The sequence below is a fragment of the Cornus florida genome, unplaced genomic scaffold (assembly GCF_030987335.1).
Source record: "Cornus florida cultivar Cherokee Brave unplaced genomic scaffold, ASM3098733v1 CherokeeBrave_3.0.0_Hap2_Chr06, whole genome shotgun sequence".
NCBI classification, from domain to species: Eukaryota; Viridiplantae; Streptophyta; class Magnoliopsida; order Cornales; family Cornaceae; genus Cornus; species Cornus florida.
Genome location: NW_026775576.1, coordinates 55,504,105 through 55,574,798, shown reverse-complemented (window position 1 = coordinate 55,574,798; position 70,694 = coordinate 55,504,105). Strand labels below are relative to the sequence as shown.

At 34.6% G+C, this 70,694-nt stretch overlaps 4 protein-coding genes and 1 long non-coding RNA gene across 16 annotated transcripts; 4 read left to right on the top strand and 1 right to left on the bottom strand.

Annotated features, from left to right (window-relative positions):
* The first annotated feature begins 22,689 nt into the window (after nt 1–22,689).
* On the top strand, nt 22,690–23,490 carry LOC132314129 (F-box/kelch-repeat protein At3g06240-like). The gene has a single exon (XM_059813027.1). The coding sequence runs from the start codon at nt 22,690–22,692 to the stop codon at nt 23,488–23,490; it is 801 nt and encodes a 266-aa protein (XP_059669010.1).
* A 7,551-nt stretch (nt 23,491–31,041) lies between these two features.
* LOC132311556 (F-box protein CPR1-like) lies at nt 31,042–36,819 on the top strand. Of its 11 annotated transcripts, none has more exons than XM_059809504.1 (6): nt 31,042–34,843; nt 34,944–35,027; nt 35,151–35,280; nt 35,377–35,433; nt 35,540–35,709; nt 36,599–36,819. In XM_059809504.1, exon 1 carries the CDS (start codon nt 31,112–31,114, stop codon nt 32,177–32,179), a length of 1,068 nt encoding a protein of 355 aa, XP_059665487.1. In that variant the 5' UTR covers nt 31,042–31,111; the 3' UTR covers nt 32,180–34,843; nt 34,944–35,027; nt 35,151–35,280; nt 35,377–35,433; nt 35,540–35,709; nt 36,599–36,819. The 11 variants fall into 11 exon arrangements, 10 of the variants coding, with proteins under 10 accessions (XP_059665487.1, XP_059665485.1, XP_059665490.1 ...); XM_059809502.1 differs by adding exons at nt 36,101–36,181; nt 36,263–36,422 and having other exon boundaries at nt 31,042–35,280; XM_059809507.1 differs by lacking the exon at nt 34,944–35,027 and having other exon boundaries at nt 31,042–33,854.
* A 3,983-nt stretch (nt 36,820–40,802) lies between these two features.
* LOC132311555 (uncharacterized) lies at nt 40,803–49,200 on the top strand. 2 transcript variants are annotated; one of them, XM_059809495.1, is made up of 6 exons: nt 40,803–41,200; nt 45,811–45,883; nt 46,061–46,154; nt 47,161–47,277; nt 47,377–47,434; nt 48,347–49,200. In XM_059809495.1, exons 1-6 carry the CDS (start codon nt 41,168–41,170, stop codon nt 48,821–48,823), a joined length of 852 nt encoding a protein of 283 aa, XP_059665478.1. In that variant the 5' UTR covers nt 40,803–41,167; the 3' UTR covers nt 48,824–49,200. The 2 variants fall into 2 exon arrangements, with proteins under 2 accessions (XP_059665478.1, XP_059665477.1); XM_059809494.1 differs by having other exon boundaries at nt 47,377–47,440.
* A 1,801-nt stretch (nt 49,201–51,001) lies between these two features.
* LOC132314128 (uncharacterized) lies at nt 51,002–53,300 on the top strand. The gene is made up of 4 exons (XM_059813026.1): nt 51,002–51,173; nt 52,134–52,292; nt 52,528–52,531; nt 52,625–53,300. Exons 1-4 carry the CDS (start codon nt 51,002–51,004, stop codon nt 53,298–53,300), a joined length of 1,011 nt encoding a protein of 336 aa, XP_059669009.1.
* Nucleotides 53,301–58,273: 4,973 nt separating this feature from the next.
* On the bottom strand, nt 58,274–64,069 carry LOC132314867 (uncharacterized). Its single transcript, XR_009483530.1, has 4 exons — nt 63,648–64,069; nt 60,745–60,806; nt 60,495–60,532; nt 58,274–58,522 (listed from the first exon to the last, which is right to left on the bottom strand). It is a non-coding gene; the product is annotated as an uncharacterized LOC132314867 (long non-coding RNA).
* Nucleotides 64,070–70,694: the final 6,625 nt, after the last annotated feature.

Below are 70,694 nucleotides of genomic sequence, written 5' to 3'. Positions count from 1 at the left end.
GATTTTAATTTGTTTTATCTTTTAGGGTAAATGGTGAATGTTATAAAAAATAGTACATTAATTTTTTTAAATGAAACAACTATTATGGGACAATTAACGTGCAAATATGGACGGTTAACATGAGATGGAATAACATTTTACAAAAACTTCCCATTATTGGTCAAAAAATAACTTGCCATAGCTTCTATGAGTAAACTACAAAATCTAATGAACCAAACGGTGGACAATCCTTCCCACATAACAAACCATTGTAGTTTTCACAGCACCAGGGTGCTTGGCATAAGCTTGGATCAAAGCGTATGTTTGCTCTGATGCCACTTGTAATGGATTAATTTTTTTTTTTTTTTTTTTTTTCTAACTCAAAAGTTCAAGCGGATGCTTCCCATCTGATCCAAAAGTTTTAAGTTGTTGGGTAGTCCTTATTGGCCAAAAAAGCCTTCCTCTAAATCAGATATGGAACAAAAACCTCTAACAATAATACAAATATAGAAATACAAAAACCTCTAACAATAATCTAGATATAAAAAAACAAATACATTTTCACATTACGTATACTGAATATAGTATGAATTTGCCCCCCTGAAATTTTTATTTAATAAACGAGTTCAGTTGAGTTTTATTCCGTTAGAACTCAAGCTTGAGAGTTCATTTATTAGTGTTTGAAGTCATTACTCGTCGATCTCAAAATCAAGCTTGAGTCCATTATAGGGTGTCCTTGCTCAACTAATTCATTTCACCTCATTTTTTGACAAGGATTCCTCCAGCCTTTGGAACAAATAATTGAAATTATCTAAAAAGGAAAAGGTAAAGGAAACCCAAAGGATCATAATTAATATACATTTTTTGCGTTTGCAATAAATTTAAATTTAAGCCATTGAGCTTTGTTGGGTAATTTTGTAATTTTCAAATCCCATAAAATCATCAAACATTAAAGTGGATGGGTCCATGAAGAAATTCATCTCATTTTATCAAAAAAGCCCCCAAGTTCCCCTATTCTATTGATCGGGTGATCAAAAGGGGGCTAAGGCAGTCCGATCACGAAGCCTCCAGCCAAAATTTCATGAAGTGAAGAAGGGCAGGTATGGTTCCCAAACTAGCTTATCCGATCATTTTTCTAAAAAAAAAAAAAAAATCAAAAAATAAAAAAAAATCAAAATGCTGTTTTGATAGTTGAAATTCCTCTGAATCTAATTTGATTTTGAATTCCATCAATTCTAAATAACATAAATCATATCTTTTAAAAACAAATGAAATTGTACTAACAACTCTGGCGGTGCTGCCCGAATGAAAAGGGCAGGCACCTTAGTTGCCCCCACCTATGGCCTTTAGTTCGATTCCCTTTCCACCTACTACTAAACTTCTAATCAAAAAATAAATAAATGAAATAGTCTGAATGGGAGGATCCGCTAACCCGATATTCACTGCTTTAAAGATTTGAATGTGTAACAAGGACGGACCTATTACTAAGTGAGGGGGCCAATTCTTGAATTTTTAATTTTTTACTAATATATCATGTTATTTTTTCTTTTTCTTTTTTCAATATATATCTCTAAAATATTGCTAATGTCCCCCTAAAGTTATTACAAAATTTCAGTCTTGACCTCCTTACCTAAAGTTCTAGTTCCTCCCTTGATGTGAAGCGCCCAGATATCAATGAAATTAAGGTTCCTTGATATTCTTACAGTACATTCAACCCCCTGATGTGCACAAAATGTCACGACCTTAGACCGTAATCCAGGTTGTGAACATAAAACAGAACAAAGAAATACTCATAATCAGAAACATCTGACCAAGCCCTAGAACACTGTCCAAAAATTTTAGATAAAACTTTAATACTCAAGGCTGATAATAAGAAAATCCCTTGTTTTAAAAGTCATTTTAAATAATGTAACCTGTCCGAACGTGCACACACAAAGTCCATTTCCCTGTCCACACGTTATCTGAAAATATAAAAGTTCTTTTCATAATTAAAATCCCGTAACCCTTTAATTACAATATTTTAACACGATTTGTTTTGAAAAAATATTTACAAATATACATGTTGGTCTCAAAATATACATTTCCCATTTATACAAAGATATATAACCAAATAGAACCCAAAATCCATCCATGGCTGTGGAGAAATTCCCTCTACGACCTCTTGTCCATAACCTAAAAAAAATGTATATATAATAGGAATGACCAACCACAGCTCAGCAGGAAATGCCTAACCACCACTCCTTAATACCCCCATGAATCCAAACAAAGAATAGGAATCAGAAAAGGAGTCATGCAAATCAGGGGAAAAATATGTGACGACCCTAGCTGTGATACCCCTCAATTCTAGAGCCACGGGTGATCAAGTCCGAGCACAGAATACAAGGGATATCAAACAATTAATATTTAAACAAGCATTTGAATACAAAAAGAATAATAAATAATAAATAAATAATAAGCTGAAGGAAACTAAATAATAAATCCCTATTTTAAAATCCCAAATAAATAATAATTAAAAATCTAATAATAAAATCCTCCAATCTTCGGATACTAGTAATTAATTAAACTACAACTCGGGAATCCATCCTGTGGACCCCTAATAATATCCTAACTGAAATAACTGAACCGAAATAAAAATAATAAGTAACTAATGAAGACGAGTCCTACGTAGAGTCGGAAGAATGAATGACTGTCTCTGCTCGGCACGAACAATCTCTAAGACTGGAACTGACGAACACCTGAAAAATAAAGGTGGGTCAGGCCCACAAACAAGTTCTAATCTACTATATCCCAAACAGAGATCGGATACACATACACATCCTAATTAATTCAACAATATAGGTAGATATATACACACTAAAAGAACCTCACTAGATTATAGAGTTATCTCAACCTGAATAGTAGACAACATGTAAAACGCACATATAGTGGGCATGAGTACCTAGACCTACCAGGGTACACAACTACGCTATATCTAGCTACACATCCCTGGCGATATACGCACCCTAACCACTGATCCTGAGACTCAAGCTCATATCATGGTATATAATTATATATTTAAAATCCGTCCTATCTAACCATCAAAAATAAACTATCCAATTATTATTTTAATAATATGTCATCCAACTATTCCGTTAACCTGACACGAATAAGTAGGACTTAACACTATGGTTAATCCGTTCCCTTATTAAGAATAGGTAGGATTTAACTTTTAAGTTAATCCGTTCCTAATATGCCCCCATCCCATAATGGTGCATTAAACCACATCATAACCAAAGAAAAGTTTCAAATCCAAGGATAATGTCAATAATGTTTACATATAACAATTCAAATAAATATGATATAAATCATATACACATCATTTGCATTTACTTGAGCAAAAATATAAATTCCAAATAGCATGCATTTAATTTACATCACAAGAAATTAACATGCATCTCAACTAAATTGTACATCTCCATATTCTGATTAAATTAATTTAAATATAACAATTGATTAAAATAATTTAATCCAAGAATATTTAATTAATTTATCTCTTTTATAATTAATTAAATTCCATACTTAGCATGTAAACTTAAATCATGCATTCCAATTCTTAATGAATTTATTAAATAAATATTTAATACTAATCCATCAATCAAAAATAATAATATCAGTTTAATATCACAATATTAATTAGTCTAACTTTTAAAATATTTAGTGCATAATTAACATTTTTTTTACATACCAAATTCCTTTCTAATAATTTGAAACAATAACAAATTACTTTAAGTTGACTTTTCATTATGGCTTACGTAGGAATTGAATTTCAATTGCAAACTCAATGTAACAAATTGAAGATTTCTAAAGCTATTCTTCCTTGTTCGGCGTGCATGGAAAGAAAACAAAATCTCATTACCATTTAAATCACATTCTGGATTTTCTTTATTAAATCAATTATCAATAGTTTCCTCGTTCGACGCGCACAGATTTATAAAAAATACCTTATGACTTTACCCACATATGCATAAACTGATTGATTCATGCTAACATAAACAACATAAATTAAGTTAAAATCAAGGCCACCAACAGCGTAGGCAGGAGTAAACAAATAATTAAAATTCATTATTGAAATATAAACTGAAATTCCTAAATCAATTCATATAATTAGATTCCAATTAATTTATTTAAAAAAAAAAAACCTAGAATTAATCTAGTATGCATAGAGTATGAATCAAAGGAGAAGAGAAGAATTAGAACTTGCCTTTAGGGATTTGATAAAAACCCTAGCCTCCTTCTTCTTTTTTCTCTTCCTTCATCTTCCTTCTTTCTCTCTCTAAAATATAGTACGTGATATATTTTTTAACCTCTTTCACAACTCTATAGTTATATATTTATAAGCAACTAAAATAACCCTAATCCTTTTCCCATTTCAAGGCAAACTAAAATGAAATAAAAATAAAATAAAATAAAATTTAAATACTAAAAAGGTAGCTAAATATATGTTACGTATAATCTATGTGTACCCCTTTTTATATATAATATATAAATATATATCAGATTATTATTAAAGGGACTTTCCTTACATAAATATATATATTTATTTATTTATTAAATATACATATACATGGGTAATCATCCGTACCCATTAAACCCCTTATCCAAGTAGTCCATGGAGCCCAATTGATTGGTCAATTACTACTATCCATATCCAATTCCTTAAAAATATATAAATAAAATAAATAAAATAAAAATAAAAATAAAACAATTAAATCACATTCAATTCAATTTAAATAAATAATTAAATCAATTAAACAAGTAAACAATTAGTCAAGAAAACAACTAAATAATTAAATGCAATTAAACCTATTAAAATAATACCGAGACTATCCTTTTTAAATTAGGGGTATTACATTCTTCCCCCCTAATAAAAGGAATTCCGTCCTCGGAATTCGCCCTTACCTTCTTCCACTATATCTGGAAACTGTGAGCGAATAACATCCTCTTGTTCCCAAGTAGACTCAGCCTCATTATGGTGATTCCACTGGACACGTACTAACGATATGACTTTATTGCGAAGAACATGATACTTACGGTCAATAATGCGACACGGTGGCTCCACATATGTTGCATCCGGCTGCAACTCAATCTCTCCCACATCGATATGCTGATACCGATCTTTATCTCGCAGAAATTTTCGCCAACCGATAAGCTACAGCTCCAACGTGATCGGTAATCATAAATGGACCCACAAACCGTGGTGATAACTTCCCTTTCTTCCTAAAGCACATTACACCTTTCATAGGAGACACTTTGAGTAGAACCTGATCCCCAACCTGAAACTTCAAAGCACGAGTACGACGATCCGCATAACTCTTCTGCCTATTCTGGGCAGTGCGCATGTGATCCCTAATAAGAGCAATCTTCTCAGAAGTATCCTTAATGAACTTAGGACCGAAAAATCGGCTCTCGCCAACCTCTATCCAACAAACAGGAGATCTACATAGTCGTCCATACAATGCCTCAAACGGTGCTATACCAATAGTCTTCTGAAAACTATTGTTATATGCGAACTCCACAAGTGGCAAATACTCCTCCCAATGGCCCTTAAAGTCAAGGACACAAGAACGAAGCATATCCTCCATTATCTGATTAACCCTCTCGGTCTGTCCATTAGTCTGAGGATGATAAGCAGTGTTAAGATGCAACTCTGTACCCAAAGCCTGCTGAAAACTCTTCCAAAACCCTAATACAAAGCTCGAATCCCTATCCAATATAATAGATAACAGAATGCCATGCAACTTCACAATCTCTATAATGTAAAGTCTCGCTAACTGTTCCGAAGTGTAATCAGTGCGAATAGGTAAGAAATGAGCTGATTTGGTTAATCTATCAACGATGACCCAAATGGAATTGTGATTCTTGAACGAATTAGGTAATCCCTCCACAAAATCCATAGAAATGCTCTCCCATTTCCACTCCGGTATTGGCAGTGGTTGTAGAGCTCCTGGCGGCCTCCGATGATCAATCTTGACCATCTGACAAGTACTACATCGTGAGACAAATAGAGCAATGTCTCTCTTCATACCTGCCCACCAAAACTGCCGCTTCATATCCTAATATATTTTGTCACCTCCTGGATGAACCGAAAACTCAGAGTGGTGAGTCTCAGTCAGCACATCCTTCCTCAACTCATCAGCAGAAGGTACCACTAACCGTCCCTTATACCTCAAACCTCCATCAGCCCCAACATAGTAGAATGGAACCTCTCCGGAAGCTATCTCTGCAACTTTATCAATGCACTGCTGATCCATGAGTTGTGCCTTCAAAACTTTGTGAATGATAGAAGGTGTAACTACCATGCAAGCCAAGAAAGCATCTGACAATTCATCCACCCTCTTCAACGCATTCCACTCAGTAGTGAATAGAGCGGAAAGACTACCAACAGGTCGACTACTGAGTGCATCCGCCACCACATTCGCTTTCCCTGGATGATATTGTATAGAAAAATGATAGTCTTTCACAAACTCCAACCACCTGCGCTGTCTCATATTCAGCTCCCGCTGAGTGAACAAATACTACAGACTCTTGTGATCACTGAATAATCTGAAGAACTCACCCAACAGATAATGCCTCCAAATACGTAAGGCAAAAACCATGGCTGCCAACTCCAAATCATGTGTTGGATAATTAAGCTCGTGAGGCTTAAGCTTCCGAGATCCATACGAAATCGGTCGTTCCTCCTGCATCAAAACACATCCAAGACCCTGCAACGAAGTATCTGTATACACAAGATACTCTATCCCGCTCTGTGGGGTAGACAAAATTGGTGCAGAAGTCAACTTAGTCTTCAGCTCATCAAAAGCTTTCTGACAATGTTCATCCCACACGAACCGTACACCCTTTTTAGTTAAATGAGTGAGTGGTCCCGCTATTTTTGAAAACCCCTGAATGAACCTCCTGTAATATCCTGCTAAACCGAGAAAACTCCGAATCTCGGTAGGTGATGTAGGCTGTCCCCACTCAACCACCGCTGAAACCTTGGCTGGATCCACTGCTATTCCCCTTTCTAACACCACGTGACCCAGAATTTTCACTTCCCACTGCCAAAATTCACTTTTCTCAAACTTGGCATACAACTGGTGCTCACGAAGCGTCTGTAAGACTATTCAAAGATGTCTAGCATGATCGTCCTCTGACCTCGAGTAAATCAAAATGTCATCTATGAAGACAATGACAAATTGATCCAAGTAAGCCCTGAAGACTCTGTTTATTAAATCCATGAAAACCGCTGGTGCATTAGTCAACCCGAACGGCATCACCCGAAACTCATAAGATCCATATCTAGTGAGAAACGCTATTCTCGGAATATCCTGCTCCCGAACCCGAAGTTGATGATATCCAGACCGCAGATCAATTTTAGAGAAATAAGTAGCTCCCTTCAACTGATCAAACAAGTCATCAATCCTGGGCAAAGGATACTTGTTACGAATAGTAATCTTGTTCAACTCCCTGTAATCTATACACAAGCGGAGCGAACCATCCTTCTTCTTCACAAATAAAACCGGTGCTCCCCAGGGTGAAGTACTCCTACGAATGAAACCCTGGCTGAGTAGCTGCTGAATCTGATCCCTCAGCTCGCGCATCTCCACTGGTGCCATCCTATACGGTGCCCTAGCAATAGGCGTAGTGCCTGGAGCTAAGTCTATCACAAAGTCGATCTCGCGACTAGGCGGCAACCCTGAAATCTCCTGAAATACATCCGGGTAATCCTGTACAATTGGTATGTTATCCAATAATACAGTAGTCCCCTCCTCCGCTTCCTCCTTCACATGAAACAAATAGGTGCTAGTGACCCCCCTAGAACGCGGCATAACGATGACGTACACATCCTGACCAAGTATGGTGAAAACTACGGACCTATCATAACAATCAACTTGGGTATGGTAATGCGATAACCAATCCATCCCAAGTATCACATCATAAGTGTGCATGTCCAGGACCAAAAGATTGGCTAGAAATCTGAGTCTACCAATATCTAGTGTCACAGACCCATCACTCTCATGAAGAATGGTTGTATTGCCTAACGGTGTAGAAATTCCATGTGGTCTACTACATACCCGAGTCATCATCCCAGACAAAGCAACAAATGACCTAGCTACAAATGAGTGTGTAGCACCCGTATCAAATAAAACACGTCCAAGTAAACTATGAATAGGAAACTTACCCTCAACAGCCTGAGGTGCCCGAACATCCTGTGGCATGGGGTTGTACACCCTGCCATAGTGCAACTGCTGTGGTGCATGTCCCTGAGGCTGCGGTAGCGCTGGTAGAGCCGGATATGTCTGTCCCTGAATCCATGGAACCTGTGGAGCTGGTAAAGGCACTGGTGCCCTCTGCCCCTGCTGCACATGTTGTCCCTGTCTCTGTCTTACTGTAGGACACTGCCTGGAAGTGTGACCATACTCTCCACAAGTATAACAACTACCCTGGAAAGTACCAAATGGCCTCCTCTGTCGGTTAGCCTGTGGCTGACCCTGTCCTGCCTGTGGTCCCCCATTCTGTTGTCGCTGAACAGGTGCCACATCCCTGGGAGCATCTGAACCACCCTTGTGCTTCTTCTAAGGCTGCTGTCCTTGGAACTTGCCCTTGTCATTCTGTCGGTGTCCGTTCCCATTCCCTTTATCAGCTGACTGATTAGCAGAGTCTCTGTCACCCCGCTTCTCACCCTTAGCCTGTCTGAAATCCACGGTCAACTGATACTGCTGTAGAGCGGCGTCTACCACCTGAGCATAGGTAGTATAGGCTAGACTACCCGTAATAGCTCTCTTGATAGACCACATCAGTCCCTTGACGAAACTGTTGCGCTTCTTTTCCTCTATATCCACCTCCTCCGGTGCAAAGAGAGACAAGCGTGTGAACTGCTGCTCATACTCCGCTACTGTCATGTTTCCCTGCTGCAGATTAAGAAACTCAGTCTTCATGGCTACCCTGATTGCATAAGGGAAATACTTTTCATCAAAGCGTGCACTGAACTGATCGTAAGTCAATGCCATCCTCTCCGCTGCGGTGGTAACTGACTCCCACCACTGTAGTGCATCCCCAACTAGCTTGAAGCTAGCAAGCATCTGCTTCTGAACCTCCGTGCACTGAACCAAGCGAAAATGTCGCTCGATGTCCTGTTTCCACTGATGAGCTGCTCTCGCATCGGTGGAGCCTGTGAACTCAGGTGGGCTCCCCTTTGTGAAAGAACTCCTAGCCTTCTCCCAAGTATCAATCCAAACAACCGGTGTCGGCTGTACTTGAGACTGATTCCGAAGTGCAGCGGTTACCCCTGCTTCTATAGCCCGAGCAATAAGGTCATTGATGTGAGGAGGAAACTCTGGGTCTCCTCCCTGATCCCGAGTCTGCTGAACTCCCTCATGCTCCTCATAGAACTGACCCTCATCCTCCTGACGCTACCTACGAGCCGCCTCCCTTCGTTGCCTGTTTCTCTGATTGTCCCGTCTTCTTCTAGCGTTAACCATTCTGTTAACATAGAAAAACAGACATTAGTACGATTTAACCGAACCGTAAAGAACACAACGAATCCTAATCTTAGGCTCTAAATAAAAGAATACGCTACGCGGAAGTCTTAAAACAATAGATCCCTAGAGACACTTGAACCTGGAGTGCTCTGATACCAACTATGATACCCCTCAATTCTAGAGCCACGGGTGATCATGTCCGAGCACAGCATACAAGGGATATCAAACAATTAATATTTAAACAAGCATTTGAATACGAAAAGAATAATAAATAATAAATAAATAATAAGCTGAAGGAAACTAAATAATAAATCCCTATTTTAAAATTCTCAAATAAATAATAATTAAAAATCCAATAATAAAATCCTCCAATCTTCGGATACTAGTAATTAATTAAACTACAACTCGGGAATCCATCCTGTGGACCCCTAACAATATCCTAACTAAAATAATTGAACCAAAATAAAAATAATAAGTAACAAATGAAGACGAGTCCTACGTAGAGTCGGAAGAGTGAATGACTGTCTCTACTCGGCACGAACAATCTCTCAGACTGGAACTGACGAACACCTGAAAAATAATGGTGGGTCAGGCCCACAAACAAGTTCTAATCTACTATATCCCAAACAGAGACCCGATACACGTACACATCCTAATTAATTCAACAATAACTAAATAGTCCATATGTAGATATATACACACTAAAGGAACCTCACTAGACTATAGAGTTGTCTCAACCTGAATAGTAGACAACATGCAAAACGCACATATAGTGAGCATGAGTACCTAGACCTACCAGGGTACACAACTACGCTATATCTAGCTACACATCCCTGGCGATATACGTACCCTAACCACTGATCCTGAGACTCAAGCTCATATCATGGTGTATAAATATATATTTAAAATCCGTCATATCCAACCATCAAAAATAAACTATCCAATTATTATTTTAATAATATGTCATCCAACTATTCCGTTGACCTGACACGAATAAGTAGGACTTAACACTATGATTAATCCGTTCCCTTATTAAAAATAGGTAGGACTTAACTTTTAAGTTAATCCGTTCCTTATATGCCCCCATCCCATAATGGTGCATTAATCCACATCATAACCAAAGAAAAACTTCAAATCCAAAGATAATGTCAATAATGTTTACATATAACAATCCAAATAAATATGATATAAATCATATACACATCATTTGCATTTACTTGAGCAAAAATATAAATTCCAAATAGCATGCATTTAATTTATATCACAAGAAATTAACATGCATCTCAACTAAATTGTACATCTCCATATTCTGATTAAATTAATTTAAATATAACAATTGATTAAAATAATTTAATCCAAGAATATTTAATTAATTTATCTCTTTTATAATTAATTAAATTCCATACTTAGCATATAAACTTAAATCATGCATTCCAATTCTTAATGAATTTATTAAATAAATATTTAATACTAATCCATCAATCAAAAATAATAATATCAGTTTAATATCACAATATTAATTAGTCTAACTTTTAAAATATTTAGTGCATAATTAACATTTTTTTTACATACCAAATTCCTTTCTAATAATTTGAAACAATAACAAATTACTTTAAGTTGACTTTTCATTATGGCTTACGTAGGAATTGAATTTCAATTGCAAACTCAATGTAACAAATTGAAGATTTCTAAAGCTATTCTTCCTCGTTCGGCGTGCATGGAAAGAAAACAAAATCTCATTACCATTTAAATCACATTCTGGATTTTCTTTATTAAATCAATTATCAATAGTTTCCTCGTTCGACGCGCACAGATTTATAAAGAATGCCTTATGACTTTACCCACATATGCATAAACTGATTGATTCATGCTAACATAAACAACATAAATTAAGTTAAAATCAAGGCCACCAACAGCGTAGGCAGGAGAAAACAAATAATTAAAATTCATTATTGAAATATGAACTGAAATTCCTAAATCAATTCATATAATTAGATTCCAATTAATTTATTTAAAAAAAAAAACCTAGAATTAATCTAGCATGCATGGGGTATGAATCAAAGGAGAAGAGAAGAATTAGAACTTGCCTTTAGGGATTTGATAAAAACCCTAACCTCCTTTTTCTTTTTTCTCTTCCTTCCTCTTCCTTCTTTCTCTCTCTAAAATATAGTACGTGATATATTTTCTAACCTCTTTCACAACTCTATAGTTATATATTTATTGGCAACTAAAATAACCTTAATCATTTTCCCATTCCAAGACAAACTAAAATGAAATAAAAATAAAATAAAATAAAATTTAAATACTAAAAAAGGTAACTAAATATATGTTACGTATAATCTATGTGTACCCCTTTTTATATATAATATATAAATATATATCAGATTATTATTAAATGGACTTTCCTTACATAAATATATTTATTTATTTATTTATTAAATATACATATACATGGGTAATCATCCGTACCCATTAAACCTCTTATCCAAGTAGTCCATGGAGCCCAATTGATTGGTCAATTACTACTATCCATATCCAATTCCTTAAAAATATAAAAATAAAAAATAAAAAAATAATTAAATCGCATTCAATTCAATTTAAACAAATAATTAAATCAATTAAACAAGTAAACAATTAGCCAAGAAAACAACTAAATAATTAAATGCAATTAAACCTATTAAAATAATACCGAGACTATCCTTTTTAAATTAGGGGTATTACACTAGCTGATGCCAAAATTTTAAAAAAAAAAAATTTGGCATAACCTCCCCTAAAAATGGGCCTATCACAACCTGTTTAAATGTATTTTTAACCTGTCCCAACACAATAAACATATAATACATTCTAACATCCCTTTCATCCATTCACCATGCCTTAACTTAGTTCATTTCATAGTGGTACAACCACCTACTATATCATCCAGATACCATAATTACAGTCCCAAAATATAAGATTAATATCAAATGTCCATAAATATAATTACAATAATAAGAGTTCACAAATCTCTATACCAAATATAACAAATTAAGATTTTACAAAAAATATGGGACTTAATACAAAAATAGCAAAAAAGTCTTCTAATTCAAATTAAGCCTGTGGTGGAAAGTCATCCGCCACTTCTTTCCCATTTCCTGAATTTTTTTTATTAAATAATAGGGTGAGCATAAAGCTCAGTAGGTAGCACTTAAGACACGCCTCTTGTGTCAACCAAAGAATAGAGCAATGGGAATGGTGGTCATACTATGCCGGGATCATATCACTTAACAATCAAATCAAATATAAACAATATAATGTAATGTAATGGGAATGCAATGCATGTCGATGTCGCTCCCCATTTCCACATCTCAAAAATCATCACTTTCAAACTGTTAATATAACCCGCCCTTTGGTGACCCTGCAGCGACACGAGAGAAGGACTGGCTAGTATCCCTGACCCTTAGTACCCCCGCGGCGTCATTATGGGGCCCAGCTAGCTCAACCACGCTAGGGCGACTCCTTAGTTCTCTTTAGGCTATATTAACACTCCGCCCCTTTGGTACCCCCGCGGCGACCGAGTTTTCATAAAATACTTTTCATCAAACACTTTCCCAAAATCCCCCTTTTTCATTTCAAAACAATTTTCCCAATCATGACCCATGGTATGCATATATGTCTTGCTTTCACAATGCCATAGAATTAAGTGATTTTATATTTCACATTTAAACATACTCAACAAATATTGAGGAAAAATTACACATGCCATCACATATCATTTCTAAAAAATTTTATAACAATATAGGCATGTTATATCAACTATTAGACAAGAAATTAACCAAATAAACACGTTCACCTACAATTCACATAGCCTATTTAATCACAACTTCTCATATAACATCTACATCATCAACAAGACAATTAATTCATAATTAAGCATGCTTTACAACAATTTAGGTGGAGTAATTCACATAGGAGCAAGAAAAACGGGAATTAAGAACCCCTAACTCACTTTTGCACAAAACCCTTAAAATGGGTTTTGAATTTCGAATTCTAAGGAGGGCACCAAATCTGGAATTGTTCGTATGGATGCGTAGAGCTCGTAATGGGCTTCGTTTTGCCTCAAACGACACCTTAATCCGCCAAGAAATGAGGGAGAAATCAAGAGATGAAGATTGAACCAAAAAAGAAAAGAAAAAAGAAAGCTTCAGGAACGAGAGAGAGAGCCTTACGGGAAAATGAGAGAAATATGAAAATAAAAGTGGTCTCATGACCATTTTAAGTGCCTGTGGGTCCCACCCATTTATATAACTTTTCTCTTTTTCTTTTACCTTTAAATTACACCTCACACACACAAATATATACACATATGCACACATAAATACAAGACACAGACATTACATTCTCCCCAACTTTAAAAGATTTCGTTTCCAAAATCAAGACATACCTGAGGAAGAAAACAACACTGGGTACTTGGAGCGAACTTCCTGTTCGAGCTCCCAAGTAGCCTCCTCAACTCCGTGGTGTCTCCAAAGGACTTTCACCATTGGTATCGTCTTGTTCCTTAACACCTTCTGTTGTGTTCGAGCTCCACGCATCTATACGAACAATTCCAGATTTGGTGCCCTCCTTGGAGTTCGAAATTCAAGACCCATTTTAATGGTTTTGTGCAAAAGTCAGGTAGGGGTTCTTATTTCCCGTTTTTCTTGCTCCTATGTGAATTACTCCACCTAAATTGTTGTAAAGCATGCTTGATTATGAATTAATTGTCTTGTTGATGATGTAGATGTTATATGAGAAGTTGTGATTAAATAGGCTATGTGAATTGTAGGTGAACGTGTTTATTTGGTTAATTTCTTGTCTAATAGTTGATATAACATGCCTATATTGTTGTGAAATTTGTTAGAAATGATATGTGATGCATGTGTAATTTTTCCTCAATATTTGTAGAGTATGTTTAAATGTGAAATATAAAATCTCTTAATTCTATGGCATTGTGAAAGCAAGACATGCATGCATACCATGGGTCATGATTGGGAAGATTGTTTTGAAATGAAAATGGGGGATTTTGGGAAAGTGTTTGATGAAGAATGTTTTATGAAAACCCGGTCGTCGCGGGGGTACCAAAGGGCAGGAGTGTTAATATAGCCTAGAGGGAACTAGGGAGTCACCCTAGCGTGGTTGAGCTAACTGGGCCCCATAATGACGCCGTGGGGGTACCAAGGGTCATGGACACTAGCCAATCCTTCTCTCGTGTCGCTGCGGGGTCACCAAAGGGCGGGTTATATTAACAGTTTGAAAGTGATGATTTTTGAGATATGGAAATGGGGAGTGACATCGACATGCATTGCATTCCCATTACATTACATTATATTGTTTATATTTGAGTTGATTATTAAGTGATATGATCCCGGCATGGTATGACCCCCATTCCCATTACTCTATTCTTTGGTTGAATTCACTGGGACACAAGAGGCGTGTCTTAAGTGCTACTTACTGAGCTTTATGCTCACCCTATTATTTAATATAAAAAATTCAGAAAACGGGAAAGAAGTGGCGGATGACTTTCCACCACAAGCTTAATTTGGATTAGAAAACTTTTTTGCTATTTTTGTATTAAGTCCCATATTTTTTGTAAAATCTTAGTTTGTTATATTTGGTATAGAGATTTGTGAACTCTTATTATTGTAATTATATTTATGGACATTTGATATTAATCTTGTATTTTGGAACTGTAATTATGGTATCTGGATGATATAGTAGGTGGTTGTACCACTATGAAATGAACTAAGTTAACGCATGGTGAATGGATGAAAGGGATGTTAGAATGTATTATATGTTTATTGTGCTGGGACAGGTTAAAAATGCATTTAAACAGGTTGTGGTAGGCCCATTTTTAAGGGAGGTTATGCCGAATTTTTTTTTTAAAAATTTAGCATCAGCTAGGGTCGTTACAAAATAATCATCACATCATCATGTTGTCTCACAAAACAGTCAACACAGAAGAATATGAAGTATCATATATACAGAGTCTAAACCATTTCCCTTATTACAACTTTCTATACAAAGAATCACATTTCTCATTATCACAACCACCAGTCTAAAGGTATACCCCTGTACCGTGAAAAGACTACCCCTCTGTTAATATCTAAGGAACCCTTTAGTATTAATGATTTACTGCACCTAGACAATGATAGCCACTCATGTCTAATCATAAATATAAACTAAGAAAATCCATCTCTATTTCTCCATAATTACTACATTCTTTCCAATCAATATCTTAGCTGGTCCTATGCTATGCCGGGAGAAAAATAACCACAATATCACATTTATAAATTAAGTCATGAATGGATATGCCATGCAATGGGTGCAATGTTATGCAATGTCGCTCCCCTTTTTTTCCAAAACCAACCGTCACTTTTCAAACCGTTAATGTAACCCCCTTCGGTAGCCCCTTAGCGACGAGAGAAGGATTGGTTACTGTCCCTGACCCTTGGTACCCCCGCGGTATCATTTGGGGCCCAGATAGCTCAATCACGCTAAGGCGATCTCCCTAGTTCCCTCTAGGCTACATTAATGCCACGGACCCTCGATATCCCCTTGGCATCCAGGTTTTGACAAAATTCATTTCTCAAATCTTTTTCCCAACACCCCTTTTTCATTTCAAAACATCTTTTTCCCATTTTTCTTGCCCAATGCTATGCATGAATGCACATGCTTCACAATATTATAATACCACATCATTACTCACATCAAAATCCAATTCTATGGACATACTTTGGCAGCAAATTTTATCATGGCATCATGTTTCAAGGACAATGTATCATTCAGTTTTTGAACACTATTACAACACCAAACTTATAACAAAACAACCCGTAATTGAAGTGAACTAAATATATAATTTTCAACTTGTCAAACAATAACAATAAAACCATTGTGATTACTAGAATTTCAGTTTTTAGGCACATAAACATCAACAACATTTTAAGAACTCAAATTCCATATTTAAAACACATAACACATCATTTCTGTCTGAGTTACAAAATTTCAGATTTTAATTACACAACATGCTTGTAAAGAAATCCTAATTCAAGTCATATAATGATTCAATTTAAAGAATTTAATTCACAAGGAAATAAAGGGTGTGAGGGTTAAAACAACCCCTACTAGTTGTTAACAATTCATACGTAGCTTATTACCTCCATCTTTGAAAATTCATAACAATTTCAATTCTAAGTCAAATTGAGTGATTCCAAAGCCTAATGAAAGCTTAAACAATGTACTTTGAAAGTGTCAGTTTAGTTTAACAAAATCCCTTCCCAATTGGAACAGTTTTGACCCAAAATTTTGAAATAAAATCTACCCAGAAACTGATTTCCAACCTGTAGCTTACATCTTTGAAAAATCATAAAAAAATCCAATTCTCATCCAAATTGAGTGAATCCAAAGGCCACTGAAAGTTCAAAAACTATATTTTCAAGATAAAATTTTACTTCACCAAAATACCTTACCATTTAAAGCATGTTTGATGAGAAAGACTCGGACAGAATCTACCCCAACTCAGAATTTCCAGCAAGAACACTCTAACTTCAAAAATTCATAGTAAATTCATTCTCAACCAATTTATGTGAAACCAATTCTCAATGAAAGCTAATTAACTATATTATCATAATATCAAATCATCTCTAAATGATAAATTACGAATTTATAGGAATTTGAGCAAAACAGTAGCATGTAATTTTAACTAAACAGTTTCAGCATGCTTTAGTTTCATTTTTATACACTTTACAACTTAAATTGAAAGAGATTAACTCACTAAAGGTAAAGGAAGTAAGGGTTAGACAATCCTACCTCAAGGGAGTTCAACCCTTGGCAAAACCACTCCAAAGCTACCCAAGAGATGGTCAAACCCACCAACAAGATGATGAAGATGAAGAACTCTCCATTGAAGCACAACTAAGATCCTCCTCTTTTCAAGGCACTTTCTAAAACCCATGGATTAAGGAATAGCCTCAAATAATATATCAATGGAGACCTCATTTCCTCTAGGTCATTTTTCATTCACACCTCACCATCAAACTCTCACCACAAGTCTATCAATTTTAAGCTTCAAAAACCCCTCTAATGGAGGACGAAATTGGTTAAAGGAATAAGAAAATGGAATTAACATGAGGAACCCATCAGTTGAAGCTCTCTTCTACGTGAGGAGTCATACAGATTGTGAATAAAAACTTGCCAAGTGCATGCTTAAGTGTCAAACTCACAAAGGGTCATTGGAAATGACCAAAATGCCCCTACATATTCATTAAACTACAACCATGCCATCACATCATCAAATGACCATTCCACCCTCATGAATTATATAAATGACATCCAAGATAATTATTTTTCAATTAAGAAAATAACTCCAAAACCCAAAAATTTTGGCGTGGGACCCACACGAGTCGCTTGGCCCAAAAATCCATAAACTGTCCAAACGGTTCAATTAGCATATCCATGCTTCCCAAACTCCATGAAACACTCCAAATCACTATAAAACCTTCATGACATGTAATCCCAAACATGGCACGCAACCCGAGGTAATGAAATAAACACTTATGCCGAAAATAAGAAATACTCAAAAAATCGAAAAAGTGATGGACATCACACAAAACATCCCCAATTTTGCTCCTTTGATATTACCGTGCATATTCAACCTCCTGATGTGCCCAAAAAATCCCAAATTTGAAAAACACTCATGTGATATTCTTACCCTGTATATCAATCTCCTGAGGTGCACTAAAAATAAATAAAAAATAAAAATAAATTGCAAATAAGTCTCACCTCACATATTAAAATAATGCACTCAGCAAAATACTTTATATACACAAATTTCACATTATTTTAAAAGAGGTAAGGTGCACTTAATACCACATTGCATATCAATCATCTCATGTGCACAAAGTCCCACCTAACACATTAAAGTAAGAATGATTTGTTGAGGTTGAAGATAATGCCATAAGAGGTTATTGTAGAGTGTGAGAACTCAAAGAGAAAGAATACATTACTATAGAATACATTACTATAGAGGAAATATGAAAAGAGAACAAGTTGTAGACATAGGAAGAAAAAGTCTGAAAAGTGGGTTAAATGGGGTTGATTTGCACTTAACACCCTACAAAAAGCAAGTATAGACTCCCCTCTGGTATATTCGAAAAGGTAAAATGGGCATATTACAATATTTGGCCCTGTTTGGTAAGCCTTTTGTTTTAAACCTTGTGTGATAAAAATACATCTTCAATTTATAAATAGAAGATAAGAAAACAAATTAAGAATAAAATCGAAAGGAGAGAACTGAATAAACAAATTCAATTACTTTTTAACTTTTTAGAAAAATCAATTCAATGTAAAATTTATTATGAATAAACCAAATATGGACTTTAACAAGGATAAAAACAAGTTAAAGTTGATAGCCTAATTTTCAACTTTCAGTGGACCATTCCATCATCCCTGCAAAACTTCTCAGTCTTTCAATCTAATGGTTTTTTGTCACAACTACGTAGCATTGCAGACCTTGCATCAGTACTAGACTTGATACAATGGTTGCCAAGTACCCCAATGGATTACTCACATAGACTTACCATGGAATATTAATTACACACCTCCATATATCACTGTTATTTTCATGGGCCCAACTCATCTGGTTTAAGCATCATATTCCAAAGCATGGCCATATTGCTTGGTTGGCTCTTAGACATAGACTTTATACTTATGGACTCAAAACCCAAGCACAATACTAATGCCTGCTTCCTTTGTCTTGCTAACTGGGAGTCTTTGGACCATCTTTTCTTTATTTGCAAATATAATAGTGCTATTTGGGAATTCATTTAGCATGCTGCAGGCTTCTATATTTTACCAAACAGCCAAAATGATCTTATTGTTTGGTGTTCTAATTCGTGGACTCAAAGTAGATTCATCACTCATAAGTTACTCTTATCAGCTGCAGTCTACTTCATTTGGCAGGAAAGGAATGCAAGGGCATTTATTAACAAGTCTTCTCCTCCACATCTCCTCGATCATTAGAACAATTAAGAGTTGTGTTAGAGCAAGACGTGCTTCTATAAAGATAAGTAGAGGGGCAGACTTAAGGAAGATTGGCTCACTGATTGACCTGCAGAGACTTTTCACAGAGGGCTGTGAGTTTGCTCATAAACAATCTTGTTTCCTTCTTTGAGATGACACATTGTGAGACTTTGTGTTTGCTAAAGTTCTCCTTGTAGTGACTAGATTGTTGTGTTGCTCACAGATAATCCTGTCTCCTTCTTTGAGGTGTCACATTGTGATTGCTGAAGTTCTTCTTGCAATGACAAGATTGTTGTATAATAATCTAGATTACCCCACCCGGTTTTGTTTTCTCTCTTCCATAAAGGTTCCTCTCTGTGCAGAGGTTTTCTGTTTGATCAGAGTTCTCCACTTTCTCTCTGGTGGTTCGGTGTTCTTTGGTATGGCTTCCCTCTACTCCTCAATCAGGCTGGTAACATTTGTGGTGATGGTGGTCCTTCACGGCTTTTGGAGCATTGGTTGGTCTTCTGAGGAGGGACACACAATCTATACGTTTGATCTGGGTATTGGTCCAAGTCCCTTTTTTAATTAACCTTCTTGTTCTACTAAATTACATGGCAGTAATTGATGGCGTCGCTTCTGGGTTGTGGATGTGCGGTCAGGGAACTAGTGGTCCGATGGTGCATCAGACTATCACCGGTGTTTGGGTTGCTAGTCAGGGTCGGCGATGTGTCTCTGTTGTGATGACTGAAACCGCTAAGGATTTTTCGGAGTGTTTGCACCTCTTTCCTTGTTGTTGGGGATTCTGGGACCTTCTCGCTTCTGACCCCAGGTGTTTGCCTGTTAGAAGGAACCTCCCAAGTTACCGATCATGATGGTTTCGTTAAATCAGGGTGGGGGCCTGATAATATGGTTGTTTCGTTTAAAGGCTCTATTGGAGCAGTGGTTCAACAGCTTCGTAGTTTGCCGGATACGAGTGATATTTCCCAATCCTTTGATAGGGGTGTTCATTTCCATTATCATGAGGGCAAACTGATTTGTGATCCAAGTCGACATGTTCTGTTGATGGTTCCAAGGGCTCTTCGTAACGATGTTCTTCCTATTGGTAAGGAACGATCCAGGAATATCTTGGGTCACCGGTGTTATTTTGTTGTTGACAGAATGAGTACTGAAGTTTCGTCGCTTGCAAGGTGCAGCTTGTTACAGTTTCTGTCTTCCGATCTTTCTTGAAGGCGTGGGGACCCACCCAGGATGTCATCTCATTAGCTTTTAAAGTCTAACTTCGTTGTTACGAGAAATTATTGAATATCCCAAAGGTATGGTACTCGGGATAGTGATAGCCATTGAATTATGAATGTGGTGGTAGGCCCTATCACACCCAGGGTTGGGATGCCCCGGGGTGCCATACCCCAAGGTATTCAATAAAGGCATACGTATACGTATCCATACCTGTAGTGGAGACTTTGATATCACATCGGTTGTGATGTTTTTCTTGGCCCAGTTACTAGCGTGGACCCTACTCTCTTCTTTGGGTCTCATGGGATCATGGATGTTTTGTCTGACTGGGTTCGTGTGCTGTATCGTTGGCATGGAAGTTTAGTGGTGCTCGGTGTTGCTATGTTATTGTGTATGCCTCTTCAGTTTAATTACTGTTTAGGTTTTTCAAGGCATGGTAGTATTTGATGTATTGTTTTATGTAGTACTTGTTTGCAGCCTTGGAACTCTGTCCATTCTTCATGGACCTTATACATATCTTTTCTTCTTTTAATACAAGCTTATCCATTCAACTAAATAAAAAGGATAAAAACAGAAATACTGTGCAAGGCCACAATGCTAGTAAATAATAAAGGAGTCTGTATCCCCTCCTGTTGCTCTCTCATTATAGACATCAATGATGATAAAAACAGAGACTGTGCAAGGCCACAATGTTAGTAAAATCAAAGGGGGAAAAAAAAAAAACAATCTTAGAAACTTCACAATCGATTGATAGGCAAGACACATATAAAAGACTGAAATTATTGTAAAGCATATTGTCGACAACAAACATCTGAATGAAATTATTGTAAAACATATTGTGGGTACGAGTGCCTGTGTTGAAAATAATAAAGGAGAAGAAAAAAGAGTTGCCCTGAGGATTTGCGGATTTGTTTTGCCGTGTATCAGCCCTAACCCTTGTATTAGCCCTAAGAATTTGCTCCGCTGCTATGCTTTTTGCCTTGAGGATTTGCTCTGCATCAGCCCTAACCCTCGAAGGATTCTATTGTTTTAATAACTTATTAATGGTAAATATGTTTGTATTTTAATTGCTAACTTTTAACTTTTAATTGATAACTTATTTTATTTAAATATTTATTTATTTTTAATGATGATTTGAAAGTTTCAATAACTTATTAATTGTAAATATGTTTGTATTTTAATTGGTAAGTTTTAAATATGTTTGTATTTTAATTGTTTTAAATATGTTTGTATTTTAATTGGTAATTTTTAACTTTTAATTGGTAGCTTTTTAATATATGTTTATATTTTAATTGGTAACTTTTAATTGATAACTTATTTTATCTAAATATTTATTTATTTTTAATGATGATTTGAAATTCAAAAGACCTGTATTTTAATTGTTAACTTTTAAATATGTTTGTATTTTAACCGGTAACTTCTAACTTTTAACTGTTTTAAATAAGTTTGTATTTTAATTGGTAATTTTTAACTTTTAACTAGTAACTTTTTAAAAAATATTTATATTTTAATCGGTAACTTTTAAGTTTTAATTGATAATTTCTTTTATTTAAATATTTATTTATTTTTAATATTAATTTGAAATTCAAACACGTTTACTTTGAATAATCGTATATATATATAAAAGTACTCAAATTGTAGGGTTTTAGGATCAGAGGTTTGGACAATGTCTTACTATATACCTCAAGAAGTCTTGACCGATATCTTCACAAGACTACCCACCAAGACTCTCCTGCAAATCAGGTGCGTTTGCAAATTATGGTACGATCTTATCAACAACCCTACTTTCATCACCACACACACCAATCGAATTCGCACCACTCCATCGCTACTCCTTAGGTATTGCATCATTGACAAGAAAGAGCACTGCTCAATACATTGCGATGACGAAACATTCGTCCAGTATAAGTCATATGAGTGCACTTTTTTTTCCTCTTCCTCAATCTCTTACTTTATAATGGTGGGTTCAATTAATGGATTAATATGTTTGTCCCACGAGTTACGTGAAAAATTGATCATCCTGTGGAATCCAGCCATTGACAAATACGTGAGACTTCCGGTACCGGCACCAGCACGTAGTATTAGATCTCACTCCCCCGAGTGCATTCTTGGGTTCGGGTTCGATTCTCGGACTTATGACTACAAGGTTGTGAGAATTGTTTACGGTCTCAACACGTTTGAATCCGAGGTTGATGTTTATGAGCTTAGCACCGGTATGTGGAGAAGCAGCATTGGTTCTGCTGCTCTTCCATATCCCATGATTGTATGTCATACTTCACATGTTTTTGTGAATGGGGCTTCACATTGGATTGCAAGGCGAGGGAATGGGTATTTGATTTTGTCATTTGATATGTGTAGTGAGGTTTTCAAGGTGATGATGCCTCCGGACGCTGTCGCTAATGGCGGTCCGGTGCTGAGGTTGTCTGTTGCACCTTTTGGGGATTATGTTTCTCTGTTCGAGTACAGATGTGGCACAATTATGAGTTGTTGCATATGGGTGATGAAAGAATATGGTGTAGCGAGTTCTTGGACCAGATTGTTCATTGTTGATATAGGAAGAAGAAGCAAGGTTTTAGGATTTAGGAAAACGGGTGAAGTTGTTGTGCGAATGGATGATTGTAGTTTGGTTTCATATGGTCCCAATAGCAAAAAAGATATTGGAATCAGTGCAAAACAATACTCGTTTCGTTTGGTTCCTTACCTGGAAAGCCTCGTTTTACTTGGGAGGAAAAATATATTGAAAGGCCCAATCATGTAATATCCAGAAGGTTGGAGAAAAAGAAAGCTAAAGCAATGTGAATGTAATGCACTTCTCAGTATTTTCACATACGTCTCAACTTTTCTGTTTTATTCTTAGATACATGAGATTGACCTTGCTATTTAAGTATAAGCTTAAAAACTTACGGCAGGAGAAGTAATGTTTCCGTTTCAGAGTATGTTAACACTGTTTCAAAACTCGTTTAGTAACATAAATTTGTTACAAAATTTTTTAAAGCAAAAATGTGAAAGCATGTTTAGTAAAAAATGTTACAAGTTTGAAAAGTTGAATGGCTAATTAAAAATGTTAATTTAGAATTTTTTTTTTATTTTTTTTATTTTTTATTTTTGTAACGGTGCAGAAGCAAACAAAAGTATCATTTTGATGCTTCTTATTTTAGCCTCAATTTTAAAAGCGTTTTGGTACTATTCAAATGACAACAAACCGAAACAAAAGTATTAGCCAAACAGACCCTTAACTTTTCATCAGAGTACCTTTCATCTAACAAAATTTATTGCGATTGTTAATCATGTAAGGAGAAGTCTAGTCTTGATTCTTCTACATTTCTACGTCTGTAAAAATGAATACGGTTGAGAAATGTTCATATTTCGTTTCTCTAATGTCTTGAATATTAGAATATTTTTTAGGTGGGTTGTTGAATATATGGCTCAAATTGAGGTTGCATACTTCAGCTGGGACCACTAATTTGTGTGATCAGCAAGCATTTTTCATCACCACTTACCTCAGCACCTTGGCAGCTAAGGAGTATAATCAACAAGCTGTGTATGTGTGGTCACCAAGTAGCAGTTTTATACGTGGACAACAAGTATGCTTGATGAGCAAGATATATTGATGTTTTCTTGGCTATAAATAGCCTATGACCATGGCATTCCCAATCATCCAAGATCATCGTCAGTTTGAGCATTTTTGTAATATCAGTTAGAGTGAGAGAGCTTGTGGGTGTAATTAGGTTTTGGGTGTGAGCCACTTTGCTTTGTATCTCTTTATTTTCACAGTGAAATATTGTTCTGTCTTCTTTCCGTGGATGTAGGTATAGCCGAACCACGTAAATTATTATCTCGTTTGTGTGTGTGCCTATTTATTTTATTGTCATTATTTTTTTCTTGTTCTCATAAACTCCTATTCTATCCTTATTTCATAACAAACTGGTATCAGAGTGTATTGTGTACAGATACTATTCACACATACGGTACTATTCATAGTAACTATTCGGGTATTGTTCACAAATACGGTACTATTCACCAAGTAATTTTTTGGGGAGTTTTTTGAGATGACAACCAGATACGAGATTGAGAAATTTGATGGCAAGATTAGCTTTAGTCTTTGGCGCATTAAGATACAGGCCCTGCTGACTCAGCAAGGTCTAAAGAAAGTGGTGTTCAGGAAGGACAAGTTGCCAACAACTATGTCCGATGAAGACAAGGATGAGGTCAATGAAAAGGCGCGTAGTGCGATTATTCTGAATCTAGCTGATGAGGTGCTGCATGAAGTTATTGATGAAGACACGGCGGCAAAGTTATGGCTGAAATTAGAAAGTCTGTATATGACGAAATCGCTCACCAACAGAGTCTACCTGAAACAGAGACTCTACACCCTTCGTATGAAGGACTGTATGCCTCTTAAGGAGTATATTGATAATTTCAATTCTATTATTATGGATTTGCAAAATACTGATATTAAAATTGATGATGAGGATCAAGTTCTTATTTTGTTGTATTCTTTGCCTCCTTCCTATAAGCATTTTGTTACCACATTGCTCTATGAAAAAGATACTATTAGTATGGAGGATGTTAAATCCTCATTAAACTCTCAAGAGTTGAGGAAAAATGTGTCTGAGAATATTGGAGATGAACAGGCCGAGGGTCTATTTGTAACAGGCAAAGGTAGGACAAAGGGTTCTGCTAGTAGGGGCAAATCTAAATCTCATAAAAATGTGGAATGTTACTACTGTCACGAGATGTGGCAAACATCAAACATTGTCCCAAACTAAAGGCAAAGAATGGGAATGGTAAAGAAAAGGTTCAAGAAACAGTTTCTGTGGCAACTGCTACAACGAGTGATTCGAAAAGTGATGAATATGTTCTCATGACAACCTCGTGTTCATGTATGTCATTTAATGACAGTTGGATTCTTAATTCTGGTTGCTCTGTTCATATGTGTCCCAGTAGGAATTCTTTCTCTTCCTATAAAGAGGTGAAAGGTGGTTCGATTTTGACGGCGGACAGTAAAGCTTTCAAAATTTGGGGAATTGGAATAATCAAGATCAAGACGCACAATGGGTTGGTGAGAACATTGTCAGATGTGCGACATGTACCGAATCTGAAGATGAATCTTATTTCAGTGGGTATGCTAGACTCCAAAGGTTACAAGGTTGTAACAGAGGGTGGAGCAATGATGGTCGTGATGGATTCTCTTGTAGTGCTACAAGGCACCAAGGTGAATAATTTGTATCTTCTCTAAGGGAATACAGTAACAGGTGGAGCTTCTACAGGGTCTTTTACAACTAGCAGAAATCTGTGTTCAGGTCTTGGCAAAAGAAGAGTTCGAAAGAGGAGCTACGATCTTAGTTCTCAAAAGGGTTGTGAGGGGACTACACAACATGGTGGGAGAATGAAATCTGTTTTCAGATAGCAACCGAAATTGCAACAGTTCTTACAGGGAGGCAAACCCATGAGGACAGGTGTGATATTGATTTGCAATAATCTTGGTGGCAATGAGATAGTCCATTCGAGTGCCATTAAGATGTGTGGGAGGCAAATAGTTGGTCCCAACAGAGATGCGAGGAAAAGTCAAGGACGTCATATTCTCTACAAGGGTGAGAAAATGACTTTTCATTACCAGCCGGTGGTTTGTGGGCGGTTGGAGAAGGTTGCTGAAAGAAATGTCAAACTTAGAGTTTCTGATGATGTTTTTGGTAAGCACTTAGAGTTTGACAGAAATACTGGAGGTATGCTTGTGACTGCGCAAGATATGCATTGGTTGAAGAATGAGAGCCCGGGGGTTAAGTTTGAGGATGACTCAAACTTAACTAAAATTCTTAATTAATTTGTTTTGTGGAGAAGACAGATTGTTTGGCAGAGATACAGTGGCTCATTTAAATTTTCGCCAAGGTGGAGATTTGTTGAATATATGGCTCAAATTGAGGTTACATACTTTAGCTGGGAACCACTAGTTTGTGTAATTAGCAAGCATTTTTCATCACCACTTACCCCAGCACCTTGGCAACTAAGGAGTGTAATCAATAAGCTGTGTATGTGTGGTCACCAAGTAACAGTTTAATATGTGGACAACAAGTATGCTTGATGAGCAAGATATATTGATGTTTTCTTGGCTATAAATAGTCTACGACCATGGCATTACGAATCATCCAAGATCATCATCAGTTTAAGCATTTTTGTAATATTAGTTAGAGTGAGAGAGCTTGTGGGTGTAATTGAGTTTTGGGTGTGAGAAACTTTGCCTTGTATCTCTTTATTTTCACAGTGAAATATTGTTCTGTCTTCTCCCCGTGGATATAGGCATAACCGAACCACGTAAATTCTTATCTTGTTTGTGTGTGTGTTTATTTATTTTCTTGTCATTTATTTTTCTCTTATTCTCATCAACTCTTACTCGATCCTTATTTCATAACATGGGTTGCTCGCATATTTACTTATTGACAGTGTTCATTATTGACTACCTATCTTTCTGTTGCTCTTCGTTGTAAAAATTTGAATTTTCTAGTTTATTAGGACAACAAAAGAATTTTTAACTTTCAAAAAAAACAAAAGAATTTTTTTTCGTATATACTGATTACCGACACAATTGTCTTTTCACATAAATCTCCCTCCTCGATGATTTAACATGATTCATGACTCTGTTCAATCAAAACCCATTTAAATTATTTAATTTGATGTAAGTGCTACTTAATTAGTATGTAGATATGCATGTCTAAGGGTGTGTTTGTGTATACTTTACCTAAAGCAATAAGGGTGCGCTTGTGTATGCATTATAGGGCTTTTTTATGTAGAAAAGGAAAAAGAGGATGATGAAACGGCGTGGGTCTTAGACTCTTAGGAGTCATAACAATTTTTTGTTATTATATATTTATATATGTACGTATGTATTTTTTTCTTTCCTAAAAAAAATTCTCAACACGCGGCACAATGTTATTGGAAGAGCACGCTATCATGTATAACTTATGCAAGACAACATAGTTTAATAACGAGTAAATTGATACTTAACATCCTTGGTGACTGCAAACTAACATACTTCCCACACTTTGCAATAAAAAAAAGTTGCTTAATTGGTTGACCTTTAAACATGTGTCCAGATCCATTTTGTACAGCAGTACACGACCCTGATCACTTCCCACAGGTCATTAGAATTCTTACGTACACATAAATGTATTTATGTTCACATGAAGTCATCTTATGATTCTTATCATTATTTATTTGTTTTTTCTCTTCTTGAGTATGCAAATTACATACCCACACATTTGTTTTAGAAACTCAAATTTAGAAGAAAAAAAAAACAGAAAAATAAAATACCACTTCAACAAAGCTCTTTACTATATATACAGACTATACAGTATTCATTCACACTTATTTCAAACACAATATATATTATGTATATATGTATTCACACAGTCACATACCTACCGAGAAAATAATAAAAAATCTACACATGAAACAAGCATTGGTTAAGCTTGAGATGGTGGTCTTCCTCCTTCACCTGCCTTCAAATTGATACATCACACACTCCAGCACAGGGACGAAGCCAGAAAAAAATTTCAGGGGAGCATATTATAGTACTGCATACCATATCATATATTTATAATATAATGTACATGTATATAAGTCAATATATATATATATATATATATATATATATATATAGAAAGAGATAATGATATTTTTGGAATGAAATTAATTTATAGATATAGAATATAAGGATTAAAGAAACAATTTAGGATAAAAAAATATGAAACATATATAGAATTCTATGGAGAATGAGAAAATTCAGGTGGGCATTTTTCATATTTTCATTAAAAAAAACATATATATTATTATAAAATATATATAGAATATAAGAGAGGGAGAAAATTCCCCGGGGGGGCACGTGCCCCTCCTGGTCCTTAATTGGCTCCATCCCTGCTCCAGCAACCATGGCTTCCTCCCATTTCCTTTGCTGCCGACACCTCTACACTCCCTCTAGTGGCAGAAACTAAAACAAATTAAGAAAAACCAATCTATGTTCTTCATATAAGCCGCATGGTAGCACTTATAACTTTCTGAAAATTATTATTTTGTTCTAAGGCTAAAATTATTCGTTTTTAAAATATCGCTTTCGCATTTTGTTTTCTTTTAAATTCCGTGACTTCATAGAACGTCACCCTAGTGTTCTTGGGTTGCTGTTTATCCTTAGAGATCTTGTTTTCTTTTTTTTCGCTTCTGCATTCTGGATCTGTTATTCAGTAACGGACCCAAAAAATTTTGTGAGAGGGGGCGGCTTTTTAATTTGTGGGTACAAAATTATATGATGGGCTCATTTTTGTAATTTTAATAGGGTTTTTTTTCATAAATTTTAAAAATTTTAAAGTATAAAATGAAAAAAAAAAAAAAAAAATCAGTGGGGCAAATTATAATTCTAGTAGGGGCATCTTCATAAATTATCAAAATCTGATGTATAAAATGCTAAAAAAAAAAAAAAAAAAGAATCCAGTGGGGGCGAATTGTAATTTTAGGGGGGGGGGGCGTTTTTATAAAATTTTAAAAAATTAGGATATAAAATGAAAATATTAAAAATCCAGGGGGGCAGATGCCCCTTGGTCACCAGCTGGGTCCGTGCCTGTTCGGATTTATGAAAATTCGAAACATCACAGGTGGTATTAGAGCATCTCATGTTCGGATCGTCACAGATGGTATCCACAAACTGGCATAAAATTGCAGCGAGGGGGTTTGGTCCCTGTTAAAAAATAAAAAATAAATAAATTATCAAGAGTGTTTGAACCGCAAGAGGTAGGCCAAGTATTTGAGCTGGTTGATGAGTTTGTAGCCTTTGCATATCTTCTTTTTCTGGAACTTACCAGATTTTGTTACAGTTTGAGATATTATGATTCGTGTGCCATGATAGGGATGGAAAACCAACCCCGTTCTTGGGTATACAACGCTCTATTAGGATGGGTTTGGAATGGTTTGTACAGGGCTTTTTACTATTTGTGATAATATTCAGGTTGTAATGTTCATGGATTTTTCATTATGGAAATGGTTTTATAACCCAATGACAAAATAAAAGAAAAAAGAAAAAAAGAAGAAGGGTCAAATCCCAAAAAAAAACAGAAAAAATGGTCTAATGATTTTTTTAATATGATTGTACATTGGTTGGGATACTATTTTCTCCTTTCCAACAGCCAGCACCAAGCCTAACAGTTTTGAAAATTTCCAAATATTCACAGAAAAAGGAAGAAGAAAAAAAAAATGAAAGAAAGAAAGGGATAATTTTTTTTAAAAAAAAAAATCAGATTTTAGATTAAGAGCATATCTAGGCGGGCAACCAAAGATTGTGAGTGTATCTCTTCTACTTTTCAAGGTGGAAGGTGAAAGTTAAAATCTTTGTGGGACAAGCAGGGTTTTTTTTTTTTTTTTAAGTGTTTTTCATGATTGTATCACTAATGAGACATGGCATATACTTTCTTAGATTTCCTTTAGAAGTAGCCGGCAACAACTATAGCCGTTTAGTTCTAGATTTTTTCTTAAACACAGTGTATGGTGATGTGTGTGTGCGTGTATATATATATATATATATATATATATATATATATGTATATATTTATATATTGAAGTCATGTATAATTAACCATGGAGAAAATGGTATGTAAATAATTCTTATGTGTTCTGAAACTATAACTCCAAATTTTATGTTTGTATATTTTTTGCATAGTTAAAGGCTTAGGATTATGGATGATTATTTAAAAAAAATTAAGGCACCTATAAACAAAATTAGTTTGTTTGATGCATGGTAGAAAAGGATTATTTTGATGGGCTTCAATGTTTGCCTCTGTACATATAAACAAAATTAGTCTGTTTGATGTATAAAGAAAAATTATTTTGATAGGCTTCAATGTTGATGTCTGATGAGTATTATGGTAGAGGAACGAGATACATCTTTGTACTTTTGAAAAGACAATATTAAAAGAGAAAAACTTGCCTAAGAAAGAGGAGAGAGTGACGTGGGTAGAAAAGTATAATATTGTATTTTTCATTTGTGATACAATCTTTAAATATTTTTTGGTATTGCATACTCTTTTTATTTATTTATTTATTTTTTTAAAAAAGGTAAACAAAAAGTTTTTAAAAAACTTGTGGTTAAAAATCCAACCAAATCGATATTTCATAATTTGGCTCTAGTTTCACTTTTAAAAAAATAGTTGGAATCGGTTTTGATTTCGGATTGAGAACTAGTCCGAATGGGTGAGCCGCTAACCCGGTATTCTGGGCTTTGTGGGTCCGTATGTGAAGCCGTTCCCAGAGATCAATAAAGTTAACTATCGTTTCAAAAATCCAAATTACATTTGATCAAAGCTCTCAAATTCTAGGGTTTTACAATCAGAGGTTGAACAATGTCGGACTACCTACCTGAAGATGTCCTCATCGATATCTTCACAAGACTTCCCATCAAGACTCTCCTGCAAATCAGGTGCGTCTGCAAATCATTGTACGCTCTAATCAACAACCCTAGTTTCATCACCGCACACATCAATCGCACCATTTCACACACCAACACTCCATTATTACTCCTTAATTACCACATTGACAAGAAAGAGCACTACTCAATACACTGCGACGACAAAACATTTGTTGAGTGCACTGTTTGTCACTCCTCAATCTCTTACCTCAGAGTAGTGGGTTCATGTAATGGATTAATTTGCTTGTCCGATGATATACATGGTTATACAGACCTTATCATTCTGTGGAATCCAGCAATTGACAAGTCCGTCACACTTACTTTTGCATCTGACTCGCATGAGTGCGTTCTAGGGTTTGGGTTCGATTCTCGGGCTAATGACTACAAGGTTGTGAGGATTGTTTATCTTCACGATTCGTTTGAGTCCGAGGTCGATGTTTATGAGCTTAGCACAGGTCTGTGGAGAAGCATTGGTACTGCTGCTCCTCTGTATCACATGATTCTATGTCATTTGTCACATGTTTTTGTGAATGGGGCTTCACATTGGATCGCAATTGAAGAGAATCGGTATTTGATTTTGTCATTTGATATGGGTAGTGAGGTTTTCAAGGAGATAATGCTTCCGAGCAGCATTTCTAATGGGAATAAGCTGAAGTTGTCGGTTGCACGTTTTGGGGAATCTCTCTCTCTGTTCCACTATGGTGAGGAGGAGTTAATTTGGATGACAAGTAAGAGTTGTTGCATATGGGTGATGAAAGAATATGGTGTAGTAAGTTCTTGGACCAAATTGTTCACTGTTGGTCTACGAGGAATAAGCAAGGTTTTAGGATTTAGGAAAACGGGGGAAGTTCTAGTAGGAATGGGTAATGGAGAGCTGGTTTCATATGATCCCAAGAGCAAAAAAGTGGTATTTACTGGAATCTGTGGGTATAGATCCCCGTTTCATTTGGATACTTACGTGGAAAGCCTCGTTTTACTTGGGAGGAAAAAATTGAAGTCCTAATGGGCCAAGCATGTAATGTTATAGTAATGCCCTTACTGAAGAGGTTGGAGAAGAACATATAGTTAAGGAGGGAGCATCAATTAAGAAAGCAAAGAACAATATGCAGGCAATGTGAACGTACTTACACAATATTTGCACTTATTGTCTTAAGTTCTGTTTTGTCCTTAGACACATGAGATTAACCTTGCTATATAAACTTTAAAAAATTAACTTTTCATCACAATACCTTTCATCTAGCAAACTTTGTTGCCATTGTTAAGTATGTAAGGGGAAATCTAGTCTTTGGTTCTGATAACTTCTACATTTGTAAAAAATCGATAGGGTTTGAATAGTGTTCATTTTCAGTTTCTCTAATTCATAAATATTAGATGATCTTGGTATTTTTCCAATTTTTTTAGGTGGGTTGCTCTTTTTTTACTTATTGACAGTGTTCATTATTGACTACTCTATCTTTCGGTTGCTCTTAGTTGTAAAAATTGGTAATTTCTAATTTATTAGGATGGAAAAAGAATAGTGGAGAGCTGGTAGCATAATCCCTTCCCCAGTTTCATAGGCTTTGAGAATCTTTTAATCCTTGGCATTCCTTGATTTATTATTATTATTATTATTTTTTTTTGTATAAACTGATTACCGACACATTTTTCTTTCCACATAAAATTTTCTATCTCTTATTATTATTATTATTATTGGCTCTGTCCTTACATGTGAATAACCCCAAGCCAACGCCAACACTAGCCCCAAGCTTTCTACATATCGATATCCACGAATCTGATATGAAGCCCAGAGCCTTTGATTTGGGAAAAATATAATAATATGGTGTGATTCTATATTGATTTCTGGAGAATTTTTTTTACTAAGACCATAAATTCAAATATATATATATATATATATATATATATATATATATAATATTATGTTTATTAGCTCTATCAAGAGGAAAAGGACCCTTCAGGAAAGCAATTATTGCACAACCATAATTTACCTTTGCAAATAAGACATGCGTTGTCAGTAATTTTAGATCCCAACTGCCGGTAGTTTCTCGATGATTTAACGTGATTCAAGATTCTGTTCAATCAAAACTCATTTAAATTATTTGATTCAGGCAGAAAAAATAGGGAGGATAAAGTTGATGTAAGCGGTACTTAATTAATATGTATATGCATGTATAAGAATGTGTTTGTGTATGCTTACCTAAATAAAAAAGGGTGTGATTGTATAAGTATTCTAGGACTTTTACATGTAGAAGAGGAAAAAGAAGAAGATGAAACTGGGTGGGTCTTAGGAGTCATACCAAGTTTTTATTTATATATATATTTTTCTTTCCTTTTAAAAAAAATAAAAATAAAAATCCTGGACATGTGATACAATGTTGTTGGAAGGACATACTATAGTGTATAACTTAACTAAGACAGCATAGTTTAATAATGAGTAAATTGTAATTTCACATCCTTAGTGACTGCAAACTAACGCTATGGCCTAACTTGCAAGATTATGATAAGTCATAAGGTTTTTCTGCAATTACCTTTATTATTAGTATTATTGTTGTTGTTGGTACGCAGTCAAATTTATTTGATGCAATTGTTATAAAATATGGTGTTGTTATTTAGACACAGCCTATAACAGAGTTGACAAGTATGTGAAGAAGATTGCAACAGAGAAAGGAGAAGGATGACAGGTAATTGCATGTGCCTTGCTTTTTTTTTTTTTTTTGTTTGCAAAAGCAATGATATGTGAGTAAAAACTAAAATCTGATGAAGCAAATGCTGGGCAATCTTTCCAATAGCACAAAGCATAGCAGTTTTGACACTTCGCAATAAAAAAAAAGTTGCTTTGTAGACCTTTAAACATACGAGTCTAGATCCATTTTGTACAGATGTGGAGGACCCTGATCACTTCACACAGGCCGTCAGAATTCTCTCACATAAAAGTATTCATGTAAGAGTCTCACATGATGTCATCTTATCATTATCTATTTGTTTCATTTTCTTCAGTATGCAAATTACATACCCACATGTTTGTGTTAGAAACTCAAATTTAGAAAAAAGTGACCACTTCAATGAAGTGCATTAATATATCTACAGTATACACACTTATTACAAACAAAATATATATATAATATATATGTATACACACAGTCACATACCTACCGAGAATATAATAATAAATATACACATGAAACACGCATTGGTTGAGCTTGAGATTGTGGTCTTCCTCCTTCACCTGCCTTCAAATTGATTCCTTTTCCATGCATAACAGTATACAATAACATCACACACTCCAGCAGCCATGGCTTCTGCCCATTTCCTCCGGAGTCAACACCTCTACATTCCCTCCAATAGCCGAAACTGAAACAAAATTTCAAGAAAAAAACAGTGTATGTTCTTTATATAAGCCACATGCTTCATGTTCTTTTGGTCAAAGCCATGGCTTCTGAAGTTCTGATCCGCAAACTGGCAGAAAACAAGTAGTGGTAATCCTATTACTTCTGTTATTATTGTTAGTGAATCAAAGAATTTGGCTACTCTCTCTCTCTCTATTTTATTATTATTATTTATATTTTGGTTGGTGGGGCTATTAGATAGTGTATGACCTAGATGAAAGGCTGAATAAGTTAGCTGATGAAGTGGAAAAGAATCTGGAGTCACTCTGTTTTCAACTTGCAACGTAAGCTAATCAGTCTTTGGCTTTTGGGTATTGAAATTGATACACCTTTTTTTTTGGGTTTTTCTAGTATCTGTTCATTTTGATGTTCTATGTGGTGTAGATTAATGTCTTCTGAGAATAACCAACAAGAGGGAAGATCGGTTTCATGATTTGGAATCTCTCTTTCATTTAACTTCTTTCAATGGTAGCTTGCTGCTCTAAATTTTTATTTTGAACTATTAAAGAAGTAGACACGAGCAATATTTATTGAAAATTCTGAATATGATTATTTATTTATTATATTAATTTCTTCTATTATTCAAAACAGAATGTCATGACCCGCTTTGTACTTCCAATTAATAAGTTTAGAGAGAAAATTAAATTCTCTTTGGCCATCAAAATCTAAGGATCGTTTGTCAACCAATGTGCCTGGAGTTCCCCTTGATGACAGAAATATGGTAAAGGCACAAGCTCCATTGTTCCTTTGTATTTCTTGTATGTTTTATTTTCTTTATCTTGTGAGGCTCATGTTTTTAGCAACCTCTCTTCTGCAGATAATCAAAGCACTTAAACTTTACAGGAAAAAGACTGGAAGTGACAACTACTTTTGGGTAAAACCTAAAAACAATTTTGATGATTTTATGGATTTGGTAATATAGTTGTGATGAATTGTATATTGAACACAACTGTTTATTCACTTTTTAAAATCTGTGGCAGATTTATCTTTGACAAAAAGGTACCTACGGGCTGGGCTTGGTGTTGGAAGCAGTGATGCTGCAACTGCTCTACGCCACTGTAAAGGAACTCTGAGAATGGTCAAGCAACATTGGTTCAAATGTTCCTTTCTCTTCTCCCATGGAGCAATCTATTCTAGTGGTGGAGGTGAGGTATGTCCTGTCAAATACAAAATTCACCCAATCTTGTCAGTTCTTGGTTTTCCATGTTATTGCTGTTTCCCATGCCTGCAGTATACATAGGTGTTGTAAAAATAGTCTTTATGCGTACATATGGCCGTTTGTGCTTTAATAAATCCCTACTGGGTGCTGTGTTTCTAACATTTTTCATTCTCAAAACTCATTAGGTTGGAATTGACTAGCATTGACTTGATTTGGTTAAATCAACTATCAATTGCTTCCTTTTTGTCTGAATCTTCATATTTAAAGCCGGTTTCCTCAGACTTCTCCCTTCATTCATTGAGTTGGAGAAATCCATAGGAGGCCTGCCTTTTATGCAATGCATGAAAGAACCTTTCTTTGTATGAATTCTCTTTTGTCTCAGGTTGAGTGAATATGCACCGTGAGCACATCAAAGTGAAAGGTGGCATTTCTGGGATTTGCTATTTTCTAGGATGTTACCAAGGTTTATTCATGATCTGCTTGTGAAAATGTGTTTTTTTGGCTCCTGTAAATTTTGCAATGGCAAGCCCATTTCTTTTTGCAGTGCACCACCACACTGCAGCAAAGGGCTTGGTCCTCGATAAAATGAAGGTAGTATATTTGTGGCATAGACATGATGGTGTTTAGAACGGGGGGTAATGAATAGCTGTTTGCTGAATTGTTACCCTGGAGATCCACAAAAGACATCCTAGACCAGCCAACTTGTAATTCTTTTAGTGTTCTTGTGACAAATTCTCTTATAAATGACACTTGAACCTTACACATTATATATATATATGTCCGTATGTATGCGTGTGCTTGTGTATGTTTTTCATTTTTCCAGTTTCGAGTAACTTTGCTCCATGACTTGATCTGACCCTGCACTACATTGTTAATGCAGAAGCCAGCTTTATCACCTGTCGCATTAATCAGCAGTGCAGAGATGAGAGAACCTGTTTCAACAAGTAGTCGTAGCTCTCCTGCTGATCATTCCATGTCTATTGGGTAGAGTCCATCCTATTGTTACAAAAAGAAAATGGGAATCGAGTTAATTGTATTGTTCAATGGATGTGCAATTTTCATTTATCAACAATGTCAACAGAAAATGTCCAATTTTCTTCATGTTTTGAGTGCTGGCCGTAAAAATACTGTACAAGACTGCTCTGTGCAAGGAATAGGGTCAGCTGGGGAAAAAAGATGCAGTGGGAACTTATCACCCCGTGCGTTTTCCATCTCTCACAGCCAGGGTTTTTCTGGTGTCTGATTAAAAATGCATATATATGCCATAAAAATGCCGTTTCATCAGATTATTAATTTAAGACTATTTGAAAAAAAAAATTCCAAAAATTAGTGTGTTTTTTTTTCTTCCTTCAAACACAATTGAACCAAAGAGCCGTTAACAGCGCCTTAAAAGCTTTTTGGCCAAAAAAAAAGTTCAAAAAAACGGAAAAAAGGTCATTTTTTTACTTAATAAATATTGTATTTTTATAATTATTGTATTGTTAAAATTTGGAGACACTTGAGATGTTGACGTAACACTTGTAAAATGTTTTTATATAAAAAAAAACATTTACAGTAATAATTATCCGCATGAGATTAGATTTTGACGTGGACCTTGAACGGATAACCCCTTTTTATCCCTCTGTTTCTATAAGTCACCTTTTTACTTTGTCAATGTAATGATGGTCTTAAAAGAATAGGACACGATCAAGGCTGGGTTTTGTCAGGTCCAATAGTATTATTATCATCGTCATCAAGAATGACAATTTTCATTATATTTTACCCTCTCCTTTTTCCATATTTTTAGTGGCCCTCAAATATTACTGTCAGGGATCTAGAATTTATACAAGGGGAAACAAATTTATATAAAAAGGCTTTTTCATAATTTTAGTAAGAATAATTTTAAAATTTTATGAATATAAATATAAAAAAGTATAAATTTTTACCCTTCATAGATCCGTCACTAATTACTGCATAATTGTGAAAGGTTTTGGGGGCATTACCAGTGACTTCAACTCTTTGAATGCGTATGCCTATACTCAAGATAAGTGAAAGGACAAGCCTACTGTTCCGTTTGATTGAAATGTTGAAAAAAATAGTTGGAAATGAGAAGAGAAATGATTACTGAGATATTTTTAAGGAAAGAAATTAGTTTCATTTGGTTGAATGGAAGTAATAAGAGTAGAAAGAAAGAATGAGGTGGCAAATTTTTATTTTTTTTTGGTTGGAAGGAAAAAAAGAAAAGAAAAAAAAAAGAGTTTTTATATATACCAATATACTGTCATTATGCAAACTTGTTTTAGTAGGGTTTAATAAGTAATTTGTAAATAATTAAAGGTTAAAATTGATATAACATATTTATGGGATAGTTTTTCTTTCTTTTCCTCATTTCTTACATTCCTCCTTGATTCCTCTCTCTCTCTCTCCTCCCAATCAAACAAGAGAAACTTATTGAATTCCATCATTCCTTAATCCATTCCAACCAAACCTTGCATAAAACTTTTTAGGCCCATCCTTTTGCTCTTGAAAGAAAAGAAAAAGACAAAAGAGAAAAAGAGAGGAGAGAAGATAACTTAATAGTTAATAACGAATTATTTATATGAGTAGGATGGTGAATTCCATCACATAACGCCATGGACCGTGATCTCAACTAAATCTCAATACTTTAGTCCAAAAGTTGTTCGACAGATGAAAAATAAAATTTATATTAAGTACTTCTATCATCATTCCCTTGGAGATGCCAATGTTGTCAAAAAAAATTCTAGAAAATTGTTTATTCCTAATTTGATTCCATAAAACCCTTATTTTAACAAAGTATTAAAAAAGGACCCAAAAAAAAAAAAAAGGTATAAAAAAAGTCGTAGACCTAAAATATTGACATTACTATAAAAAAATGTTAGTTCTGTTTGAGTCTAATTCTTAGACCATTTTTTTTTCAAAGTGTTGAAAAAGTTTAGACAATAGTGCTTGAAGCTGGATCTTCTTTAAATTCCAATTTTTTACAAAACAGTGTGCTACAAACTATTAACCCAATGATTTTTTCAATAGAAAAAATATATATATTTTTGAATTATTTTTATATTATATCTCGCAAAATTGAACCTATTTTTTTTTAATTGATTCTTATTAGTATGCCCTCATTCTAATTTGTTAGCATTGTGTCACTTTTGATTAGGGATGCACTATTTAAAGCACTTTTAAATATATATTAATTCTACTTATATATGAAATGAGATAAAAATTAAAATTTCAAGATATAAATTCTTTTAAAATAAAAATGTGTGAAAATTCAATCAAAAAATCATTGAAGAAGTATTTTAATTTTGGAATCTTAGTGAGAAGCAAGACTTAGGCCCATTTGGATTGGCTTTTTAAATTCTGTTTTTGGCTTTATGGACTAAAAAGATATTTTGAGCCGTATTTGACAAAATTTTAAGAAGAGGGTTGGTCACAATTTTTATGATTACACCTTTATAAAAATTAAAAATATAAATTTTTAAAACAAAATTATCCTTTAACATTTTTTTTTTCTTTCTTTTTATTCTCCTTAGTTTTATCCCTTATATCAATAACATTCTAGATTGTCAAAAAAAGTATTTTTTTTTCTAATTATATTTTAACTATATATATATATATGCATTATATACGAATTCACGTCCAATTTCTATCATCACAATTGATATAGGTTTTTTTTTTTTTTTTTTTTTTTTTCTATTTTTTTCTCTCCCACTTAATTGTTGTACATGTCTATATATAATAGGGTAAAGTGCATTAAACCCTCTTGAACTATTGGTTATTTGTAATAAACCCCCCTGAACTACAAAAACCTTCCCTGAATTATGATTTTGTTGAAATTTACCCCCTTGAACTATTGGTCATTTTCAAAAAACCCCCCCTAAACTATGATTTTGTTGCAATTTACCCCCCTGAATTATGATTTTATTGCAATTTACTCCCATGACATCAGCTTCCAGCACTGAAAATTTTGAAAGACTAGTTTACCCTTATAGCACACTACGTCGTTTTAACTTATACACTTCTTACATTTTTTTTTTTTTTTTTTCGCCAAAAGATGTTTTTTACCCAACACAACCCAAAACAGAGAGCTAGAGAGAGAGAAAGAAGAGACCAAAGAAATCCGAGGTCGGCGGGATGGCTCGGTCTCGGATGATGACGGCTTATGCGCGGAGGACTCGGCTATGATGAAAGCTCGGTTGACTCGGCCGTGAACTGTGGAAGCGGCAGCGAGCTCAAGGGGGCTCGACGGTGAACTGTGGACGGCTATGTGCTCGGCTATGGAGATGGCAGAATGGGCGGGGCGAGCTTGGAATGGACGGTGGAATGGATCGGCGAGCAAGGTGAGCTGAACGGCGAGCAAGGTGGTGACGACGATGGGCTGACGCAATGGTGTAGAGAAGTGCGATATATATGGCCGACAGATCTGGCGGGTGGTGTAACGGTTATGATGAAGCTATGACAGGAGATCCAACGATCCCAGTAACAAATTCCTCGACTTCATCGTCCCTTTCAGTCAATCAATTCGCGCAAATGAGATAAACTGCAAAAAAAAATATAGTTCAGGGGGTTTTCTTGCACATACCCCAATAGTTTAGGGGGTTTTTTTTGTAACTTTTATAGTTCAGGGGGGTTTTTTGCATATACCCTAATAGTTCAGGGGGTTTTTTTGAAACTTTTATAGTTCAGGGAAATTTCTTACACATATTTCAATAATTCAAGGGATTTAATGCACTTTAGGCTATATAATATGTAATATGTGTGTATATATATATACATATATAAATAAGTACCTTCACATACGTATAAGTTTTTAGCATTTTTCCTTCAAAACCAAGTACAAAATTACTTTTTGTTCAGTAAAGTACTTTTTCAAATCAACTACCTCATTTCATTCAAACCAAACACACTTCGCGGTGATAAATAGCAGAGCTTAACCCGGTCAACGCCCGCAACTCTTTGCATCAGAATCGTACGGTCCTCACGAGTCCATCCGGACCGCCTTTCCATCTTCCTTGCACACGTGTACGGTGATGGAGAGTAAATCTAATCCGAAAGGAGGTCAATAAATCTGAGTGGAAACGAGTTTTCCGCTGAAAATTAGAGGAGGAAAAGGAAAATACAACTCTCTATTCTCTCTCTCCCTGACTGTTTCGTGGGCTTTGGCTGTTTTTGGGGGTCCGACAAAAGCGGTTTTCGGAGTAGGAAGCGAATCTGCAATTTTTTTTTTTTTCTTTTTCTTTTGTTTCCTCCGTGGTGTTTTGAACGCGCAAGGAGGACGATTTCGACGAGAATCGATCTTGTTCTTTTTGATATATATGTGTGTGTAATACAGTATATATTTGGATCTGCTGGCTATAAGAGCATAGAGTTTGAGGGTAGATATATATATACGTGTGTGTATATCAGTTCTATTTTTCTTCTAGGGTTTGATTGATGATTAGAGTCTGACGCCATGAGGAAAAAGCTCGATACTCGCTTTCCTGCTGTAAGTTATTTAATCTTACCTTATATCTCTCTCTCTCCATATTTATGTGTATGTGTGTGTATATATGTGTGTGCGCGCTTATATTTTGAATAACAGACTGTTTGATCAGTTGGTTGACCTTCTTCTTTTCTATTGTTTATGTAATTTGTATGGTGTTTTTCATTTCGTGATTGATGATGTCCTTGATTGAAGTTTTTAGGATTTTTCTGGAAAATTTTTGGGGAAAATTTCACAGTGAATGCTATGATGTTAGAAATGAATGTTGTTTGTTTGGCTTTTGGATTGATGTTTTTAGTAGTCTTTGATTGTATTTTGGTGCTTTCAGGTTCAGACCCCAAGAATTTTCACTTCGAGGGACTGAATTAGTAGTGTTAAAACAAAAACATTATAAATTGTAATATAATTTTATTTACAAGTAGTTTACTGAGTTGATGGATATTTTTTTCAATAAATTGTACTTTATGATTGAGTTAGAATTGTTATTCATAGAGAGGATTGGAACAATCGTTTGCCTTACAAGACAGTTTCATTTAAAGTGGAGGTCAAGTGTTTGAGCCCAGCCAGGGCCAATATTTTGTGTGTGTTTTTGCTTGAATTTAAAAAAAAAAAAAAAAAATAAAAAAAAATGGACAATTTCATTTCCCATGTATTTTTGTTTCTCGTAAAATTTTCTGTGACCAAATGAAAACCACATTAGATCCCTTTGATTTTTATCTCTGTCGAGAAACATAAAAACTAGAACAATAGATGTCAATCATTGACCGAGTAGGATCAATTCGCTAAGAGAAGTACTTGGACACTCGAGCTTGGTTTGCTAGTGTCTAATTTGTGCTCAGGCTTAGATCATAATTATTCGAATTTGGTAAGCCTTGTACAAACTTGGCTCATAGTACACGACAAATGATTGTTTAATTGTTTAATGCATATTTAACTTCTGGTATGAACATACAAAGAAAACAATTTAATATGTTTGTGTATGTGTCCATTCAAAATTTCAATTATGCTATTCCAATTGTAACATTTGGCTTTGACATTTTTAACAACGATATATAGTATAAATGATAAATATTCTTTCTTTCATTTTTCTTTTTTAGCTAAATGAAAGTCTGTACTTTAAAGTTAAACATGTATCACAAACTCAATCATGAATTAGAAATGTAAACACCAATCACTTGCATGACCAATATTTCTCCAATATTAAATAATATCATATGCATCATTTTAGAAAAAAACATTGGAATGAGTTATATGTCGGGGATAGCCTAAGAAGTTTGTTCCAAGTGTTTGAAATTATGAACGTCATTTTTAGATGTCAGCTATTTTGGCAGTATTGTGGAAGTGTTTAATTAGCAAGCGTTTGGCATGGTCACGAATAACTCTAGAAGTGACCGTGTCGTGAGGAGAGCTGCAAATGAACCAAGTTGTTTTAGATTATGGACGCCTCTGAGATGTCAGCTATTTTGGCAGTATTTTGGCATGGTCACGAATAATTAGAAGTGACCGTGTTGTGAGTAGAGCTACAAATGAACCAAGTTGTTAATGAACAGATTGGGCTTAACTTGTCTAGTGGCTTGTTCGTTTTGATAAACAAATTCAGTTCAAGGTTGAAAGTTGTTTTGTAAATGAGTTGAGCTTGAACAAGCATGACATCAACTTGATTAGTCAGAGAGTGGGGCCAGTGAATTTTTTTTTTTTTTTTTGTAACAAATATTCATTCTTTTTCTCTATTCCTTCCACTTTTGAAAAAAAAAATGTTGGGCCCAAAGGGATGCTTCACTCCCTTCATTCCTTCCTCCTCTTTCTTTCCCCATTCAGTTGAAGCTTTCTCCATTGCTTCTCTTCCATCCCTCCCCCTTCCTTCCCTCCTACCAAAAGAAAGCACACACAAACACCCAAAAAGAAAGAACCATTCTAGGCTTTGTGGCTTACAAACATCTAAGCTTTTTCCAGAATTTTTAGTTTCTTGAATAATGCTAAAAAAGGAAAATTTTAAGTTATTATCTTCCAAGTCCAGCTCATGCATTGGTTTTAATGTTGAAGGAGACTATCAATTGTTTTTTTGCCTACATGAATGGTTGTTGGTAAAATGATTTTGGAGGTTTGCAAGCAATTGGAAAGAGAGACAAGAATCACTCTTCTGCCTATTATTATTTGTTTATTCTTTTTTAAACATCTAAGCTTTTTCCAGAATTTCCAGTTTCTTGAATAATGCTAAAAAGGGAAATATTTAAGTTATTATCTTCCAAGTCCTGCACATGCACTGGTTTTAAATGTTGAAGGAGCCTATCAATTGTTTTTTTGCCTACGGGAATGATTGTTGGTAAAATGATTTTGGAGGTTTGCAAGCAATATGAAAGAGAGCAAGAATCACTCTTCTGCCTATTATGATTTGTTTATTCTTTTTGAAACACAGGCCATTCGGGCGCCCTGTTCATTGATGCTTTAGCTCCATTATGAGATATTAATAACATCAACTAGTGTGTTTTGTCTAAAATCACCTAAATGACGCCATTGGTTGGTCTCTTTTTATTTGATGTTATTAAATTTATCCAGTTTTACCTTTTTAATTAACCTATATCCTCTTTTAGAGGCTAATTCTTTGTCACAAATTGTGTCTTCTTTTTAAATGGTACTTGGATTCTTCTACACCTGCTTAAGCCTCTTTGCTTATTTTTTTCTTTTCTTATATGCTTCCTTTTGTTGGTTTTCTTATTTGTTCCACCTCTGCTCTTGTTCCGCTTGTTTTCTCTTTATCCCCTTGGTGTTTGTCTTTTCACTTGTAAAAGAATGGCCATTTCACCCCCTTTAATTCCTTGAGATACTATGATCTGCTATCTAAGTAAGAATAGGGGTTGGCAATTCATGTTACCATGCTGTGCTTGTGTTGCGTCATGACATGGGTATTTTGCTAAATAAGTTGACATGAACATGGCACGATTATTAACAAGTAACATGATACAACTTGCATAACCTGTTTAATAAGTAGGGAAAGATCTGAAACATCACGGCATGGCATGACTAGATTAAATTTCTATTCTATTAGGGTCATTTCTACCCATTTAGGGCCTATTTAATTTAATAACCAGTTAACTACATAACCCTTTTTTGACTTGCTTAATTTAATACCCACATAACCATTTATGACGTGCTTAATTTAATATCCACATAAAAAAATGATATACAAATAGTAAGGATTAAATGTGAATTGTTTGTGTAGGACACTAATCTTTTACAACATAACCTGCTTAAATTTTTGCAAGGCAAAAAAAAAAAAAAAAAAAAAAAAAAAATTATTATTATTATAATAAAAAAAGCAAAATTAAATAATATTTAAAATTCTTGAAACCCAAAGCTACATCGCCTTTTATGGCTAGGTTCCCCACCGTTGGATCGGCTTTGATTTATTGTGTTGATAAATCTGATGGTTATCAAAGGCTTGACCTCTTTTTCCCTGTTTTTGTTGTTTGCCATCATTGTCTTTTTATATTTTTTAATAAGTAAGGTTGTATAAATAGCGCTCAAACGTGGAACGCAGCCCGAATAAACAATCAAGGACCAAATAGGGCCCCTGGCATCTTCTTCTTTTTTGATGGTTGATTTGATTCAATTCACTGACAGAAGCTTATCATCCTGCACAAGACTCGACGAGCATTGCCTCCAGAATGATTTTGAAAATCTTTGTATCCCAGCCAATCAGCTTCTCTTTTTCTCTCTTAAAATCTCTCTAGATCTCTCTTTGGTGATCAGCAATATATATGAACTGTTTGTGAAATCTGAACCCCCTTATTGTTGTTTAGATTTTACCCTATATATATTTATATATTTAGGAATTTTATATATAGAGATAAAAAGAGTTGGTAGATAAGAGGCAGGTAGCAGAGGTTGGTTTGAAGCATAAATCAAATCAGCGGCACCTGTATAAATCTATATGATTGGCTACTGTATGGTCTTTGCTGGAGAGGAAGATCATCAAGGAGACAGTGGTTTTGCTTGTAGCAACACAATGTTTCCTCTTGGCTATTTATTGTGTTCTGAATCAATAAAATTGGGTGGTCTCAATGATTCAAATTTTTTTTAGGCTTTTCCTTTTTCTTTGAGTTTTTTTAAAAAAATGCTCATTTCAATGCTAACAATTTACATTTTATAGGGGTTTAAATGGCGCTAGTAAATGGATCAGGTCATATTTGTGTTCACCTGACACATCTAATTAAACAAGTTGACAATTAGAAAACTAAAATGACATGATTATTTAACGTGTCAATTCGGGTTGACATGATTACGACCATAAGTGCTTAAGATGTGAGAAGTTTTGAAGATAATTTTTAACTTGTTCATATAAAACGCCTTCTCGGACGGCTTTGCAGTTACTGCTGTTATGTGTTGTACTTCATCTTCTTATTATTATCATTATTATATTTGGCATGTGTGTGGAGACACTGTCATTCACCTCTGGATTAAAACCTCTTTTTGAAGCTGCTTCTTCAGTTGAGAAATTACCAGATGACTGATCTCATTTATCATATTCTAAATAATGCTTTTCACTTTTATTCTGTGTGATGATTAAAATAATCTTTTAGCAGTGATATCTGATTGTAATATTTGTTTTGTAGGCTCGAATTAAGAAGATAATGCAAGCTGACGAGGATGTGGGGAAGATTGCTATGGCTGTACCTCTTCTAGTTTGTATGTAGTTTGAAAGATTATGTCATCAGACTTTATTCTATTTTCAGTTTTTTAGTAATTCAGACAAATTTTTTCTTCGAGATTTTTGCCGCCTTATTTCATTGTTTTTTCTGTTCAGATAATATTATAGTTCTCTGTTTATAATATTTGATGCTGTTGTTGAATATGTATATGCAGCTAAAGCTTTGGAACTGTTTCTGCAAGATCTATGTGACCGTACATATGAGATCACTCTTCGGAGGGGTGCAAAGACAATGAACTCTTTTCATTTGTAAGTAAATTTTTCCACCTGAAAGTTATATTTTTAGATATAAATTGTGGAGGTTGTTGGGTAGTGAGAATATGCTTACGTTAATGGTTCTTTGGTGGCTACTCCTGGTCCTGTATATACATCTCATATTTTCACTAATGCTGTCATTGTTTCGTTTGGGATATATGATTGATGCATTAATGTGATCTACCACTATTCTGACAAAGTATCATGATCTGCTACCATTTAACAGAGTAACTGCAAGAATTAGTTCAGGCAATGTTGAGACTTGAGAGCCTGTTTGGTTTAGTTGTTTTCTGAAATCAGTTTTAAGGAGACTGCAACCAGAAACATTTTTTCAGAGAAGTAAAATCAGATCATTTTTCAACTCTTTTGTCAGAGAACAGTCTTTAGAAAAATGCCAGCGAAATGATAATTTGAACTGTGTTATCCATTCCATACATCTGAACCAAGCAGGCCCTGAATCTTCCTCCCTCCCTTTATGATGCAAGAGATGAATTTGTTGGAAGAAGAAAAGGAAGAGCTTGTTTGGTTTAGTTGTTTTCTGAAAACAGTAAAAAGGACCTTGAAAATAGACAACATTTTTTCTGAGAACTAAAAGCGGATCATTTTTCAACTCTTTTTTCAGAGAACAGTTTTTAGAAAAATGTCAGCCAAATGATATTTTGAACTGTGTTATCTATTGCAAAAAAACTAAACCAAGCAGGCCTTAAGCAATGTGCGTGTGAGTTACCTGATCAAATAAATAAATAAAAGAAAAAAGAAAGAAAAGGAAGTTAGATTCTATTATCGAAAATAGAAAACTATTATCAGAATGTTAAACTAAACAGTCTCTGAATGTCCCTCCCTTCTCCCCACTTTCCTTTATCTCAGGTCTAAGAGATGCATTTCTTAGAGGCAAAAAAGGAAGTTAGATTCTGCCCATGCTTGAAAATTTATTATGTGATTTTGTGTTCTACTAATAATTAATTAATTTGTTAATCTAATTCGATCCTCAAACTTACAGAAAACAGTGTGTACAGAGCTTTAATGTGTTTGATTTCTTGCGGGAGATTGTCAGCAAGGTTCCTGATTTAGGTGGCAGTGATGCTGTCGGTGAGGATAGATCTGTTGCCAAAAGAAGGTTTGTGAAATTTTAAATTCCTATTTTAGTGTTGGCATTGAAAGAAATGTGAGATACATGGTGTCTAACAATGTTGCTTATATATATTGTTGTAACCAGGAAAGTTGCTGATGGTGAAGACAATGACAGTGATGACGATATAAAGAAAGTCAGGATGGTAAATGTATGTCCTGTCTTGTTAAGCAATTTTTGAAATGACACTTGTTTACCTTAGCTTCTCCATGCAAACTTGTCACAGACCTAAATGTTAATACACAGAACCCAAGAGAAATCTTCAGTTGTGGGGTTATTTTTTTACTCCATTATATGCATTTATATATATATATATATATATATATATATATATATATATATATATATATATTAAGGTGGCAGTAGGCTATGTGCTTTTGAAATATCATTTTTTTGAAGACAATAATATTAAACACATGCATAATTTGTCAGTCATCCCTAATATAGTCCTTTGGATAAGTAACAGGGAAAGGAAGTCATTCTAACTGTGCGTTTGGTAAGTAGGAGGGAAGGGAAACGAAAGGAAATGGTAGCTTTGTATAGTAGAGAAAAGTAAGGAAAACAAATGTCATATTAATTTGTCATCAATTATCATGTTTGAATAAGTGAGGATGAAAAAGAAAGGAAAGGATAGCGGTGATCCCTTCTTAAAGGCAGTGGAGAGAAGAAGAGAAAGAATACCTTTATTATGTGAGTGGAGGGAAAATGGGAATTCCTTCTTATATTGTTGGGGAAAACACCAACTCCCTTATCCTTTTCTGTAGGTCCTATCCTGGTATCGGTTAACAAGAGACGGGTTTATTGGTTTCTTAGAATGCTATTTAGGTAAAGCAGTGTTGCATGAGAACTGATTCCTAAATTTATTTATTGTTTCTTGCATTATGCTTTAGATGTAAATTTTCTTTTAACATCTCATTAGATAGAACCAATATATATGTGTATGAATTCTAAAAGAGGAAAATGGTTTGAGTAGATTTGTAATGTTAATTTTCTTTAATTAAATTAGAGATGATACTATTTTTTTGAATAATGTTTTTCTCTCCCCTCCTAATTGCAGCATGAAACTGGACACACAAGTAGCACTGGCAGAGGAAGGGGAAGGGGTAGGGGTAGGGGTCGTGGACGAGGTAGTCGAACAGTAGAGAGAGAAACAACTACTCATAGTGAGAAGTTCGAAGATGATCCAGACATTTCTCTGCACAATGAGAAGCAAGAGCAAAACCATGAAAGGCTAGACAATGGGACAGATCCTGAAGATTCAAAGGCAAATATTGTGGCTGGTAAGACGTCAGAAGTACCAGTACGCAACTTTGACCTCAACGTGGGCTTGGATGAGAATGGGGATTCAACAACCATGGTAGCCTCCACCCCTGCTCGGCCATCGCCAAAGTGTGCTCCTCCTGAATTGAAACACGAGGAATACCCTGGCTGGTCGCTTGCTGACATGGAAAAAATGGCTATAGACCCCATTCAACTTGCCAATTTGAATAGAAGTATAGATGAGGAGGAAGAAGACTATGATGAAGAAGGATAGATAAACTCACTGCAATTAGCTAGCTTTTGTGGTAGCTTATAAATCATACAGGTTGGTAGGTCCTTAGTTTCTTATATGATTGTGGAGTAGTAGATATTGACATAGTATTGTTGAGACAGACAGGTAGGAGTTTAGGGAAACAAGGAAAAAGGAAATTGCACAGTGGTATTGCTAGACGATGCTGAGAAGCGGGTGGTTTTTCGTCTTGGTTTTTCTCGATGTTTGTACAATATGCTTCTATACCATCCGCTAACAGCAACACTTCAAGAACACATTGATTTCCCTTATAATTTGGAAATCTGTCTAGAATTGTGTAACTTTTCCCTTGTTTGGATTAGAATGTCATCTGTGTTTTAATTGTTTTTGTTGTTCTTTTATTTCCTTCTTTCCGTTTGGTTAGATTGCCGGTTACTTCGGTTTATTGTGTTTTAGGCTTTTAATTGAAAACCTTGGCTCTTTCAGCTTCAGGTATATTACCAAAAATGATTGCTGGTAATTTGTCTAGAATTGTGTAACCTTTTCTTTCTCAGGGGCTAAATGCTGGTAATATGTTTATGGTCATTTGCTCATATTCTATTTTGGGTAGGCTGAAGAAGTCAGTCAATGATGGAAGGGGTGGTTCATTTTGTAGCATCAAGTGTAGCTGATCTTATGGTTATGCTATAATTTTTAATTTTTTATTTAATTTTAATTGAAATTGATGGGTGAGAATTGTACACATGAAAGGTATTGTTTTGCATTATGGATTTAGCTTTTATAGTACTTTTTGCTTCACCGTGGGGAGCACTGGTGTTGTTTGTTAAGAAGGATGGGTCTTTTCGTCAGTGTATGTATTTCAGGAAATCAAACAAGGTTACTATTTGTGACAAATATCCTTTGCTTATGATCGATGACCTATTTGATCAGTTGAGAAGAGCTAGCTATTTACTTTTCGAACATTGATTTACGTTCCGGGTCAAAGAGCAAAATATTCCTAAAACAACATTCATCACTAGATATGTATCTTACGCGTTTCGTGTCATGTCATTTGGGTTGACTAATGCCCCAACTATCTTTGTTGGGCATGATATATTAACAGGTAGGATTTTGCATTAACAATTGTGTGTATGTGTTTTTCTTTCACTTTTTATATATTTTCTCTGTAAGTTAGTTCAATTTTGTGTCATCAAAAGTAATTCAATTTCAAGCTCTCTTAAGGGCATCTTAGTGCAAGCTTGAATAGACAATATGGATGCAAGTAGAATGAGAAGCGGCTGATGTGTATAGGGAGCGGATATATAGCCACGTCAGCGGTCTTACATCTCATTATCTACCACAAACTCCACATATGGATAATGAAGTAAAGAAATGTGTGAAATAGGCTTCCATTTCCTTCCATTTTTGGTAACTGCTGATGATCAATGTCTGCAATAGGCTTGTTAAAATCTTATTAATTTTTCAGTAACGATTTTAGAAAGGTTATTAGGATATGGAATTACAATTTTACTATTTATTTAAACAAAAAATACAAAAATAATCATACGAATTATAAGGTAGGGACAAAATGAAATGTCTACATAAAGTGTTACCTCCTAGAGAGGAGGGTTTGGGTTATATTTATTATATATATAACAAAAAAATGAGCCTACCTTTTGTTTTAGAAAAATTATAATGAGGTCCACCACATAATTACGACAAGTTATTTAAAGCAAAATAAATAAATAACATACAAGTGATATCAATATTTATCAAAATATTAGAGTGCTCATGCACAATGTAATGATTCCCTTCCCTGTGTGGATGCTTCGTCTTCCTTTTCTATATAATTAATTTACCAGAGAGAGAATTTAACCTAAGAGAACTTGGGTTAAAATAAAAAATAAAAACCTAAGATAAATTGGAGTATGAAAGAAATAAAGAGAAAAATGAAATTAATTTCCAAATTGTAAACCAAGTGCAACAAATCATATGTATCTTTAACACCGCGTAATTAGATAAGTATTATCAGATAATCATTCAAATATATATATATATATATATATATATATATATATATATATCTCATGCAACAAAGTTATAAACTAATATCACTACTACTTTTGACTCGAAGAATTTTTACAATATTAATTTTCTCTCTCTTTCTCTCGCCCCTCTCCGTGTTTGTGGGAATCATCATCTCTTTCTCCGAGTCCTACGTCAATGGAGAACCAAGGGATGAGACAAAGTCACAGTCCAACAAGTCAACTGCAACATCCTCTTACATCTCCGACACCATTTAACGGACCAAAAAGCCAACAACAACAACAGGTTGATTTAGATTCTTTTCCACCTGGTTATCGATTTAAGCCCAACGACCAAGAACTCATCGAATGTTACTTGAAAAGAAAAGTGAAGAATCCAATCTTGCCAAAAAACAGGATCCACGAAGTTAATATATATAAATATAATCCCGATCAACTTACAGGTTTATATATCTATTACTTGTTTCAATTACTCTACTTATATTTAGCCAGTTATGATCCATTATATGTTTAGCTTTTTTTTTGCTTTTGATAAATCTACAAACATGTATCTATGTTTGCTCATATATATTTTCATTATGATAATAACTTTTGATGGCGGTATGCAATATTTTTCTTTTTTGTTTTATTCATATTTTTATCTTTTTAGTTTTATTATTTGTTCGCTAGGGTTTTAACCCTATTTTTTTTTTTTTTTTTTATATATATATTTTTTCCAGAAATTTAAGCAATTGTGTTAAGACACGGTAAAAATCAAATTAACATTTAATTGGTTTGTAGGATTGGAGAGTTCTAGGGATCGTAGGGTATGAGAGTTCTAGGGTTTGTAGGGTTTGAGAGTTTCCAGAAATTTAAGCAATTGTGTTAACACGGTGGTAATTCACTTCATTAGTTGACATGAGTATTATCAACACGGTAAAAAAGCCAATTATCATTTAATTGGTTTTTTAATTGTAGAGTTCTAGGGTTTGTAGGGTTTTAAAGTGGTTTGAGAGTTTTTAAGATTTATATATTTTTAGAGTTTTATGGTTTTATAGTGGTTTTAGGGGGTTTATAGTGGTTTTAGGAATTCCCTTAAAAAACCTTAAAACCACTATAAAACCCCAAAACCATTATAACTGCTATAAATGTCTCCTTCAACTTCTTGTCGAGTGATCCGGTGATATAGGCTTTAATTTGTTATCTTATTTTTCAAATGAATTCTGTTCTCATATATACATAAGAGTTTAACATGCATATATGTATGCATCTTAAAATTAATACTTAAACAGTATTGAAAATTATTATTATTATTTTTTTGGGATTAACAGTGAAATACCAAGCTCAAGGAGAAAAAGAATGGTACTTTTTCACACTAAGAGAAAGAAAGTATGCAAATGGAACAAGACCAAATAGAACTGCAGGGAATGGATTTTGGAAGGCCACAGCTGCTGATAAGGGTGTCAAGTTTAATGGCCGCAAAATTGGATGTAAAAGGCCATTGGTATTCTACGAAGGGAAACCTCAAAACGGAAACAAAACATCCTGGCTTATGCAATAATTTACAGTGGAAAGTCCTTCCAATAGTCAAAGGAATCAAAATGAAGCGAGGGTACATATACATAACTATATATCTCAATATATATTAAGCTTCATATATATTGATTACTTACTAATTAAACATATATATTGCTACTGACACTTACATTTCTTAATTTCTTGCAGCTTGGTGATTATGTTTTATGCAAGATATATAAGAGAGAGAACAAAACTCGACAGCTAGTGATCATTGATGATAATGAAGGAGCTTCCATGCACACAGTGCTGAGACCGAGCCCATTGGAATGGACAGTCCTGGTGGTTATGATCAGCCTCCCCATACCACAGAAGTTCCTCAATATTCTCTTTGCTTTGATGGAGTAAATGGCAACAATAATATTGAAGAATTTTCGACATCTGAAGGAACTTTCATGTACAATCTCTCCGAGACTCAGCTCATTGGAATGAACACTAGTGGTTATGATCAGCCTCCCCAAACCACCAAAGTTCCTCAATATTCTCTTAGTTTTGATGGAGTCAATGACAACAATAATTTTGAACAAGTAATGAGATATGACGGAACTTCCATGCACAATCTCTCCGAGACTGAGCTCACTGGAATGAACACTGGTTGTTGTGATCAGCCTCCCCAAATCATAGAAGTTCCTCAATATTCTCTTAGATTTGATGGAGTAAATGACCAATTTTTGACATCTGAAGGAACTTCCATGCACAATCTCTCTGAGACTGAGCCCCCTAGAATGGACAATGGTGATTATGATCAGCCTCCCCAAACCAGTACAGAAGTTCCTCACTATCTTGGCTTTGAAGAGTTGAGACAGCACCAAAGTTATCAGCAGGATATGGATAGCACATTCTTCGGCAACACATATCGCATCAACCCTAATGCCTCTTGGTCAATTGATTATCACCAGCTCTTGCAAGATGCGTTCACATGAGTTCTTCATAATGAGCTCGACAATACAGATGCCGTCAACTTATTGATGCAACCACTAATAACAACAGAGTCTCCATGATTCGAGCCATCTCTTTTTGATGTATTTCCTATGTGAGTCTCCCAAAGAAATTTGTCCTTACGTTAATTATCTAACGGCATTCAAGTAGCTAGGGTAAAATATATGTTGCTGTCACAATTAGGCTTACTCTCTATGTTTCAAGTTCAATTGCAATTTTTTAAAAATGTAATATTGGCTTTTTACATCAAATATATGCAATTTTTGTTACTATCTTGTATCTTTGTTTCCCAGTTTTAGCAGCGTTATTTTACTTCGATTGCATCTTGTGTCAGTTACGAATCTCTTGAAATGCATTTCAAAATGTTTAGGCATTCAAATAGCCCAAGGACTCTCATATATGGTCATCAATTTGAGGAAAAACAGAAGTAAAAAAGTTTGGCATACATTTTGAAACCGAACCATGCAATATATATGCACTGATGAATAAAACCGAAACAACAGTCTTGCCTTGAAATTCAGAATATCTTGTAGCTCTTCTAGCCTTGCTATATCTAGTTAAACCTCCCCTATGGTATATTCCAAAAAGGATGTCAAACATATATATGAAGCTGCTCTCTCTCTCTCTCTCTCTCTCTCTCTCTCCCTATATATATATATATATATATTGCTGAATTTTCTCATTTTGAGCTTCAATCTCCCTCTTGGACTTTCTATCCTATCTGATTTATTGCTGAAGTCTCCACCTACAAATTAGTTCTGGCATGTCTTCATCAATGCAATGCTAGTTCATTCCATCTCTGGTTAATGTGGATTTGCTTAATAGCCTTGTTGGGAAGGGGCTGTGAAGCCTCTCAATTAATTATTTTTTAGTCACATTAATCCAATATATCTCTTTTTCAATTCACATATTAGGTGCACGTACTCATCAAAGATCTTTGTAATGTGTATAATAAATTTTTTTTCTAAAGAGTATCATTTTCTTTTCTTTTGGAAATAATTAAAACTACCAAGCCAACTAGTAGGATAATAAAATATGCAAAAGAATAACCTTAATTTGCATTGATGAAGACATGCCAGCCATGCATATTAGGTGATCCGTGGATATATATTAGTTGGAAAATTTTAAGGGCTAAAATTATAACATCCCCCTATTGTTTTTGAAAAAGACATATAACTCCCTCAATTATTAAACAACTCTTTGAGCTAATAAAAACTATCACGTTGCTCCCTTTTCGGGACGGAACAGTTAAGTTGTTATGAAATGATGTGATACCCCCAGATTTTCGAATGCAGGTTAGCCAAGCTCATGCCCGAATACTCGGAGATATCAGAACGAATCGGCAATAAACGAACACAAAATACAAAAGAATAAATAAGAATAGATAAGATGCTGAAAAGGAAACTAAAGTGATAATCCAAAATTTAAAATCTTCAGAATATATTTCATTAAATAATAAATCTTCTGACACATCCAATCCTCCAAAAATCAACCCGAAAATCCATACTGTGTGGACTCCTAGAATATCCCAAAAAAATATGATAATCAACAGTAATAATTGTTTACATCTAAAAACTGAAACATAAGGTAATATCATATGTAGAAGATTTGGAAGAATGATGATGACTGGTCTCTACTCTGCACGATCAAAATCTACATAGATCTGAAAAATAAATAGTGGGTCAAGCCCACAAACAAGTTATTTCTACTGCATCTAACAGAGACCTAAGGAACGAACACATCCTAGTCAACTCATGCAATAGTTACATAGTCTGTACATATATAGATACACACTAAAGGACTCTCATTAGACTATAGGGCAGGTTGATCCTGATACTAGGTATCACACAAAACATATAGGTAGTCATGAACACCGTCATCTATCAAGGTACACAACATTCTCTATATCCAGCTATGTATCCTAGGGAATATATGCACCCTAACCATGATCCTGAGACTCAAGTTCATATCATGGCATATAATTATATATATAAAATCCATCTTATCCAACTATAATTAATACTCTATAAGTCATTCAACTTGTTCAGTTGACCTGACTTAAATATAGGTAGGACTTAACATTTTTTTGGTTAATCTATCCCTTTACATAAAAATAGGTAGGACTTAACTGATAAGTTAATCCATCCTTAGAATGCCACCATCCCATACTGGTGCATTATATCACACAATCCATAAATGATGCTACAGTTATAATATCACACCACATAAACCCATACAACCACAATTTATGCAACTAATAATAACAATACATCAATTTAATCCAAAATAGAGTATAATCAGAATCAGTAAATTTCATTATCATTTTATACTAAGAATACATGTTTAAGAAAAATCATTTAAACATCATTTAAAACTACTAGATTAAATTTAAGCAATTAGATCCTTCATCACAACATATATTTCAAATTAAAATCCATGTTGTTCCTATCATTAGCATATTAATATTAATCATGCTTTCTCAATCCTCCATGAACCTATCTTAACAAATTTTAATATATTTTAAATAGATTTAGAACATTTAATAAAGATAGATCCCACATATATAAACACATACAGTGTGTTAAAATCCCATACACAATTCCCAGTGTTAAACCGGTCGACTGAAGTACCAAACTGGTTGGCCGATACAGCTATTTCGGTCGACCGAAATACCCAGTTCGGTTGGCCGAAACACCAACTTGACCTACTCCTCTGAACCACTTCTGTTGATTGAAATACCAAACCGGTCTACTAAACCTCCGTGACAGACCATCTTCTTCTTCTCTGACGGCTCTGTTACTTCCAACCTCTATTGTTGAAGGTCAAACTATACAACTACGTCCCAGAGTGTTCCCATAGTAATTTTAAAGCACATAAACATCTTTACATCCACTTAAATTATAGGTCATGCATCATAACATTAAATTAAGTAAAAACTATACAAACCCATCACATATATATATACATATTATAAAACCAGATTTTAAACATGCATGAAAGTTTGTTTTAATCCCATTAAAGCATGCAAACAAATTAATTAATCTTATATAATCACCCTAAAGCAGTCCTAGACATGTATTTAACCCCAAATCAAAGTAGAGGAGTAGAACATAGAACTTGCCTTTAAGAGTTTTTGAATTAAAAACCCATCTCCTTACTTCTCCGGCTAACCATTGATGCCGGCAGCCCTCCTTCTTCTTTCCTTAGGTTCGGCCTTCCTTCTTGGTCGGCTCCTTTTTCTTTCTCTAGACTCTCGATTCTCTCCATTTTCTATCTCTCTGTTTCTCTCTCTATAAAACCCACGTAAAGTCCTTTCTACGAACTAACTCATATATATAGACTATATAATAAAATACAAATCCTAGTTAAATAACAAGTCTGCCAAAAAGAAAACGAAAATAAAATAACTTATATAGTAGTTATATTGATAATATAATCTGACTATAAACATATCTATATATATACATACATAATAATATATATATTAATCAAATCCTTCCTTTATTATTAATAAACATAATAATACTAATAATAATAATAATAAACATACCATATATATATATATACTCTCCTAGCTACGTCATTAATCTTATTGAAAAGAGAATGAGGAATTTCATATGGGGGTACTACAAGAAAAAGGTCTTTTACGAGTGCCCAAACACCTTGTGAAAACGCAAATGCCTCCCTTGTTTATTATGCCCTTGTAAATGCTCTTAGCTTTTTACGAGGACTAGCAGAGCTCGTAAAATAGTAAAGTACGAGACACCAGGCATCTCGTTAATAACTAATTCACGAAGTGTAACTGACCTCGTTAATAATTAATTTATGGTGTAATTAGCCTCTCGTTAATAATTAATTTACAATGTAACTAGCCTCTCGTTAGTAAATGCTGCAAACCGTAAAAAAATTTTTTACGGGGAGATTCTCTCCTTGTAAATAATGTAAAGATGCTGCACACCGTAAAAAAACTTTTCTACGGGGAGATTCTCTCCTTGTAAATAATGTAAAGACTTTTATTCAAGGATCGTGAAGACCCCGTAAATAACATATTTATTTATTTATATTTAATAAAACACATTCAATTAATACTACCCAATCATTCACATATAACCTATATATTGGTCACAATTTTAAATAAACAATACTTCACAAAGCTAACACTTTCCACTTTATACCAATAACCAAATATACCATTAAACATATTAAAAGACAATTCAACAATTCATACACCACAATTCATACACCATTAAACATATCAAAAGACAATTCATCATGGTTCAATGTGCCAAATTGCAAAAGAAAATCCATTGTCTGTGAAAAACACATCAATAAGTCAAGCTTCACATTGTTCTTTAATCATTGGCACAAGTTGACTTTCAATTTTTCAGACACTTCCTCCACCTTATTGTTCATGGTATAAAATTCAAGCAATTACCTGCATCACACAAAAAAAAAAAAAGAAAAAAAGAAAAAGAAAAAAAGAAGATGAATGAGGTGAAATTAGAAAAAGAGTATGATTAATACTACAATACAATCGCTGAAATACCATGGATGTTCAAGAGAGTCAAGAGACGATACAAATTAAACAAAAATATGAAAGCATGTAACATGGATTTATCATTTGTTTTTCCCCATGTGAATTACTTAGGTATATAGAGAAAGAGAGAGAGGTATTCATATGTGAAGTGGCAATACTTTAGTTGCCTGTATTTTCTCCAGTGGGTGATCCCTGAGATTTCTGGTGTCCCATTGACGGCTTCGATTTGTTTATATGAGTGTTAATTAATTATTTTTTTGCCATTAGTAAGTACACCATTTACTATATAAAAGCAAGGATACAGCCTGAATACAAAACGGAAAATATTGACACTCTAAATTCTTATTTGATGAGAAAATTTGGTTAAGAACACATCAGATGAGACAATTGATTGGACATAGTTATCATGAAAAGCCATAATAGAAAATGAAAATTGCATGTCTGTAATATTCAAAGTATAAGCAGGTAAGGCAGTTGGCAAGGTGGGAAAAAAATGTCTAGACGGTACAAACAAATGCCATGTCAGGGAGATATGAGCATCTATATAATAAGTAGTGCAAGTGGTGGAAGAACAGAATAGAACATACTTGATCCGTATCTTCTTCAAAGTCAAGAGATTCGTGTTTGAATGGTGTATGATTTCGTTAAGATTCCGAGAACAATTCTGCCCTGAAAAGTTTGCAGTGGCACAATAGGCAATGCATCATAATTTGAACAGAGAGATGCAAGTACACTTTCATGTGAATCCAACATAAAGAAAACCATGTGTAGTACTGTAGTCTTATCCATGTGACATGTCTATATTGTGGATAAATATTTGATGACAATATAAAAGGGCAAGCAGCAAGTTGATGAATGGCGAAACAATTACACAGTAAAGAGGTAACTTACCAGAAATAATTTACAAATATGAATTATTAAATCTATGTTAAAATTCAAGGAATTATGTAAATGTGTGATTGGCTCTAGTTCAAAGGGAGCTAATAAATTAGATGATTACCATAAATGTCCTTGCAGACTCACCCTTGTCGATCAAAATTACCTATGGTTTACGAGAAATATGTGCGCTATACATAATAGATTTACACACCTTCCAGAAATAAGTAAAAGTTTTTCAATGGTGGTGTGAACATAAAATCTATACAAGTATCTATAAGTGATTAAATATGTACACACCCCTTCTGCTTCCTTTAACCATGGTGAAATGTAATTAATATCAATCATGTGGACCAATAAAAGCTCAATCAATGAAAATTCTATCCATCGAATTAAATGCCACAATACTACAGTACAGTCAAGGTTCAATAAATTTTTTCTTCAAGCTAGCAAATCCAATGACCAACCGATAAAAATATTTTTATCTATTCAGGCCATTTGTTGATGATTTTTTAAAACTAATTTGCCACATTTTTTAAAACTTTTAAGAAGTTTATTGTGGATTTGATAACACCTAAATTTGTCCCAACTCCACTAAAGAGAAACATAAGACACCATTCCCTAATTATACCAAAAAGATTAAAAACTTAAATACCATATTGTTTCAGCAAGAAATCAGTAAACAATACCATATACCTCATCTATATCAAGGCCAAGCCCTTTTGAGACAACAATTATGGCCATGGTGGTGTCATGTGGAATTGAACAGACCCCCTCTAGGGATCAAAATGCAATCTTCGTGCAGAAGCAGAAACTCTCCTGCATGGCCATAGTTTTGTCCAAACTATTGATTCAATTTTTTATTTTTGTTAGGAAAAAAAAAAAAAATAAAATAAAAAGAAAGAAAGAATGGATAAAAATCATTTGCATCTTTATACTCTATTATGGGCCACTTAGTTCAGTACATTATATGCAGCATCTAGATGTGTACTTGAATTGGTTTAGTAGAAAACTTAAATCTATCTTGCTTTCTATGTGTGGACAGTTATGTTTTTGGCAAAAATAATGATTTTTTTGGATGCTTATAGAAAGTATTATGTAGTGGTATCCCATTTCATGTCACCAACTTACCACATAAAGGATATAAGCTATAATCTCCAAATTTCAGATATTCCTATGATATTTTACACTGAAATGTTTAATCTTATCACACGGGTTTTAGAAAAAAAAAAATTATAACATATGATAAATCTATGACCCAAAAAATTTTGCACCAAAGTTCAAACTCTAACATTGTCAGACTTCAATCTTAAACTCACAAAGATTAATTTGATTGCATTGTCTAACTTAATTAGCTTATGTTGCAGTTAATTAAGAAATCTTGTGTTGACTCTTAATTAAACACATGAAAAAGGGACACAATTCTAAAGGACTTAGTTCAAACTCTTAACATTGTCAGACACAATTTTTTATTTTTCTAGTTTGTTCTAATGGATATTTGTACTGATGTTGACAGCCTGGAGTACTCCTTGACATCACACCTGAAAAGATTGAAAAGTTCTCTATACACCACAAAAATGGTCACTTTAGGCATCTGACCCCCTATACACCGCAAAATTGGTCACTTTAAGGCACGTGACCCCCTTAACATGAGTCTAACATGGAGGTAGAAATGTATAATTTATCCCAATATATAATTGACAATTTATAAAGAGAAAAAAAAGACAACAATGAAAAAATGGAACCTATGAGTTAAATATATTACCTTTGAGCATGCTCCTAATGATCTTGTGAAAATTAATCCTGTGAGGAAAAGAAAAATAAAAATTTAATGCCAACAAATCTAAAAATAAAATAAAATCATATAATAATGACTACTTTCTAAAAAAAAAAAAAAAAAAAATAAGGTGCTTATTGATCACCTCTATAAAATTTAAGATTTAACTTTTAATTAAATATATAATTAATGTAAAAAATATTAACTCTTATAAATACAATCTATTACATCTAAGAACCTGTTAGCGATGTGCATCCATTCTTTATCCATCACCTAAACTTCATTCCAGCATAAATTACCCTTGTACAAATAAATAAGAACAATATTAAAACTTCTAATTGTTGAAAATATTCATGTTAGCCATATGGGTCAAACAATCAACTTTAAAAATGAAAATTCTAATGCTAGTAAAGATATTTTCAAGTAACCATCACCATATGATACTTTCTTATTTGTGTCTTCCATTAGATATTGACATGGAACTGCATTTAAATATAGAAGCATTTCAAGTTAGATAAAAAGAATTAAACAATTTTCAGATCTTAGAACTGGTTCGAGTAGAATTACTCTACTTTCTAGATCTTCATTTAAATTGAAAAAAAAAACACTACACATTTTCACTTTTTATTTCTATAGCTTAAATGTCCATTTTATGATAAAATAAATTTTTTACCATGACTCTCTTGCTGTCATAGTTTAAACAATATCAAGATTAACAATAAAAAAAAAAAAATTTTAAATCAATTATGCCAACCAATCTTTTGTAGTTGAACATTATTTTTTATGTTTTTTTCTGGTGAGTGAAGTAACAAATGAGTATAACAGTGATACGAGGTTGCCAAAGGATTAAAACTAATAGACATACTATGTAATGCAGGAATATCACTGATGAATGCATTAACATCTATGAATGTAACTGGAGAATGGGGCATGGGAAATAAACTAAGTGTAAGAATCAAACAATTAAAGCAAAAGAGCTAGAAATTAAAAATTCAGAACTAATTTTCTATTTGCGCAACACAACTATCAGCATAGATAGAAAAATATTCCCTGTTCTACAACTTAGAGCTTGGCCATGTAGAGTAGCAGAATGCCCATAATGAGTTTTCATTGGAAATTGCCTGAAAATTATTTTGTGATTAAGTAATTTATTTTCATTTTTTGTGATTAAGTAATTTATTTAGATTTTACTGTTAGTCTAATGTAGCTTAACTCCCTCTTAGCCCCATTTCAGCCTATTTGATAAATTCAACCATCAGTCAAGTAGGTCACATCAATAGTAGTTCATGGGTTGCATGGCAGAAACTACGAGATTAACTAAAAGGTGATACATGCAACACAATTACATGGTCGAGTATCTCTTATTCATTATATATATATATATATATATATATACTGGCTATTATGTGTTGGATTTCTCCCATAGATATTGTCAATAGAGTCAACTTATTAACAAAAATAAAATGAGACATCAAATTTGTCCTTATGACTTCATTCTAACTTAATTTTTCAACTAAATTAAGTATATTATACAATTCCAGATGAACTAGGGAAAAGGATAAAATTACACTTCCCATTTTACAATGTCTAGAGATACGAGTATTCCATGTACAAGCATTTGCCTGTTTGTTAAAGGGTCTGGAGCCCCTTTACAATATTGTTAAAGGGCAAACACTAGGCCCATTAACAATATTGTTAAAAACTTGTGAACAAGAAGAAAGCAAATTCATCTCTATTGTAGTTTTGAGAGAAAGTGTGGCTCTTATGTCACATAAAAAGCTTGAGGAATGCTTTGATAACTTTGACCCGTGTCACCAATAAAATCTAGCTTAGATGATATAAGCTTCTCTTTCATTTTGAGAGATCAAGTGTTCAATGACTCTTAGTAGGGGCAAAAATATATGGTAAGTGTGTGTATTTGCATGAACTTTTAGAAAGAATATTTTTTTTATTTTTTTTATTTTTTATTTTTTTATTTTACAAAAAACTGACTTGTGTCTCATTATCGGACCAACTGCTTTGATATCGGATATACCGTTAGGATGAGGTTTGACAAATCACATTGAAGATGAAGCTCAATGAAGGCCACAATCATGACTTTTTGCAAAATCAAACTAGAGTAATTTACATGAACTCTTAAAAAGCACATGGCATATCCTTGTCAAACACACGCCTTGACATTAATGTGTGATATGTATCCAAAATGTATGGTTGGACATACACCTAACAAGCATGTTAGATAATTCAAATTTATTATACAATTATACATAAATTATTTTATTATCTTCATTTTCAGGCAAAAATTGAAAAGCTACATTAGAATAACAGTAGATTTTTTTGTGATTAAGTAATTTATTTTCATTCAACTTTTATTTTCATTCAAAATGTAGATTCATTTTCCTGCATTAAGCAATATTTTTCTTTTGACTATTTACTGATTCGGGTCATCATATCTCTTTTAAAACTTGTGAAAATTATTTTGTGGTTAAGTTCTTTATTCACAAGGAAAAAAAATAATCCTTATATACATAGTTTCTATGTTCACAAATTTTGATAAGGCGAATTCCTAATTCCGGAGAATAGCCTCTTCATTCTTTTTGGAATTCTAACATTCCATTTCCAGGTGGCAAATCCGGTCTCACTCACATGAAGGAAGTAAAGGCTTATGATTGCCAACTATTTTTGCTCTTGTGATACACTCAATAAGAAGGTTTTCCAACACCATCCAAAATAAGTCGAATAAATAAAATGCTGAATCATAATGCTGGACTAGAATCAAGAGATGATAGCACAAACAATATATATATAGTACATAATACAAATAAAAAGAGAAACACAATCAATTAGGAAATGGAAAATAATAAAACCCAAATCCAGCCAAAAACAAACCAAGTTCAGCCAACACAATTTACAATAAAACCAGAGAAAAAAAATAAATAATAAAAAAAACCCATGCGTTAATCCTAAAAATGTTTGAGAAGTTGGGATTGAATAAAGCCCTAAAAATGTCTCAGAAAGAGAGATTGAAAAAAGCCCTAAAAATGTTAGAGAAAGACAGATTGAAGAAACCCCTAAATTTTTTGAGAAAGAGAGATTGAAAAAAGCCCTAAAAATGTTAGAGAAAGAGGGATTGCAGATTACCTAAAGAATGAATGTGCGTTCAGATCCTTAGAGGGTAGAGAGAGGGTTGAAGATATAGCTCTGTCTTGGTCTGGGTCGGAATAGTTTGAGATGGTTTCTCTCTCAACTCTCTAACTTCAACCTCGCAGAAATAAAGGAAGAAAGAAACTGATTAGAGCCTTGGTCTGGGTCGAATTTGTTAGCCAATAGGGAAATTTGAGTAGGAACCTTTGGGTTGAGTAGAAACGAGTGTAGACTACTCCGTTGAAGCTCAATTTCTCCGGTGGGCGTGGTGAGTTCGGAGGCTGTTGCTGTGAAAAAGAGACAAAGGCCTTTGGTAATGGGGACTGGTTGTGCTAGAGAGCAAATACAGAAAAAAGCCGCTAGGGTTCGTCTAAATGAAAAGGGAATTAATTTTTTTTTTCCACGCGGGCTTTGACTGATTATCAACTTCGGCGCGGGAGTGGGAAATTCTGTGGGCAGGAAAATGAGGCGCTTATTTCAAGTGATATTTTACCCTATTTTATCCTGCGAAACTGTGTGGGAAAGGTGAAATTTTAGCCTCTTTCATTAACGAGGCTGTTGACCTTAAAGATTTCATCCAATGACAATCTAGGTGTTTTGATGATAACAAACCATTAATGGTATTTAAGGACTAATGTTTACATTGAGTGTAATATAGATTATTCACATTCAAAGAATGACCTCAATGAAGCACCAAAGATCATTCAAAGTATTCCATTACTCAAGATCACATAAAGGAAAGAAATGGATACAATGACGACATGAAGTTGCAAGGAACAAAATGCAATGTCCAAAGGTAGCTTGGACTTCAATGAGCAAGAAAGCAACTCAAAGGAAGAAAGAAAGCAATACTACCTCAAGCCTAAACGATCATAGACAATGCATGAAGAAAAGGGGTAGATAGGATGGTGAGTGTTTTGGATTCAATGTCAAAGTATTTATGAATCCATTTGAAGCTCATCTCTATAGGATCATGCATATTATCATCATTCACATATTCTTATATCCTTAGTAATAGACTTTGCACTTCATTCATAGATATTGTCATATGAAGTCTTTGCTAAGAAAGGGTTAGTTCAAGCTTGCATAAGCTTTGAAAGAACTCGCAACTTGAGCTAGAAATGCTAGGACCATGCACATTAATCATAAGATTTATTTTGGTCTCTAAAAAGAAAAGGAAAAGGCATTGAATTAATTTTTCATCTTTAAAGCTTTTGTTGCCAAAATTTGGTAAATAACTCTTGGACACAATGCACTTGAAATTTATCATCTTCATATGTCCCAAGACTCTTAGAAATAGGCCTTGAACTTAATTGAATCATTCATCAGAGTCCTAGGTGCTAGAAAGATGGATATCTCAAAAGAAACTATTTTCAGCTTAGAAAATTTCAGACCAGCTTGCACTAAAACTGCTATAACTATTTGTGTAGTTGGAATTTTTACACAAGGCCAGTGGCATTGGAAAGCTGACTTCGAGCCCTTGAGTTTAGACTCAAATTTCACCTAAAAAGGATTTGAATTGAGAGAGATATAACCATCACAAGATAACTGATTCTGCTCTGCGAAAATTCTGACCAGGTTACACTAAAATGGCCATAACCATTTATGTGTTTAGAATTTTTGAGCAAGGCTAGTGGCATTAGAAAGCTTACTTCAAGGTAATCAATTTAGACTTAAATTTCACCTCATTTGGAGTTTCATGGACTGAGTTATGTCCATCTGAAGTCATGAACTTTTTCTGTCCAAACCAACTCAGCAGCAGCCTTCATGAAGCAAGAGCCACCTCTATAAGAAATAGAGCTAGCTCTCTCAAGGCTAATAGAGCCTGCTCAATGAAATTTAGAGAAGGCTCAATGGGAATTAGAGAAGGCTCCATGAAAAATTAGAGAAGGCTCAATGAGATGGAGAAGGCTCCATGAAATAAAAGAGAAGGCTCCATGAAATAAAAGAGAAGGCTCTTTTCAATTCCAGTAGGCTTTTTAATGAAGGACTAATGTTTCTAACCAAAGAGCAGGCTCCAAAGAAATATAGAGCAGGCTCTCAAAGCTAGGGAGCCGCCTCTCTTGTTTTACAGAGTAGGCTCTTTCTAAGGGAAAAATGATTCTTCAAAATAAAGAGACGGCTCACTTGTTTACAAGAGACGGCTCTTTCTAAGGAATAAATGAACAAAGAGACGGCTCACTTGTTTTAAGAGCAGGCTCTTTCTGGGTTTTGAACTGCAACGGAATTATTTTCATTAAATGTTTCCCAACAACCTGTAACAGCTATATTGAGTCTCAAAATTCTATAAATACAGAGGGCTAGCATGCTAAATAAACCATACCATTGTTGAGAGACATTATATTGCATCAAAGAGAGCTGTTGTTCTCATATCTTCTCTTCCTCTCTCTCATTTCATGCTTATTCTATTTTGAGAGATTCAATCAAGCATTCAAAGGGCTTTTGCTCTTATTTGAATCCTTATAGAGTTTGTGCTTTATTATTCACTTGAGAGATTATAAAAGCTTACATTCTTCACTTATATCATCTTCTCTCATTCATATCATTTATAGAGTTTGAGCTTCACTTATATTCATATATACTCTAGTTGAGAGCTAAAGTTTGTACATCAATCTTTGAGAGATATTTCTTGTGAGCTTGCACTTGTATATCTATCTTAAGAGAGATTCAATCTTGTATTTCAATTACAATCTTTTCTACAAACTTGTAAGGGTTGGTGTGACCCAAAAGAAGCCTAGGAGAAGGGTGTTCTCCTAGCAAAGAAAAGAAGCAAGGTCTTGCTTCATGTAAAGTTTTGCTCTCCACCCGCAAGGAGAAGTATTGGATTGGGAAGTCTCAAGAGGGATCTTGAGCCGAGGAGTAGGAGTTTCCGAACCTCGCAAAAATCGCCGTGTTGTAGTTTGCAATTTCTCTTCCCTTTTCTCTTTTATAATTATGCTTTAATTGCTTATTCCATATCTTGATCTCATATCTTGATTATTGCATAATTACTTAAATTGTTGAATAGAAATTGTATTTCTATATATTGCGAAAATTGTCCATTGTTTGGCATTGACTCTATTCACCCCCCCTCTAGAGTCAATTCTTGGGCAACAGAGGCGCTTACACCCTGTTAACCCCTTTTGAACCTCGTCAAATGCAGTTTTTATGAGGCAAAATAAATAAGCCTCGTAAATGCTAGTCGTAAAAACACACTTTTCTTGTAGTGTAGAATGATTCCACCAGGAAAATCCATGGTTTAAACTGGAAAAAGCTAGTTGCTCCTAAAGAAGAAGGAGGGATGGGATTGAGGAGAGTACATGATATTGACCTTGCTTGGGATTTCCTAGTATCAAAAGATAGGATTTGGGTGGCCTAGTATAAGAATTATTATTTATAGAATTCTTCATTTTGGAAAGTGATTCCAAAGGATTCTTCTTCATCATTGTGGAGGAGTATTGTGGCAGTGAGGGATATTCTGAAACTTCATACCAGATATGCTATTAGTGATGGCAGTGGAATAAAAAAATTTCTTGATCCTTGGTGTGATGGAAATTTTTTATCAAATTTATATTGTCACAGGGTGTTACATCAACCGAGTAGAGATAAAAACATATGCATTGGTGATTTTATTTCAATGGGATATGAATAAGTTTCCACTGGTTATGCAGCAGGACATACTTCAACAGATTATTCATAGTGGGGAGGATAAAATCTCTTAGCAAGATTCACAGTTTACCTTTAAATCAGCATGGAATGTTTGTCGAATTAGAAGGCAGGAAGTGAACTGGTGTGATCTCTGTTGGAATGGTGGTAGACACAGATGGTCTACCTTTACTGTTCTGGTGTTGCAAAATTCAGTACTCACAAATACTTATTGCAAGGAAAAGGTTATTCCTTAGCTTTGAGATGTATATTCTGTTGCAAGGGTGTGGAGGATAGGGACCATATCTTTTGCTGTTGTGAGTTTGCTTGGAAGGTTTGGGGATCTTTGGCAGACCTTTGTCATTGGAGGTTAAAGTCATATACTTCAATCCGAGATATGGCTTTGGATTTTACAGTGCAGTTTAAGATTAAATCTCAGAGAACAAAGCTTTATAGGATGTTGTTCACTGCCACATTTTATTCTCTTTGGAAAGAAAGGAATGACAGAATGTATAATGGAACTTTTGTTTCTCTAGTTGAAGTGGCTAAGAGTTTTTTGTGGGAAGTAATGGACATCTTGGGGGTATGCCTCCAAGATGTTATTTCAGCTCTTCATTAGTTTTTCATCTAGAGGTTTGTGTGATACCCAAGGATTTCCGGATGCGGGTTGGTCAGGCCCACGCCCGATTACCCGAGGATATTAAACCAATTAGCAATAAACGAACACAGAATGCAATTAAGGAAACAGGAATAAATAAAACTGCTGAAAAGAAACTAGAATGATAATCCAAAACTGAAAACCTCAGAATAAAATTTTATAAATAAAGTATTAATCTGATACATCCAACTTTTCCAATTCTAATACAACTCGGGAATCCATCTGATGGACCCTTAATCAAAACAAATACTGGAAAGCGAACAACTGAAAAGAAGTCCACTGCTAAACCATGAAGAAACCTCCTATGTCATCGGTAGATGAGTAGTCGTCTCTGCTCAGCACGAACCAGCTCTAAGACCTAGAACTGTCCGTTACTTGAAAAATAATAGTGGTTCAGGCCCACGAATAAGTTCTATCCTAACTACAATCCAAACAGAGACCTAATACGCAGGTACACCCTAGATATCTCAACCATATCTATATAGTCCGTAAAATATATATATCCACACTAAAGGACATTCACTCAGCTACAGTAGGGGTCTCAACTTAAATAGAAGGCAACATGCGAAAACGCACTCAAAGGTGGGCATGAGTACTTAGACCTAACAGGGTATACCTCAACCTACTATAGCCAGCTACGCATCCACTGCATATACGCACCCTAACCAACGATCCTGAAACTCAAGCTCATATCGCGGTATCATAAATACATATATAACCTCTATCCAAATACAATGTCGAACCGGTCGACTATTCGTTGCTCAGACACGACATATAATTAGGATTTAAATGTTTTACTTAAATCCATATCCTTCCCAATACAGAAATATAAACAACCATCCGTTATGTCGTTCAACTGTTTTAGTTGACAGGACATGCATCTATGTAGGATTTAACTATTTTAGTTAAACCATTCCGTATGTATGAATGGGTTAGAATTAGCGTTTTGATCTAATCCGTCCCTCCGTATACCACCGTCCCATACCGGTGCATACCATACATATGATCCGTAAATGATGCAACAACTCAATCAATACATCACATAAATCCACATAATCCAAATAGTTGATAAAACATAATTGAAACAGTACATCAACTATAATCCTAAAATACCATCCCTGTAATTGCTAAAACAGTTTAATAGTCCAGCAATACAAATCCAAATCCATAATCCAAGTAATTGCATAAACAATTTAATAATCCAGCAATTAAAACCCAAGCATTTAATCCAAGTAATTGCATGAATAGTTTAATAATCCAGCAAATAAAATCCAAACATTTAATCCAAGTAATTGCATAAACAGTTTGATAGTCTAGCAATTTAAATCCAAATCCATAGTCCGAGTAATTGCATAAAAGAATATAGTATTTCAACCATTAACATCCAAGATATGCATAGATCACACTTGTGAATTAAATAATCCTAGTGTGCAACCAAAACAAGATTTAAAAATATAAACATATTCCGTTAAATTGCTAAAATTAAATTAGGCAATTGAACTCCTTCCATCCGTTAATCACCTGTACCATGGTACACTTTCCTACGGTTAAATCCATGAGTACTAAGACCTTAATTTATTAAAAATGGCTTTAATACATCATAATATAATGTTTGGAATCCATGTTCCAACCCTTCTTGGTTGCTAGACACAGTTTGCACAATTACATCATTCCGGCCCGTTAAGTCCGTAACCTGCCTCCGGCTTGCTTTAGATTTTCCTATGGTTTACAAAATTAGTATATAGATAGATTAATGCATCCTAGGCCCTTAATACTCCATGACTTAAGGTTTAAAACCATCACAGTAACCCAAACACAACTAAAAACAACCCAGTTTGAACCAACATTGCGTAATTAAACTTCTGTAATGTACAAAACCACAGAGCCTTCTCTAAAAAAACTAGAGAAGGCTCTAAGCTACCTAGAGACGTCTCCAACTAAAGGAGAGCCTTCTCTAAGTTTTCAAGAGCCTTCTCTAAGTGGATTGAGCCTTCTCTAAGTTTTCAAGAGCCTTCTCTAAATTTTTTTAAGCTTTTGTAACACACGCTGTAACACCCTTTTTAAGCTTCTATAACACACGCTGTAACACCCAAAACCACAGAGCCTACTCTAAAATCCTGGAGCAGGCTCAAATCAGCCTAGAGCCGGCTCTCCCACAAGGGGGAGCCGGCTCTCCTTGCCTAGAGCTGGCTCTCTCTCCTTTGAGAGCCTTGGTTTGTTTCTTCGCCGTTTTCTATGATCTACTCCATCTCCGACCCTTTCCTACCCCTCTGTTGCTTCTTAAACCTGGTCTTAAGAGTCCTAGAAACATCCAAATACATCCCTATGACTTGTTCACAATATTTCAATTTAATTACAGTGATTAAAGTCGTTATCGATTTAACATGCTTTTAACGCAGACTAAAACACAGAGATACAAGAACTATAACAGAACAATTCCATGCATACAGATATCAGAATTGGCATATAACAAGCATGTCAACTTTAATTAGTGATCCATTAAAACCCTAGAGACAGTCTAAGGATGCACAGAACACAGGCAACGGGAGAGAGAAAGGAAAGAACTTGCCTTAACCGTCTCTGAATTTTCCGATGAACTCTCCGACGACTGTTCCACCTCTGTTGCTCTTGGTTTTATCCACGAGCCAACCATTGCTCCTCCTCCTCCTTGTTTCAACCCTAGCCTAAGGCAAAACCCTAGACTTCCTCCCTTTTATCTCTCTCTGTAATTCTCCCGATAACTCTCTGTTTTCTCTCTGTAC

What these genes read in the sequence shown, in the direction of transcription:
- LOC132311555 (XM_059809494.1), top strand. Translation starts at nt 41,168, where the DNA reads ATGAGGAAAAAGCTCGATACTCGCTTTCCTGCT. An exon ending in TCGATACTCGCTTTCCTGCT is followed by an intron (nt 41,201 to 45,810) that starts GTAAGTTATTTA and finishes TTTGTTTTGTAG; the next exon opens with GCTCGAATTAAGAAGATAAT. An exon ending in AGAAAGTCAGGATGGTAAAT is followed by an intron (nt 47,441 to 48,346) that starts GTATGTCCTGTC and finishes TCCTAATTGCAG; the next exon opens with CATGAAACTGGACACACAAG.
- LOC132314128 (XM_059813026.1), top strand. Translation starts at nt 51,002, where the DNA reads ATGGAGAACCAAGGGATGAGACAAAGTCACAGTCCAACAAGTCAACTG. An exon ending in CGACCAAGAACTCATCGAAT is followed by an intron (nt 51,174 to 52,133) that starts GTTACTTGAAAA and finishes TGGGATTAACAG; the next exon opens with TGAAATACCAAGCTCAAGGA.
- LOC132314129 (XM_059813027.1), top strand. Translation starts at nt 22,690, where the DNA reads ATGGTGGGTTCAATTAATGGATTAATATGTTTGTCCCACGAGTTACGT.
- LOC132311556 (XM_059809507.1), top strand. Translation starts at nt 31,112, where the DNA reads ATGTCGGACTACCTACCTGAAGATGTCCTCATCGATATCTTCACAAGA.